Source organism: Hoplias malabaricus, chromosome 7, assembly GCF_029633855.1.
Source record: "Hoplias malabaricus isolate fHopMal1 chromosome 7, fHopMal1.hap1, whole genome shotgun sequence".
NCBI classification, from domain to species: Eukaryota; Metazoa; Chordata; class Actinopteri; order Characiformes; family Erythrinidae; genus Hoplias; species Hoplias malabaricus.
The window spans coordinates 40,722,754-40,794,842 of NC_089806.1; the positions used below are offsets into that span (position 1 = coordinate 40,722,754).

The following is a 72,089-nucleotide window of genomic DNA, read 5'->3' on the forward strand; positions in this document are numbered from 1 at the left end:
CAAGGAGGGCTGTGTCTAAATGGGTGCAATGCTGTCAATCAAGGCAGTATTCAGAGGGAAGGAGGAGCCGATTTGTAATGAAGGCTTAAACATGTTGCCTGCTTTCTTCTCTAACATCTCAAATAGGACCATCTTGGCAAGCAGTGTTGAACTAGTGAAATAGTGCCCTGGTGATGTGCATAAATATTGCAGATTCCAAGCCATTATCCAGTGCAGCTCAGGTAATTTTATTATTATCAAAACAGCCCTCTAAGCCCTCTAACCTGTAAGACAGCAAAGACTATAAGACTTTGAGGCTAATGTCTCCAACTTAGACACAACCAGGAAGGGTAACAGGAAGATGAAGAATGCTCCAGCAGGGGGCGTTGAGTCGGGGGAGAGAGGAGGTTGTGACATCTTCTCATTGCTACACAGGGGCTCCATACACCAGCAGACAGGTTTCTCTCTTTAGCTGAGTGAGCAAAGAGAATGCAATTGTTTCAGAGCTCGTAGCTATGGAGCAGCAGCCATTCTGACGGTAGATTCACATTCCCCAAACACGAGGCAGCGTAGCCGGAGATGAAGGTAAGGGGAGGCTCAAAGCTGTGCGTCAGTGTCTGAGGCAGATGTGGGGGGTCACTCAGGAGGCCGGTTGCAGTGGGGGGAGAAACAGGAGAGCAGAGCACCCATCCGGAGTCGAAGTGGTTGCAGGCGCGACAATGGTTGTACGTAACTTCAGATACTGGGCAGTCCCATAGCAAGTTTTAAAACAGGAAGCTCGTGGGTTTGATAATGGCCAAACATGGCTCCGAATATGGGGATCAGCAGAAATATAAATATATAAATATAATGACAGATATAAATCTGAGATATAAATGACAGCTACAGCTGATGTCATAATGGTCTTGAAGCTGATTGGCTGGCTCTGCTGCATCTTCACTTGCTTTTCAAGCATTTCATCTTCCACAATTTTCTTCTTTCCTTTTTTCCTTCTGCACCATTTATTTCTTGCTATCCTCTTATTTCTCCCTTCCTTCCATCATTCTATCCTTCCTTTCTCCCATCCATTTATCCCGTCTGCACTATATGTTCCCTTCTATTCTTTTCTTTTGCTTTCCTCTTTCTTCCTTCCTTCTTACCTTTCATTCCGTACTTGCTGCAGAGGTGTTTGGAGCTGAAACTCTTGCCATGTGCTGTGTTAACTTCAGGTGAATAGAATAGTTGATGATGTCATACTGATCCTGAAGCTGATTGGCTGTGCTGGTTTAAAGAGTTCCCAGATAGCAGAAACCTTTGGGCAAAATCAGTCTCAGTTTTGGCACTTATGGCTCAGATGTGGCAGCAGCAAGTGTTGTGTTGGCCACATGTTTGATTTGTTCCCCAACACACCTGATTTTTGGCACATCTAGCACAAGGTGAAGCTGTGGTTGAGTCATTTAAGGCCACATGTGGCCCATAAGACAACTTGGGTTATCTTTGGATCAAACATTCATTGCTATCTGGGTCATGTATCACAATCACCATTCTCCCTTTCAGTCATCACTCCTTTCACTTCACTATATACATTATATACCTGTGTATTTATTTATGGACTAAAGTTTTTGAGTGTGCATCTCTGAGTTTTAGCTTATTGTCCTGGTCAAACTGAATTAAACCCTCTTTGACTGTGTCCCAGTCTAAAACTGGCAGCGGATGATCAGGGGTTGGATGGTCATTCATGCAGTTATTAAACTAGTTTTGTATTTCTACAGTGTGCACTGTGGACAACAAAACAATAGATATAACAGCACACCCAGGAGAGTCAGTCCTGCTGCCCTGTTACTGCACTGACCACAAAGCACCAAAAAAGTTTACATGGACGAAATACTCTGTGAATGGAAACTCATGGAAGGTGGTGTCTAATGAGAGCGGTCTGTACAGAGGCAGAGTCCAGCTGTTTAACTCTCACTCTCCAGGAAATCTCTCTCTGCTCATATCACACCTGACTGAAGAGGATGGAGGAGACTACAGCTGTGATGTAGGAGAGAGTGGATACAGAGACATCAGAATCATAGTAAAAGGTAAAACCTGACTTTCTTTGTCAAATTTAAACACACTTAACTGGTTTATTTCAGCAGACACTATACTTGCTCTTTATGTTTCTCTGGTCACAGACTACTAAGTGTGACCTGTGTGTTAAATTGTCCAACTATTTTCCCTCATGGAAAGACGGCCCACTGAGCCACATCACAACACTTTTTTAATGTCTTAAACACATTTGACTGCTTTATTTAACAGATCGTAAAATTGCTTTGAAAGCTTCCTTTGGTCAGGGACCACTGAGTGACATGAGTCTGAATCTGTCCAAATAATTAAAACACTGTTTTTTTTTTCAATCCATCTTCACATTTCATCATTAAAATATAATCCTTAATTAAATAGAGCTTAAATAAATATTAATGCAGGAAATAATTTTATTTAAGTTTTAAATATGATCAGGCTATTGTTGAAGTTGAAGTTTTCGCAGATGTAGATGTTTTTGATAATGATGATGATAGCTTTCAATATCGTTGATGTTTTTGATGATTATGTTGATGTTGGTAAAGTTGTTAATAATGTAGTTGCTGTTGCGTTTGCTGTTGTTTTGTTAATGTCGCTGTAGGTGTTGATCATGTTACTGTTGTTGTTTTGCTGATATCAACATGTTTGTTGTTGTTGTAGACATTGTTTTTGTTGTAGATGTTTTTGTAAATGATGAAATTGTGTTTGATGGTTTTGTTGATATTGATGCTACTTTTTAAAGCAATAGTTTTAGAGTGTATAATTTATTCTTTTTGTTATAATAATATTGTTGTTGATGGTAAAGATAATGTTGATTTTTTATGTTTGATATTATTATGTTGATGCTGTTGTTTCTGATGATGACATGGTTGATGTCAAAATTGTTGCAGTTGTGGATGTTTTAAATGATGATGATGATGATTGCTGCAGCTGCTGATCTTTTGCCTCTGGATCTTTTGGAGGTTGTGGGTTCTAGTCCAGCTTCGGGTGACTGTCTGTGAGGAGTGTGGTGTGTTCTCCCTGTGTCTGTATGGGTTTCCTCTGGGTGACTGTCTGTGAGGAGTGTGGTGTGTTCTACTTGTGACCGCGTGGGTTTCCTCCCACGCTCCAAAAATACACGTTTGTAGGTGGATTGGTGACTCAAAAGTGTCCATAGGTGTGAGTGAATTTGTGTGTGTTGCCCTGTGAAGGACTGGTGCCCCCTCCAGGATGTATTCCTGCCATGCGCCCAGTGATTCTGGGTAGGCTCTGAACCCACCGTGACCCTGAACTGGATAAGGGTTGCAGATAATGAATGAATGAATGATGCTGATGATCGTGACATTGTTGTTGTGTTGTTTGCGGTTCTAGATTCTGCACAGTCTCTTCCCTTCCTGCCCATTGCCTTGGTGACTGTGATCTTTCTCCACATTGTTGTGGCTGTGGTTTTCTGCACCACGAGAAAGAAAGGTACACACAACAGAATCAATCTCTTATAATTTCAATCTTCTTCCTGTCGATCTGTATTTACCAGCAGCTTCAAAATCAGAGTCTGTGTGAGGTTTTCATGTTTATTTTCCTCACCACAGCTCCAGACACTGCCAAGGTCTTCTATACCAAGGTTGATGAAGAGGGAGTAGTGAGCCTACAGTAGAAGTAGAGGAACAATTGTGTTTGGAATTATTGAATATTTGGCAGAAGACATGTATCATACTGTGTATGATAGCTGGATATATATGTCTAAATAATGCAGAGTATTGGACTAAAACATACCATAAAAAATAAAAATTAAACATACCAAAACATACCATCATTCCTCCCCAGACAGGTCATACTATTGTATGATAGAATACTAGGCAGGTACCCTTAATAAGACACGTCCCAGCACGGACGGCTATAACAACTTTTAGAAATGTCGACTGTCCTTGGACAAACTGTCCTGGGTGACTTTAAGAGTCAGTCAACACTGGAGGCTGGCACAGCTTATATTCTTAGACCATGCTCATCAATCAAGCACAAACCCTCCTTTGGGTAATAGGTCCATAATGCTGAATCGTCAGGTCCTCCTTTCTCCCATTATATGGGCATTTCATGACTGCTCAGGCCTTATAGCCCTGTCTTCACACCCTTTAACAGTCTTTGGGGCTAATCAGCCAATAACCAATAGGCCAAATTACATCCTAATATTGACTACCTTACAATACAGAGTCTATCTGGGAGTAATGTATATGTTAATATTTAGCAAGCTTAACTATCCCTGTTCCTAATAAACAAGAATGGCATGTGCAACTGCATTTTCTCCTGAGTAAATACAAAAGAATATATGGATAATTGATTACAGCAAATAATATCAAAAAGAATAACATGAGTAAATACATGGATAACATGAAGCATGCAAAGAAGGTGTTTGCTCCTGAAGACGTTGTCTTCTACCTATTGTGATTTTACATCACGTGGAGAGGCACGTTGCTGACTATAGGGAGAGGTTGCTAGTACTTCACCTGAGTCAGATGACTTGACGATCCGAGTTGGTGTAAGGTCAGACGTGACATGTCACACGAATAGTTTGAGAAGATCCACTAGATTGTACAGGTTGAAGTACGGGATATTGTCCTGTGAGTCCAGACATGATCTTTCCCACCATACTGTGAATAAATGGCATAACACAACTCCCCAATATAAACAAAATAAAAAGAAACAACAGCAACAACATACCCATTCTAATCAACCCCACTTTCCATTGGCCTGAAAATAGCCAAGACAACCATCCCTCTCCAGGGACTCCTCCCTTTGTGTTGGCCACATGTTCATCTCTCAGTTCCCTTAATTGTGTCATAAATTTAGTGAAATTACCATCTTCAGCAGTGTTCATAAGAATATAAGTACAACAACAACAACAACAGAACACAAACACCATCATCTGGAGCTCTCATAGAATCAATAGCAAACCTATTTTGTATCACCATTTTAGAAGTTGCATCTATCTGCTGGCCCAAAGAAGCCAAAGCACCTATAGTGATATTCATAAACCTTTGCTGGTTGTACCAAATATAATTACTCCAATGGGCATTCTTATAATTCTGATGCCATGGAAAAAAGGCTACCCAACTGTCAATACCAGATTGAGACATTACCATGTGTTCAGCTGGTATGGTTTCGAAAATAGTGTCTTTACCTGCGAGCCAAGATGATACATCTCGCTTGTTCCGAGCTGTTGGTATGTGTACAGGTAATAGTGCAACCTGACCTGATAAAGTAACTGGAGCACAACATCCTTTCCAGGTAGGAGCTAAAGATTGAGCTATTTGTTTACCATCATCACAAACCCAAAATATATCAGCCACTGGTACTGTACCCTCATCCAAGTCTATGTTCAATAACTTTGTATTACTGTCCAGATCCCAACCTGTACTATTTAATTTTCTTCTGCATCTGTGAACTATTCCTCTCTCATTTGGGACAGAATATTGACAAAAACAATAGGGGTATGGCCATCCATGGTCTATACAATATTGAACAACTGTGAGCCCGTTCAGGATTGTAGTTAACATTCATGCTCCACAATAAGCAGATTAATGGGCATACTGTATACTTATTTACACATTCAGCTAAACCTCCCAATCGAACAATTGTTGGGACCCCTTTTTTAGAGTAACATGCTATGCAATCACTGTCAACATTAGTAACATTTTTAGTCTCTGAATCAATAGTTCCCATTAGTATGTACAATTCTAGGGCTTCTCATTTGTGCATGACTACTCTGTGTGAATAATTAAGGTGTATACTTTAATAGCACATCAGTGAGTCACAATGTGCACTAACAGTGAAAATCCCATGGCTTGAACATTGTGAATTTTTTTGAGTTCCAGTTGAGTGGAACTTACCCTTTATGTCTGTAATTATATCGTTAGCTCCTAAACTCTAATATTTCACAAAAATAATCTTGCTCTATCTTGGACTGATTTAGGTGATGTACCATTATCACTGCCAAGGCACAATGTATCTTATGAAATTGTTGTCTTGGTTTTGTTGAAGCTTGATTAACACAATTTGGAATTTGAGTACAATTAGATATACCTGGCTTATGTAAGCATGTCATTGACCTCGTGTACTTCCTATTTCTTCTCACCAATGTCCATTCATTAAGCACATTGTATTCTCCTGGTGAAAGACTTGATGTCCCCATGCATACCTGCTGACTATTTATTGGACAGTAGCGTTCACAAACTAAGCCTTCTGATGTGTTCCAAGTCTGCCGTACTGCAGAATTTTCTATAGATAAGGCTACTGCTCGCTTCTCACGTTTGAGTGAAATTAGAACTAGACCTGTGTCATTTATTCTGACCTGTGTGGATGTGTTTAGTGGTGTGAACACATGTGTATCATTCAAGTTACCTTGTGGGTCATTACCTGTGTAAGAAATACCTGCAGACAGAATGATTATCACAATGATACTGGACAACATAAACAATACACAAGTGGTTCCCTTCAGTCCACAAAGTCCAGGATGTCTAAATGGATGCCAACCAGGCATAATGTCAAATTATTCAATCAGAGTTAATTAGTTGTCCTGTTATTTTGTCTCTGCAGCAGAGGCGGCGCATGGCTCACTCCTCAAACTGAGCTAAAAAAATAAAAATGAAAATGAGTCTGGATGACTGTTTGCCAGCCGTTGCCTAGACTCAACATCAATCAGTCAGAGTCATCAGCTGATGGTGGTGTAGCTCTAGTAACGCTCCTAGTTACTGGTCTTTGTACTCCACTTGGACCTGGCTCGATGACGTCTGGTGCTGGCGTTGTCTGGTCCCTTGCTTCTAATCCTGTGTCTGTGCTTTGTTGTTGCTCAGTGGATGTAGCTGATGGGAGTGTTTTTTTGTTTTTGTTTTTTTTGTATTTTTTCCAGACATTTGACATACTCTTGTAGTTCTTTTTGCAAATGTTCAAGGTTGGGGCCACAGGTGGGTCCCTTCAAGTATGTTACTGGCATTGGTCGACCAGTTAACATTTCATGAGGCGTTAGGTGAGTGACTCTGTTGTCATCAGTGTCTAAAGTCGGGGCTCTTCTAATATTCTCAGACAGCTGGTTCCATTTAAAAGCAGCATAGTAGCTAAACGCTGCCTCTCCATGTTTAGTTTGGACCTGAGGCAGGACTAACTGACTAGTTCCTAAAGATCTGAGAGCTCTGCTCGGCTCAAATCTCTGTAGCAGATCTGATAAATACGCTGGTCCTACCCCATGTAGACATTTATAGACCAGTAATAACACCTTAAAGTCTATTCTGTAACAGACTGGTATCCAGTGTAAGGATTTGAGGATGGGGGTGATATGATCTCTTCTTTTGCTCCTAGTGAGAACTCTGGCAGCTGCATTTTGAATCAGCTGAAGCTTTTTAATGGTCTTTTTTGGAAGTCCAGCTAAGAGACCATTACAGTAATCAATCCTGCTAGAAATAAAGGCATGGATAAGTTTCTCCAGGTCTGGTTTAGTCAGAAAATATCTAATCTTACTGATGTTCTTAAGATGGTAAAATGCTGATCTAGTAACCGCTTTAGTATGACTACTAAAACTGAGATCTGAGTCCATTAATACACCAAGGTTGCGAGCCAGTTCTTTAGATTTGAGGGCCCTCGAGTCCAGATACGTAGCCAATCTTTGTCTCTCAGTGCCATACCCAAATAGTATAATCTCAGTTTTATCTTTATTCAGCTGCAGAAAATTGTGTCCCATCCATTTAGTGATGTGTTCAAGGCACTTGCTTAATGAGTCAACTGGGCCAGAGTCGTTTGGGGACAGGGCCATGTAAATCTGAGTATCATCTGCATAGCTGTGATAGGACAGCCCATAGTCCTGTAGAATCTGGCCAAGAGGAAGCATATATAAATTAAATAAAAGTGGACCAAGAATAGAGCCCTGGGGGACACCACAGGTTACTGGCATGTTCTCTGAAATATTATTTTCTATTTCTACAAAGTAGTTCCTTCCTTCCAGGTAAGAAATGAACCACTTCAGGACTGTTCCTGACAGTTCAACCCAGTTTGCGAGTCTATCTATAAGAATCTTATGGACAATTGTATCAAAGGCAGCACTAAGGTCAAGAAGTAATAGAAGGGATACCTTTCCAGCCTCTGTATTTAAGTGAATGTCATTAATGATCTTGATTAGAGCAGTCTCAGTGCTGTGATTAGACCGGAACCTGGACTGGATTTTGTCTAGGCTACTATTTATGGACAAAAAACTAGTGATTTGCCTAAAACTATTTTCTCAATGATTTTGCCAATGAACGGTAAATTAGAAATTGGTCTGTAGTTACATAGAGATGATTCTAAATTTTTCTTTTTTAGAAGAGGCTTTACAACTGCAGTTTTTAGTGAGCTCAGAAAGACCCCCGACATGAGTGAGGTGTTTACAATGTGGAGTATGTCTGGTGCTATAGTGTGAAACACACTCTTTAAAAAATTGGTGGGTAGTGTGTCAAGACTACAAGTGGATGATTTGAGATGATTAACTGTGTCGATTAAAATTTTATTATCAACAGTACTGAACTCTGACATTTTTTTTTTCTGACATTAAGGAGTTTTTATGAGGTGATGGAGAGGGTACAGACTCATTGTTGGATATAGATGTACTAATTGCTTGTCTGATATTCTGGATTTTAGTGTTAAAAAGAATGCAAACTCATTACATCTCTCAGTTGATACTAATTCAGGGGCCATTGGTGTGGGTGATTTAGTAAGTCTGTCGACCATGGCAAAGAGGATTTTGCTGTTGTTAGTGTTATTGTTGATGATGCTAGAGAAATAGGATTGTCGTGTTTTGCATAATGTCGCGTTGTATTGGCGTAGCCTATCTTTGTAGATTTCTTTGTGAATATGAAGACTTGTTTTACGCCATCTGCGTTCTGCCTTGCGACACTCCCTCTTTTGGATTTGAACAACAGAAGCATTTCTCCATGGTGCTTTCTGTTTGCAAGACAAAGCCTTCATTTTAACTGGCACAATCTCATCCATTACACTGACAATTTTTGTATTAAAACTATTCAGCAGGTCATCAACAGAGTTGGATCGTTCACATGGTGTAGTGCACATTTTACTCATGAAAAGTGTAGCTGTGCAGTCCTTTATAATCCTTTTCTTGACACAAACTCTTCTGTCTCAGATGACTGGTGAGGCCCACATATCAAAGAACACACAGTAGTGATCTGACAATGCAACGTCCTTCACAGTCACTGATATGTTGAGACTCTGAGATAATATCCAGTGTGTGACCATGACAATGTGTGCTCCCTGTAACATGCTGTGAAACGCCAAAGTCTGTAGAAATAAAAGACAGCATCTCTGTAAATTCATCAATAAAATTAGCACTGTACTTCAGAGGCCTGTAGACAGTTACTAGTAATATCTGTGGTGTCCCTTTCAGAACTACACAGAGATTCTCAAATGTTGTGAAGTCACCAAATGATAACTGCTTGCACTGAAAAGAACCATGGAACAGAGCAGCTAGACCTCCACCTTTTCTACTGGCACGAAATGCATTTAAAATATGAAAATCTGGAGGAGCCGACTCCAATAAAACAGTTGCAGCACTACATTCATTTAGCCAAGTCTCAGTTAAAAGTATAAAATCAAGCCCATGTGCTGTAATAAAATCATTAATTAAGTGTGATTTGTTTGTGAGAGATCTGATATTTAGAAGAGCTAACTTAGTAACTCGTGCACTTTGCCACAGAATCTGTCTCACATTTTATATACTGTAGATTGGCTACATTCACATAATCTGACTTGAACTCCCTGTTCCTTCTCTATCTGATAAGTACTGGAATGGGAGAGATTACAGGCACCAAAGGTCCAAGCTTGTTTTGAAAACATGCACCGTTGACATCACTGCAGCAGCCTGGAGCCGAAAAACATCACTTTTCCTCGCCCTTATCACCTGGCGAAGCTGAGTGGAGCTCCTGCTGGCGATGGGGCAGTGAGCGAAGCTGCCTTTCCGGGGGTTGAGGAGCTTGTCTCTTCCGTTGAGGTGCTCTAGGTTGTGATGGAGCATGATTTTTTTTAGGGGACAGTCTGGGGGACTGCAGTGGGGAAGTGGCAGTAGATGAAGGTGGAGTAGAAGCTGGGGTCGTTCTTCTTTGCACCCGAGGGCTGGCTGACAGGGAAAGTGACAGCCTTGTCCCAGCCGAAACCAGCTTCTCCATGGCTGCTGGGAGGTTCAGGTGGGGTGATGTGGGGGGGGGGTGTATAGAGTACATGGAGGATTCCTCTTGGAGTTTTGGTGTCTCTGGCAGCTGATAGCGTTGGTCATTGCCACTCATGTCCAGTGTCTGCTGCTCTCTCAGGTCGTCCTCAGTGGAGAGAGGATATTCTGGCTGTGACATGGTGCCATCAGCTTGTACAGGAGAGTTCCTGGATGTTGATGCTGATGCGCCACCACCAAGAGAAGTAGATAGATTACACACTGAGAAAATGAGATTGTCTGTCAGAAGTTTAACACCACTCTTGTTCGTGTGCAGTCCATCTCTCCTAAAAAGTTCTCTCTTCCCAAAAAACAAGTTAAAGTTGTCGATGAAGTTCAGTCCATTTGACCTGCAGCTGTTCTATAGCCAGGTGTTTAATCCCAGTAACCTTGAGAACATATTGGTGCCTCCTGCAGGTAGAGGTCCACTGATAAAAAATTGTATGTTGAACTTACTGAGTGTTTTACGGAGTTCATTAAAGTCTCTTTTTAAAACTTCAGACTACTGCTTGACAGTGTCATTCTTTCCAATGTGTACACTAATCCTCTTCATATTCGTGTACTCAGCCAGTACAGCTGGAAGCTTTGCAGTAAGTTCAGGGACTGTGATGTTTGGCTTGCATCTCACTATGAGTTTTGGGTTTGTTACCCCATTAACAGTGTCATCTCCAAAGATCAGGGTGTCTGCAGTAGGTTTGTTAGGGTTTTGTGACCGGCTGACATTTCTGGCACTTTGTGCTGTGTTCACTGTGTTTGTGATTCTCACGAAGGGCATGCAGTGGTTCAAATCTGTTTTTCAGCTGAAGTGAATAAGACCAATATTCTGGACTGGTTCTGTGCTGTGCTCTCTCAGCAGCAGTGTTGGGTTTAGCAGCTGAATTTCCTGGACCAGCTGTGGTACCAGGAGTAGAAGACAAGACTACAGAGCTATACAAAGCACGGCGCTTGGGTATACCTTCAATCTGCACCCATTGCCCGTCTCTAGCTGTACTCACGGCCGTGTTGCCATCCACTTGTTCCCCTGGTCTGGATCTGTGTCCCTCCACTGCCCGCTGTCTGCTGTCTGTACTCCCACTCACTGTTTCTCCTCGCACAGCTCCGAAATGCCAGTCCTTAAACTCTGATAGCAGGTTCCGAAAATCCCTTTCCAAAGCTGACATTCTCTGTAGAAGTCCGTAACAATTCTGACAGCACATTTGTTGAACAAAATGATGAGGCATTTTACAAGTTTCTTCTACTATAGCCTGATGAAAATGGCCTGGTTGTTGGAACAGTCCTGGTTCCCAGAGCAATCGCACTACTTTAAAAAGTATTAATGTAAATGGGACAGCTATCCGGATAAAGATAGCTATTGACTGATTGTGATAAACCCAAAAACAAATAGATAAAATAAAAGTATTGGGACTTAACCAGGTGATGTGGTGAGGTTCCCAGTCAACCAGGTATTGGACTCGACCTTGTACTCTGCGGGAGTCCAATATCCTGTTGACCGTATAGGCCAGGGAGCCATTCACCATGCGTGGAGGAGGTGGCACGGTACATGAAGGTCCCGTGGTGCAGAGATAGGGTTTCAAGTGGGAGACATGGAAGGTAGTGTTGATTCTAAGGGAAGACGGCAATTGCAACATATATGAGACCGGATTAATACGCCGAACCACTTTGAATGGTCTGATGTATCGAGGTGCCAGTTTCTTGTTAGGAACTCTGAGCGGTAAATCTTTGGTTGCCAACAGCACACGCTGACCCGGATGAAAGGAAGGTCACAGTCTCCATCTATGACCACCAGAATCATACGTACCCTACATTGCTTGAGCCAGGCTGTCTTGCAGCGATGTAACTGGGTGGCTGACAGGGCTGTGGTGTTGAGGACTTGATCGGGAAATAAGGGAGGTGGATAACCAAACTGGCACTCGAATGGGGACATACCCAGAGATGAGTGCCAGAGAATGTTGTGGGCATATTCTGCCCACAATAAGTGATCTGCCCAAGATGCAGGGTTAGTGGATGTTAAACACCGCAGGGTTCGTTCAAGGTGCTGGTTCACCCTTTCAGTTTGACCATTAGATTGAGGATGATACCCAGACGACAAGTTAACAGAAGCCCCCAGAGAAGAGCAGAAGGCTTTCCAGAACTGACAGGAAAATTGGGGATGCCTATCTGACACTAGGTCCTCAGGTACCCCATGGTAACATACCACATGTTTGAGGATCAGCTGGGCAGTTTCACAGGCTGAGGGGAGTGGAAAAATTGGGCCGCTTTGGAAAATCGATCCACAACAACTAGTATAATGGTGTACCCCCTAGAATTAGGTAGACCCGTTATGAAGTCCAGGGATAAGTGGGACCAGGGACGATATGGGATAGGAAGAGGATGGAGCAATCCTGATGGTTTGACCCTGGGTTCCTTATTGCGAGCACATGTGTCGCATTCTGCTACAAACTGCCGGACATCTCTTGCCATGCTGGGATACCAAAATCATCTTTGCAGGAATTCCAAGGTGCATGTGCTTCCTGGATGTCCTGAGACAGGGCTGGTATATCCCCAAAGCTGGTATGACCTCGGACTGCAGAGGGTACATATAGTTTGCTTGCAGGACCTCCACCCGCATCAGGTTCATTTTGTAGGGCAGTTTTCTACCACTCCTTCAATCTCCCAACATAGTGGTGCAATGATGCATTCAGGAGGGAGAATAGGAGTGTAAGGCAAAACAGAGGGTTCTTCCCACTGTCTTGAGAGGGCGTCTGGTTTGATGTTCTTAGAACCTGGACGGTAGGACAGGGTGAAGTCAAAATGATTGAAAAACAAGGCCCAACGAGCTTGCCTGGGATTCAGATGTTTGGCCCCCTGGAGATATGAAAGGTTTTTATGATCAGTCCAGACTAGAAACGGATGTTTGGCCCCCTCCAGCCAGTGTCTCCACTCTTCAAGTGCCATTTTGACGGCCAAAAGTTCTGTCTCTTACATCATAATTTTTTTCTGTGGGGCTTAGACGGTGAGAAAAGGTGGTGCAGGAGTGGAGTTTGTTGTTTGAACCCAAGCGTTGTGACAAGACAGCGCCCACACCTGTGTCAGAGGCATCGACTTCCACTACAAAGGGGAGGTTAGGATCCAGAAGACGCAAGACTGGGGCAGTTATTAGTCTGTGATTAATCTCCTCAAATGCTTTCTGGGCTTCATCAGTCCATCTAAAGGGACCTGTTCGCTTACGAGTCAAAGCCGTAAGAGCAGCAGCCACTGAACCAAAGTTTCTGATGAACCGGCGGTAGAAGTTAGTGAAGTCCAGAAAGTGTTGGCCCAAATGGAGAGTAGTAGGGCAAGGCCACTTAGCCACTGCTTTCAATTTGGCTGGATCCATAGCTAAACTACCCTGGGATACTACAAAACCCAAGAAGTGTACCACCGGTACATGAAATTCAGTCTTTTCAAGTTTTACAAAATTATGGTTCTCCAAGAGTAGTTGCAGAATGTGGCGGACATGAATAACATGCTCCTTCAAGGTCTTGCTGAAAATGAATATGTCATCCAGGTAAACAAAAGCATATAGGCCAATGGTCTGGTGCAGGACCTCATGAATGAGCCATTGGAAAACTGCGGGAGCATTCATCAAGCCAAATGGCATCACTAGATACTCATAGTGACCAGTAGGAGTGATGAAAACCGTCTTCCACTCATCTCCCTGCCGAATCCGCACTAAATTATAAGCGCTCCTGAGGTCCAATTTAGTGAACACTGCAGCCTGCTGTAGGGTTTCAAAGGCAGTGTTCATCAATGGCAATGGATAGTGGTCCTTGACAGTGATTTTATTGAATCCCCTATAGTCTATGCATGGGTGCAGGCTCCCATCCTTCTTCCCTATGAAAAAGAATCCTGAACCAGTGGGAGATGTGGAAGGACGGATGAAGCCTTGTGCCAGAGACTCCTGAATATATTTTTCCATAGCCTCTTTCTCTGGGCCAGACAAGGAAAAGAGACGTCCTCTTGGAGGGGTAGTACCAGATACTAATTCAATGGTGCAGTCGAAATTCCGATGAGGTGGTAAGACCTCAGTTTTTTGTTTACTGACAACCTCAGAGGTCATGATAGACAGTAGGCACCTTACTTAAGCCAATCGGAACATTTATGGAAGTACTCTGATTTTCTAGTGCACCTGGGCATAGACAGGATGACTGACAGTGGGGTCCCCAGTGTTGGATGGATTTGGGGAGCCAGTCAATTTGGGGATTGTGTCTCTGCAGCCAAGAGAACCCTAAAATGATGGGTAACTCAGGAGCTCATCAAGAAAAATGATATTCTCTGTGTGTTGGCCCACTTTGAGTACAACAGGTTTAGTTCGCTGGGTTACGGCTCCTGAGTGGAGAGGGAGGTTGTCTACGGCTGAGACTGGTAGAGGTGTTGTAAGAGACTCAATAGAGAGACCTAATTTTTGAGCCATAGTTGTGTCCATGAAGTTACTTGACACACCTGAGTCAACAAATGCTGTAACACGTTGTTCAGTGAAGGATTTTCCCCATAATATGGACACAAGAATTGAGCTTACCCTAGAGCCCCCTACCTGGGGTAGGTCTGATCTTTTTAACGGCCTGACAGGACACTTATTCAATTTATGGTCATCACCTCCACAGTACATACAAAGACCCAGACAACGTTGTGTCATGGATTCCTGGGGTGTAAGGTGGGTACGACCCAGTTGCATAGGTTCACTCTCCTCCAATCCGGGAGAGGATCTGGTACAAGATGGGTAGTCTGGAGGCACATGCTGACTCCTTTTACTTCCTCGACGACGATCCTGCAGGTGATTGTCAATCCTCAGAGCGAGTTCATAAAGTTCTTCCAATGAGGCAGGAGGTTCACGGACTGCCATAAGGTCCTTAAGCTCTTTATTGAGGCTTTGTTAGTATACTGCCATGAGAGCCTGTGAATCCCACCCACTCTCTGTGGCGAGAGTATGAAAGGTGATATTAAAATCTGCTATTGAACGGTTACCCTGACGTACACTAAGGAGAGCAGTGGCAGCCTAACTGGACCGTACAGGACTGTCAAAAGTACGTCTCATAGCTTTAGAAAATTCTGATGAGACAGTCGGGTGAATTAGCCTCCCAAAGAGCTGTAGCCCAGGATAACGCACGGTCAGAGAGCAGGCAGATCATGTAGGCCACCCTGGCAGCTTCTGACGGAAACTGGTTGGGAGCTTGCTGAAAGGCCAGAGAGTATTGGAACAAAAAACCCCGACATCCTCCCAGCTCACTGGCATATCTATTAGGGGCTGGGAGTGTAACCACAAAGGTGGAAGCAGGCAGAGGCTGCAATGGTGTAGCAGAAGATGCAGTATCAACCTGAGGTAGGGAAGTGAGTTGTTGCACTGCGACACTCAGTTCCTGCATGCATTTTTCCAGCTCCCCTAAAGCTTCTCCATGTTTGCCCAGGCATGCCCCTTGAGATAAAATAGCCTGCTGCATAGCAGCTCTATCTGCTGGGTTCACTTTTGGCAGAGTCTTGCTGTAATGGGACAGCTATCCGGATAAAGGTAGCTGTTGACTGACTGTGAAACCCAAAAACAAATAGATAAACTAAAATTAGTATTGGGGCTTAACCAGGTTTGATGTGGTGAAGGGTAATATTGTCACCAAGAGCTATCAGGAAGTGAAAGTGCTTGTGACTACCAGGGAACCAAATGAGAAGGGAAACAGATGAAAAGAAAATGAGAGAAGAGAGGATTTAAAGAGGAAAAGGGGGAACAGTTGGATATAGACTGCAACAGGGCAGTGTTCTCCAGACAACTGGAGAACAGAGAAAATATATATCATGGGAGATTAAACCCAACATTTAAATAGCGCAAAAGTAAGCAACCGCTTCTTTTGAAGAAAGAAATAACAATTACCAGCAAGGTCTGGCTTTTGCAAACTCTAGACTCTGCACTGAAGACACAAACTGAAGTCTTAATAAAGGGTAAGCCCCAGCTGTTGTCAATCGGGCTGATTAACACGGTTCCTGAGATGTGGTCGCCCCCTGTTGGTGGGAAGACCACGGCACGGGCGGCCCCTTACAATCAAAAGCAGAAAATATCCAGTTTTGGCTTCCTAGTGTTGCTGACTTGTGTATATTAAAAAGCTCAGATACTCTTATCACAGAAAAACAAGTAGGTTTAAAAAAAAAATAAAAGGAAAGAAATAGAAGATAGCAGAGCTAAGCAGCAAAGCGTCTGAATGGCAAGGAAGCAGGAAGTGCAGGTAGTAACTGACTACAAAATACAACCTTTTTATTATTAATATCTAGTTAACCACCGGTTTATTCCCCAAAAAGAAAAAAAAAAGTGTCTATAATGTCATTTTTCACTTTTACAATGTATTTTCTGATGTATGATGTATGTAATTAGTCTCATTATCACACAATCCCATTAGATTCAGAACGATGGGTAATGGATGTCTGTTAATCATTGGGGTATCAAGATTAAACCAGGATTCTGGTTAGGATAGAAAGGGTTAATATGGTCTTTCTTACACATGTACCTTCTTTACACTGGGGCTCAGTTAGGAAACTGTTCTCTGGATTCACGGCACTGGAATAAACAGTAGAAAATGTGTGTTATTGAATAGGAATATTTGTAAATTAAAAGCTAGTTCAGATGAAGAGCACTTCATCCTGGGGGTGAATAGAATAGAATGATGTTGTGACTGTCGTTAAAAGCCACAGTCCAGTGCTGCACTTGCACAACATTCTCCTTCCCCTTTCACCATTACATCTCACAGTTAGTGAACCACGTGATGGAGCGTCTCTCTTCCTGTGTAACGCAGGGGTGAGGTGCTGATACGAGAAATTCCTATTTCAGACGGCGTAGCGAGGTCTTTATCTCTGAACATGGTGTAAGACCCTCAGAAGTCCTCAGTAAGAATGCAGCTGCATGCTCTTCTTCTCTTTACAGTGCTTCACTTCACTGAAGGTGAGTCCTCTGTTTCTTCTCATCTTCCCTAGTGTCCAGTTGTTCATTACTTCTGGTGCATTCTGGGCTTCAGTTTATATATATATTATTATTTTGGTAACACTTCTATGAACCCTGTATGAAAAATGCATCATAAATATGTTTACAATATATGGAATCCATAATACTTTATAATGGCTGCTGTAAGCCCGTATCATTACTTGAATGAATACAGCTACATTCATTATATTTTATAAGGTATGAGTGGGTGACATTATATCAGCAGGTGTGTAATGCATTGTACATAATTTTACATAATTGTACATAATGAATCCCAATTCGGAGTTGTGGGTGGTGGTTGTACTTTTGTATGTGTGTGTTCAGGTGTGTTAGTGTGTGTGTGTTTGGGGTGTGACGATTTACGAGGAAGGAAAGAAATGACAAAACACAGGACATTACTGCACTGTACAGTGTGTGTGTGTGTGTGTGTGTGTGTGTGTGTGCATAATTATGGCTCTCAGTGTTTGGGATCTTAGCTTTTCTATCCACTTTATTTTTATATTTCATTACTTCCTTCCTTTCCTCTTACTTTCCACTCTTCTTCCTTTCCATTCTTTCATAATTTCTCCACCATTGTTACCTTTTCATCCTATTCTTACTTTATTTTTCTCTATTTCCAGTCCTTGTCTCTGTTTCTTCATTCCTTCCCTCTCCTTTTCCTTTCCTTCTTCCTTAATTAATCCATTCGTTTGTTCCTTCCTTCATTCTTCTTTTCTTTCTTTCCTTCTGTTTGGAGCCGAGTCTCTTGCTGCGTCCTGTGTTTACTCTAGGAGGGATAGCTCAGTTGATGATGTAATACTGATCTTGAAGCTGATTGGCTGTGCTGCCCTTATTTTCACCATTTTACTTCACTAAAGGCTTTATTTATTTCCTTGTTTGTGGACTCCTGACTTCATTGGTCTCTGTGAGTGTGTCTCATTGCCTTGGTCAAGTAGAATTAACCCCTTTATGGCAGTGTCCCACCTAAACACAGTTCCATGTAACAGCTGATAGCTGATGATCTGTGGGTTGGAAGGCAGATTGAAGATTGAGGTACTACTGAACTATTTCTGTATTTCTGTAGGCTGCAGACTAAACATTGTGGAAAAAACACCACTAGAAATGACAGCACGTTCAGGAGAGTCAGTCCTGCTGCCCTGTTACTGCACTGACCACAAAGCACCTAAAAGTTTCATGTGGAAGAAAGATTATGTGCATGGACAAGTATGGGGTGATGTGTCTAATGAGAGGGGTCAGTACAGAGACAGACTCCAGCTGTTTAACTCTCACTCTCCAGGAAATCTCTCTCTGCTCATATCACACCTGACTGAAGAGGATGGAGGAATGTACATCTGTGATGTAGAAGGGAGTGGATTCAGAGACATTGGACTAATGGTTAAAGGTAAACCCTGACTTCTTTGTCAAATGTAAACACACTTAACTGGTTTATTTCAGCAGACACTATACTTGCTCTATATGTTTCTCTGGTCAGAGACTGAGTGTGACCCGAGTGTTAAACTGTCCAAATATTTTCACTCATGGCAAAGACGGCCCACTGAGTCCCACTGAGAGAGAGAGAGAGAGAGAGAGAGAGTTCAATGGCAGTTCAATTGTGAAATATAGGACACAACATTAAAGCACCAGAGTGAAGAAATCTGAAGCTGAGTGTGACACACTCTAACCCTAACCTTAGTATCAATGTCAAAACAAACAAATCCTACACTTACCCTTAAACCAACACTTACCCTTAAACCAACCTCAAATATTGAGAATGATCCATGAAGAGTCACACAAACTGTGTTATTACAGTATCCAGAAATAAGCTATTATCTAAAAAGTGCTAACAGTTTTTATATGTATATGTTATAAAATAGATACACAATGCATTGTTCATTCATTCATTCATTCATTCATTCATTCATTATCTGTAACCCTTATCCAGTTCAGGGTTACGGTGGATCTGGAGCCTACCCTGAATCACTGGGCGCAAGACGGGAACACACCCTGTAGGGGGTGCCAGTCCTTCACAGGGCGACACACACTCACACATTCACTCACACACTCACACCTACGGACACAATGCACCGTCTGTGCCCCATAATACCTTTCCCCTAATAAACCTAAACCCATAATCTTTTGTTATGTGCCTTTGACCTTATGGAACAATATTAAAATGAGTCTCTTATTGATGTGTGGTTCTGCAGGGTGCCGCCTGGACACAGGACTAGTTCAAATCACAGCACAGTCAGGAGGGTCAGTGCTGCTACCCTGTTACTGCACTGACCTCCTCACCAAACCTGACACATTAAAATGGCAGAAATTAGACACATGGGAAGAGGTCTCCAGTGAGAGAGATCAGTACAGAAACAGAGTTCAGCTGGGTGACGGTCAACATCCAGGAAATCTCTCTCTACTCATAACACACCTGACTGAAAATGATTCAGGAGTTTACAAATGTGAGCTCACAGGAAAAGACTACAGAGACCTCACACTCACTGTCGAAGGTAAGTGACAGTGAGGCTCTCATCACAGCATTTACTACGAGGTAGATCCATCTCTACACGTAAACAATTACTAATTACAGACACTTTGTAGAAAGGTTTAAGGACCTTAAGGTACCAGATGCCAAATGTCAGCTAGAGGGGTGTAACACCTGCACAAACCAAGCTGTGGAGGAGTAGGACTTCATTTGAATTGAGCAGTGGAGATTTATCCCATAATTTAACATTAGCAGTGTACTTCAGTTACTCTTGGACAAACCCCTTCAAGAGAACCTCTTCTGAATGGTTATTTCCATTTATTCAGTCATTCATTCATTGTCTGTAACCCTTATCCAGTACAGGGTCACGGTGGGTCCGGAGCCTACCCAGAGTCACTGGGCGCAAGGCAGGAACACGCCCTGGAGGGGGAGCCACACACACACACACACACACACACACACACACACACATTCACTCACACCTACGGACACAATGCATTGTTGGTGCCCCATAATGCCTTTCCCCTGATGAACCTACACTCAACGCCATTTTCTCTTTTATTATGTGCCTTTGACCTTATGGAAAAACATTGAACAACAGGAAATAGATGTGTTTGAGATTGATCCGGATACAGTGTTGATATTGTTGCTGTTGTGTTTGTGGTTCTAGATCCTCCACCGTCTCTTCCCTTCGTCCCCTTTGCCTTGGTGACTGTGATCTTTCTCCACATTGTTGTGGCTGTGGTTTACTGCACCACGAGAAAGAAAGGTACAGACAGAATCAACAGAATCAAGATCTTATAATAACACTCTTCTTCCTGTCGATCTGTCTTTACCCTCAGCTTCAAAATCAGAGTCTGTGTAAGATTTTCATGTTTATTTTCCTCACCACAGCTCCAGACACTGCCACGGCCATCTACAGCAACGTTGGTGAAGATGGAGCAGTGAGGCTACAGTAGAAGAAGGAACAGTTGTGTTTGGGATTGTGTTTGAATATTTGGCAGAAGACATGTAACTTGTATATGAGGGTTCGATTCCTGCTCCGGGTGACTGTGAGGAGTTGGTGTGTTCTCCATGTCATGGTCTACACATTTAAGTTTTATGTGAAATATTTTCTAATAAAATGTACCTCAGTACTTTGTAACATGCACAATTTGATTTAGCCATTGTTTTATATTTGTATACATTGTTTTATATATACTTTTTCTTATTATATATTTATAAACTTAACTTCTGCTCTTTCATATTTCGGCGTGGTCTCTTTTTGTGGTGTGTGTGGTGTGAATGTGGAAAAACTGACATTGAAGAGCCTTAGTTAAGATTCTAGTGTGATTACTAAGATATTTAAGGTGGTTGCATAAGTGTGTAAGTGATAGGTTTCTTGGTTGCTATGGTATTTCAGGTGGCTGATTAGCCAAGTGTTTCTAATAAAGTGGCTGTAGCTTGTGTGTGAATAGAGAATGACCTGCTCTGATTGATTGGATCATGTGATGAAGGAGAGGAAAGTGGAAGGAAGAAATGACAACACAGAGGACATTACTGCATTACTGTGTGTGTGTGTGTGTGTGTGTGTGTGTGTGTGTGCATTTTACAAATAAACCTCAGAAGAAAAGAAGAAGAAAAATCACTTTTATTGATCCCCATAGAAATATGTTTCTTTACATTTAACCCGTCTGTATTAGTGAACACACAAACACACACTAGTAAACAATTCTTCACATAGAAGGGGAGTGACCACACACACACACACACACACACAACTGGAACAGGGGCCTGCCAATCAGTTTGGGGGTTAGGTGCTTTGCTCAAGGGCACTTCATTCTGGGGGTGAATAGAACTAATGTTGTAACTGTCATTAAAGGCCACAGTCCAGTGCTGCACTTGCACAACATTCCCCTTCCCCTTTTACTATGACATTTCACAGTTAGTGAACCACGTGATGGAGCGTCTCTCTTCCTGTGTAACGCAGGGGTGAGGTGTTGATGTGAGAAGTTCCTACTTGAGACGGCGTAGCGAGGTCTTTAGCTCTGAACATGGTGTAAGACCCTCAGAAGTCCTCAGTAAGAATGCAGCTGCATACTTTTTTTCTCTTTACAGTGCTTCACTTCACTGAAGGTGAGTCCTCTGTGTTTTCTCATCTTCCCTAGTGTCCAGTTGTTCATCACTTCCTGTGTATTCTGGGCTTCAGTTGTTTTTTTAATTATAATTTGTATATTTTTATTCAATTAAATTACTTTGGTAACACTTCCTATGACTCCTGTATGTGTAACACAATGTAAATATGCTTATGGTATGATATATGGCAAACATAATACTTTAAAATGACTGTCATAAGCCTGTTTAACTATTTTAATGAATAGATACTGCTATATTCATAACATTTTATAAGGTATGAGTGTTTGACATTATATTGACAGGCATTATAATGCACTATAATATTCATTCATAAGAACATTGTACATAAAGTAGCAGCACAGTCTCCCACACTCGTAGATGTAGGTGTTGTTTTGGAGGCTTGTGTCACTGTTGTGCGTAATATTGGTGGGGGTTATTGTTTTGTATGTGTGTTCAAGTATGTTAATGTGTGTGTGTGTGTGTGTGTGTGTGTGCGTGTGCATGGGGACATGAGCATAGTAGTATCCATCGTCTGGGAGACTTGTGTATTGGTGGATAAGGCTCATCATGCTTAAGAGATGGGCACTGGAACAAGGGCATTCTGCCTGTATTTGCCCTAATAAAAGAATATAGAAGAAGGGAACAAGGCAGTACTTGGGCTTGGTGAGAATGACGATGAGTGGCAGAGCCTCATCCACTGACATACGGTGGATACTTCTCTGCCCCTGTCAATCTTCACACACCAGGCACACTAAACAACATCCCTCACCCACATAAAACACACCAAAGATACGAAACCCCCAAAATTCATGCCGAGAGCGCCCCTATGAGACCCCAGCCCTGCCCAGATTCAAGCACTGCTATGGTATGTACAGTGTGCTTATCAGTGGATGTTATATTGTATTATAACACCTGACTTTATGAAGTCACAGACTTATACATTATAAAATGTATAAGTGTTATTGTATGTAACTATATCTATATTTATGAGTAATTACACACTCCTATTGCAGTTATTTAAGATATTATGTATTCCATATTATGAATTATAAATGTGTTTATAATTTATTATTAATACAGGATTCATAGGAAGTGTTACTTTTTAAAATCGTTGAGCCCTGGCCTAGACATTGGCTTATAAACATAGAGATCATGCCATAAATAAAAAATATAGAGGTTGCTATAGAATTTCAGGTGCTTGCTAAGGTACTGGCTAAGTTTCTGCTATGGTAATTGTAAGGTGGCTATTGTATCCCAGTGGTTGCTAGAGAAAGGTTTTGGTTGGTTGATGAGGTGTACAAATTGGTGACTATGGCAGTTGCTATGTTGCTCAGATGGTTGCTAAGGTGTCCTATGCGGTTGCTATGGAATTTCAGCTGCTTGCTAAGACACTTGCTAAATTTCTGCTATGTTAATTGTAAGATGGCTATTGTATCCCAGTGATTGCTAGAGAAAGGTTTTGGTTGGTTGATGAGGTGTACAAATTGGTGAATATGCCAGTTGCTATGTTGTTTCAGATGGTTGCTAATGTGTCCTATGTGGTTGCTATGGAATTTAAGGTGCCAAGGTGTACAACTTGATTATTCTTGTGGTGGCAGTGATGTTCCTAAGTTGTATACTGGTGACTTGTCAGGTCTAGTGTGATTACTAAGATATTTTAGGTGGTTGCAAAAGTGTGTAAGTGATATGTTTCATGGTTGCTATGGTATTTCAGGTGGCTGACTAGCCAAGTTTTTCTAATAAAGTGGCTCTAGCTTGTGTGTGAATAGAGAATAACCTGCTCTGATTGATTGGATCATGTGATGAAATATACTGGATTCCAAAAAAAGTTGGGACATTAAACAAATTGTGAATAAAAACTGAATGCAATGATGTGGAGATGGCAAATGTCAATATTTTATTCGTAATAGAACATAGATGACAGATCAAAAGTTTAATCTGAGTAAATGTAACATTTTAAAGGAAAAATATTTTGATTCAAAATTTCACAGTGTCAACAAATCCCAAAAACGTTGGGACAAGTAGCAATAAGTGGCTGGAAAAAGGAAATTGAGCATATAATGAACAGCTGGAAGACCAATTAACACTAATTAGGTCAATTGACAACATGATTGGGTATAAAAAGAGCTTCTCAGAGTGTCAGTGTCTCTCTGAAGCCAAGATGGTAAGAGGATCACCAATTCCACCATTGTTGCGCAGAAAGATAGTGCAGCAATACCAGAATGGTGTTACCCAGCGTAAAATAGCAAAGACTTTTAAGTTATCATCATCAACCGTGCATAACATCATCAAAAGATTCAGAGAATCTGGAACAATTGCCAGGACAAGGCCGTAAAACTCTACTGGATGCTCGTGATCTCCAGGACTTAAACGTCACTGCACCTCAAACAGGAATGCCACTGTTAAGTAAATAACAGAATGGGCTCAGGAATACTTCCAGAAAGCATTGTCAGTGAACACAATCCACCGTGCCATCCGCCGTTGCCAGCTGAAACTCTACAGTGCAAAGAGGAAGCCATTTCAAAGCAAACTCCACAAGCTCAGATGTTTGCACTGAGCCAGGGGTCTTTTAAAATGGAGTGTGGCAAAATGGAAGACTGTTCTGTGGTCAGATGAGTCACGATTTGAAGTTCTTTATGGAACACTGGGACGCCATGTCATCTGGACCAGAGAGGACAAGGATAACCCAAGTTGTTATCAACGCTCCGTTCAGAAGCCTGCATCACTGATGGTATGAGGTTGCATGAGTGCTTGTGGCATGGGCAGCTTGCATGTCTGGAAAGGCACCATTAACGCAGAGAACTATGTTCAGGTTCTAGAACAACATATGCTCCAATCTAGACGTCATCTCTTTCAGGGAAGACCCTGCGCTTTTCAACAAGATAATGCCAGACCACATTCTGCAGCAATCACAACATCATGGCTACGTAGGAGAAGGATCCGGGGACTGAAATGGCAGCCTGCAGTCCAGATCTTTCACCTATAGAGAACATTTGGCGCATTATAAAGAAGAAGGTGCGACAAAGAAGGCCCAAGACGATTGAACAGTTAGAGGCCTGTATTAGACATGAATGGGAGAGCATTCCTTTTTCTAAACTTGAGAAACTGGTCTCTTTTGTCCCCAGACTTCTGTTGAGTGTTGTAAGAAGAAGGGCGGATGCCACACAGTGGTAAAAAATGGCCTTGTCCCAACTTTTTTTGGGATTTGTTGATGCCATGAAATTTTGAAACAACATATTTTTCCCTTAAAATGATACATTCTCTCAGTTTAAACTTTTGATCTGTGATTTGTGTTCTATTCTGAATAAAATATTAGATGTTGGCACCTCCACATCATTGCATTCAGTTTTTATTCACAATTTGTTTAGTGTCCCAACTTTTTTGGAATCCGGTTTGTAGAAGAAAGTGGAAGGAAGAAATGACAACACAGGGCATTACTGCACTGTATAGTGTGTGTGTGTGTGTGTGTGTGTGTGTCAATGAGAGTGTTAGAGTTGTGTAATTTTGAAGGGCGTGCTGGGATTGGATATGCAGGGTTTGAGTGTGTGTCATCAGGGTGTTCGGTAAACTGTAGAGTACAGGTGTATGGTGTAGTTCTGTGTAACAGCTGGTAGCTGATGACTTGTGGGTTGGAAGATCATTGAGAATTTACTGAACTATTTCTGTATTTCTGCAGGCTGCACTCTGGATAAAACAACACTAGAAATGACAGCACGTTCAGGAGAGTCAGTCCTGCTGCCCTGTTACTGCACTGACCACAAAGCACCTAAAAAGTTCATGTGGAAAAAAGATTATGTTGATGCTCAAGCATGGGGTAAGGTGTCTAATGAGAGCGGTCAGTACAGAGACAGACTCCAGCTGTTTAACTCTCACTCTCCAGGAAATCTCTCTCTGCTCATATCACACCTGACTGAAAAGGATAGAGAAGTGTACATGTGTGATGTAGGAGACAGTGAATACAGATACATCAGAGTCGCTGTTAAAGGTAAACCATGACTTTCTTTGTCAAATGTAAACACACTTAACTGGTTTATTTCAGCAGACACTATACTTGCTCTATATGTTTCTCTGGTCAGAGACTGAGACTGAGCACCAGAGTGAAGAAATCTGAAGCTGAGTGTGACACACTCTAACCCTAACCTTAGTATCAATGTCAAAACAAACAAATCCTACACTTACCCTTAAACCAACCCCAAATATCGATAATTATTAATGAAGAGTCAAACAAACTGTGTTATTACAGCCTCCAGATATAACCTATTATCTAAAAATCTTAGGGCTAACAGTTTGTATTTGTGTATGTTCTAAAATAGATACACAATGCATTGTTCATTCATTCATTCATTCATTCATTCATTCATTATCTGTAACCCTTATCCAGTGCAGGGTTACGGTGGGTCCGGAGCCTACCCTGAATCACTGGGCGCAAGACGGGAGCACACCCTGGAGGAGGTTCCAGTCCTTCACAGGGCGACACACACTCACACATTCACTCACACACTCATAACTACGGTCACAATGCATTGTCGGTGCCCCATAATACCTTTCCCCTAATAAACCTAAACCCAACGCCAACATTTTCTCTTTTATTATGTGCCTTTGACCTTATGGAACAATATTAAAATGAGTCTCTTATTGATGTGTGATTCTGCAGGGTGCCGCTTTGACACAGGACCAACTGAAATCACAGCACAGTCAGGAGGGTCAGTGCTGCTGCCCTGTTACTGCACTGACCTCCTCACCAAACCTGACACATTAAAATGGCAGAAATTAGAAAACACATGGGAAGAGGTCTCTAATGAGAGAGATCAGTACAGAAACAGAGTTCAGCTGGGTGACGGTCAACATCCAGGAAACCTCTCGCTACTCATAACACACCTGACTGAAAATGATACAGGACTTTACAGATGTGAGCTCACAGGAAAAGACCACAGAGACATCAGACTCACAGTCAAAGGTAAGTGACAGTGAGTCTCTCATAACAGCATTTACTACGAGGTATATGTAGATACATGTACACAAATATTAATAGCAGACATATTATTTTTAGAAAAGTTTACAGAAGAGCGTAAGGTTGTGTGTGAATAGAGAATGACCTGCTCTGATTGATTGGATCATGTGACGGAGGAGAAGAAAGTGGAAGGAAGAAATGACAACACAGAGGACATTACTGCACTGTAAAGTGTGTGTGTGTGTGTCAGTGAGAGAGTTAGAGTTGTGTAATTTTGAAGGGCGTGCTGGGATTGGATATGCAGGGTTTGAGTGTGTGTCGTCAGGGTGTTCGGTAAACTGTAGAGTACAGGTGTTTGGAGTGGTTCTGTGTAACAGCTGGTAGCTGATGATCTGAGGGTTGGAAGATCATTGAGGTTTTACTGAACTATTTCTGTATTTCTGCAGGCTGCACTCTGGATGAATCATCACTAAAAATGACAGCACGTTCAGGAGAGTCAGTCCTGCTGCCCTGTTACTGCACTGACCACAAAGCACCTAAAAGTTTCACGTGGAAGAAAGGTTATGTGGATGGACTCACATGGGGTAAGATGACTAATGACAGCGGTTCTTACAGAGGCAGACTCCAGCTGTTTAACTCTCACTCTCCAGGAAATCTCTCTCTGCTCATATCACACCTGACTGAAGAGGATGGAGGAATGTACATGTGTGAAGTAGAAGGGAGTGGATTCAGAGACATCAGTCTCACTGTTAAAGGTAAACCCTGACTTTCTTTGTCAAATGTAAACACACTTAACTGGTTTATTTCAGCAGACACTATACTTGCTCTATATGTTCTGGTCAGAGACTGAGTGTGACCTGAGTGTTAAACTCTCCAAATATTTTCACTCATGGCAAAGATGGCCCTCTGAGTCCCACTGAGAGAGAGAGAGAGAGAGAGAGAGAGAGAGAGAGAGAGAGAGAGAGAGAGTTCAGTGGCAGTTCGATTGTGAAATATAGGACACAACATTAAAGCACCAGAGTGAAGAAATCTGATGCTGAGTGTGACACACTCTAACCCTGACCTTAGTATCAATGTCAAAACAAACAAATCCTACACTTACCCTTAAACAAACCCAAATATTGAGAATAATCCATGAAGAGTCACACAAACTGTGTTATTACAGTATCCAGAAATAAGCATTGTTCATTCATTCATTATCTGTAACCCTTATCCAGTGCAGGGTTACGGTGGGTCTGGAGCCTACCCTGAATTACTGGGCGCAAGACAGGAACACACCCTGGAGGGGGCGCCAGTCCTTCACATTGCGACACACAATCACACATTCACTCACACACTCACACCTACGGACACAATGCATTGTCAGTGCCTCATAATGCCTTTCGCCATAATAAACCTAAACTCAACGCCAACATTTTCTCTTTTATTATGTGCCTTTGACCTTAGGGAACAATATTTAAATGAGTCTCTTACTGATGTGTGATTCTGCAGGGTGCCGCCTGGACACAGGACCAGTTCAAATCACAGCACAGTCAGGAGGGTCAGTGCTGCTGCCCTGTTACTGCACTGACCTCCTCACCAAACCTGACACATTAAAATGGCAGAAATTAGACACATGGGAAGAGGTCTCCAGTGACAGAGATCAGTACAGAAACAGAGTTCAGCTGGGTGATGGTCAACATCCAGGAAATCTCTCTCTACTCATAACACACCTGACTAAAAATGATTCAGGAGTTTACAAATGTGAGCTCACAGGAAAAGACCACAGAGAAGTCACACTCACTGTCGAAGGTAAGTGACAGTGAGGCTCTCATCACAGCATTTACTACGAGGTAGATGCATCTCTACACGTAAACAATTACTAATTACAGACACTTTGTAGAAAGGTTTACGTAAGAGCTTAAGGTGCCAGATGTCAAATTTCAGCTAGAGGGGTGTAATACCTGATTTTTATCCTGTAATTTAACATTAGCAGTGTACTTCAGTTACTCTTGGGCACACTTCTGGACCTTCAGCACATACGTAATTAGCTCTAGTTTCACAGTAGTGACAAAAATCACATGAAGACAAAGTCCATCTGAGAAGACAGAGCATAGTAAGCCACGAAGGACAAGATGTAGTGTGAATATTGCTGCTCTAAACCCATTCATAGCAGCAATCTGCTAATAATATGCAGCTTACTAAACATGTATAAGTGTCTTTAGTGCACTGTAACTAATCAGACCTTCCTCTACTTACAGGGACCTCAGTTACTCCGTCCACTCCAGCGGTCAGTGGAAGAACCAGTCAAACCCCTTCAAGCGAACCTCTTCAGAATGGTTATTTCCATCTCAATAAAAATAATAAAAAATAATGAAATCAATAAACACCACTCAACTCATTTAAATTCATATGAGCATTTGACCCTAGCCCAACAAAGGACACATTTATAAACACCACATTTTTGTCTTTTATTTACAGGACCACTCATCCCTGTCATCTGTGCTGCTGTAGGAGGTTTACTTGTGCTTTTGCTACTTGGACTGGTCGTCTACTGGAGATGTAGAGGTGTGTACAAATACACACACACACACACAAACTCAGCCACAAAATGTGCCTGGATTTATTCATTCATTGTTTTCATCAAGTTCAGGGTTTTGTTGTGTCCAGAGACTACCTGGTATCACTTGGGCATAAGGCAGGAACACACCTTGGAGGGGGCGCCAGTCCTTCACAGGGTGACACGCACTCACACATTCACTCGCACACTCACAGGATTAGAGTTTTTGAAGCAGTTTCAAGCAACAAAATCAACAAATAATATGTACAATTATAATGAAAAGTGCACATATTCTGAAAAGGTCTGTGGCTCTATTCTGCAGCTCAGAGACGAGGAGGGAAGGAGGGATGTGAGAGGCACAATGAAAGTGGGAGAGATCAGCAGTTACAGGTAAGATCAGATCTGACCGCTCTTTCAGCTCTGGGAGATTATCTTCAGTTACAAAGCCTTGATCTGGTCATCTGTGTTTATTCAGGATTGTGTTGATGGTGTCTACTGCACCATACCATCAGAGCCCACTGATGAACCAGCACAAGAACAAGTGAGTGGTCTTATATGTGTCTGGACACTAAATGTGAGACCCTTCATTGTTGTTGTCTATCTGCATGTCTTTGTTTAGCTGCCTATACGTGTGTTTGATTGTGCTCATACATTGTCTTATGTTGTGTTCCTGCAGACTACTTCAGAGGCGTTGTATGCATCTGTGAATAATCAAAGCAAGCGGAAAAAAACAGAAGAAAAGGTGAGATTTATCTCCTGCATTTTGGTTATTTTATTTCTGATTTTTAAATTTCAGCATAAAAATATAGTAATTAAGTAATGGGTTAAACATGGATTAGAGCGGTATATGGCATCTGGGAGGAGTTGGTGGGAGGAGTACAGTCCTTAGCTAATTGACCAGCATCAGTACCTTCACATTCTCACAAAAATGTTGCTATGTCACCTAAGAACGTCATTCTGATTGTGCTAGAGGTACATTGTTGTTTGTTAATGTTTCTGAATGTGTTGTTGCTGCAGGATGATGTGACATACTCCACTGTGGTCCACAACAAAACATCAACATCAGCACACACACTGCTGGACACTGGAGATACTACAGAATACGCCTGTATCAAACGCAGTTAACACACACTCACACACTGCTGGACACTGGAGATACTACAGAATACGCCTGTATCAAACGCAGTTAACACACACACACACACACACAGTTACTGTGAGCTGGGCGGACTGACAGAGGCGGACGCACACGCTAATAACCCAGACTTTATTTTACACGAAATATACAAAACAAACACAAATGAACTCGAGGGCAAACAGGAATTGAAGAAAGAACAAGACTAGGAATGAGAACCAGAAACAACATAACTAGCGATTCTAACAAACCGAGCAACTGGAAACAAACACGCGAACCACATGGATAGAAACCGTACAACTTGAACATAGCAAACAATACAAAGAACAAATGAACGGCAACAGGAAGTGAGGGAAGGGGACTTAAATACAAAACACAGACGAGACGCACCTGAGACAAATAACGAGGGTGACAAACAAGGAGGCGGAACAAAGGCGGGACTAAAACAACAACAAAACAAAGCCATGTGCTAAGAAAACAGACCAGACGGGACGAGGGCATGACAGATGCCCCCTCCTGGACGCTCAACTCCCGGGGCTAGACCTAGACCCCCCAGAAGCTGGCGCAGGAGGGAGCAAGGAAAACAAGGCAGTAACAGACACAGGAAATGGGGCTGGAGACAAGAGACTAGACTCTGGACAGAACAGGAGACTGACAAACGGGAGAAACCGGTGAAGAATCTAGAAACGGAGACACGAAAGAACTATAGATGGGTGGCAAAGCACTGAAACGAAGAGAATGGACTGGAGACAGAACCTGAGCGAGGACAGAAGACTGAACTAACAGGGGACGGGATCTGGGACTGGAAAGGACTAGACTGAACGGGAGTGGTTACATGAGACTGGACGGGAGTGGACAAATGAGACTGGACGGGGTGCTTAACATTGGACAAGGCACTGGAAGGGAACAAGGACTGGACGTGAGACAGGACAGACGACGGGACTGAGGCCGGGTACTGGGACTGAGCTAGAGGCAGGACAGAGGGTTGAAATGGGGACTGATGCAGCACAGGAGCAGAGACATGAGACTGGACAGGAGATGGGACTTGAGACAAGACAGGTAACTGGACTGGGGCTGGGTGCTGGGACCGGACAGGAGCAAAGACTGGTGACGAAACAGGGGACATAACTGGGGACAGGACAGAACCAGAGACAGAAGATTGGACAGGGGTATGTGACTGGACAGAGGCTGGGTGCTGGGACTGGACAGAAGACAGGACTGGGTAATGGGACTGGACAGGAGACCGGACAGAGGGTTGCAAAGGGGACTGGACAGGACTTGGCAAGGGAACAGGGACCAGAACGTTTACGGGGACAGAAATGAACACAGTGACAGGGACTGGGACAGAGACAAATGCAGACATGGGTACAGGGACAAAGGAGAGAGACAGGAACTAGGACAGGGACAGACAGGGGAACCAAAATAACATGGGGGTGCCCAGGACTGGCAAATGTCTGAGGGGAAGTCTGAGGGACCAGCCTGGGCACAGTTCTGGGGATCGGCCCCGAAGTCCTTGGGGCCTTCCCATGGACACATCCAAGAGCGGCCGGGGCCACAGTCACGGGTGCCGAAACGGCCAAAACCACAGTCACGGGAGCAGAAACGGCCGTAGCCACAATCACAGGGGCAGAAACGGCCGTAGCCACAGTCACAGAGGCAGAAACGGCCGTAGCCACAGTCACAGAGGCAGAAACGGCCGTAGCCACAGTCACAGAGGCAGAAACGGCCGTAGTCACAGTCACAGGGGCAGATGCGGCGGGCGCCGCGTTCACGGAGACAGGAGCGGCGGGCGCCGCGTTCACAGTGCCAGGAGCGGCGGGCGCCGCCTTCACAGAGACAGGAGCGGCGGGCGCCGCCTTCACAGAGACAGGAGCGGCGGGCGCCGCCTTCACAGAGACAGGAGCGGTGGGCGCCGCCTTCACAGAGACAGGAGCGGCGTGCGCTGCCTTCACAGAGACTGGAGCGGCGGGTGCCGCGTTCATGGGGACAGGAGAGGCGGGTGCCGCGTTCACGGAGATAGGAGCGGCTGAGAGGTCCTTGGGAGCTGGGAGCCCATTGGCGACGTCCACGGAGGCAGGGGGCCCTGCGGCGACGTCCACGGAGGCAGGGGGCCCTGCGGCGATGTCCACGGAGGCAGGGGATTGTGTTGCTCGCAGGGCATGTGCTGGAGCTCAAGAGGGTTTAGGGGGCTTGACGGGTGCACTCATGAGATCCCCGAAAGGTGCACCCCTGTTAGCCTCACCTCCGTTGTCCTGAGGTTGGAGGCTAACAGCCCCTACCCTTAACCCCCCAAAAAATTTTACCGGACCTGAGGGGGTAGTCCTCGGGAGTAGAGGGTCCTGCGGAGTTGTCCTCGGGAGTCGATCGGGAGAATCTGGCTCTCAATAGTTCGCTAAAAGTCTCCACCGTAATATGCAGGGCTCTCTCTCCCAGCACTTGATCCGCCCACTCCAATGCTCTCTCTTTGAGAAGTGATCTCATAAACATTACTTTGATAAATTCATGTGGCGCAGGAACAGTCAGGTAGTCAAAGTACAAGCGGCATTGGAGCAGAAAACCCTCAACCTTTGAAGTCCCCTCATACTCGGGGGGAACTCCCATATAGGACTGCAGGGTAGCAGGTTGATCTCCCACCTTTACCACTAAAGACTCCTGTGCCTTCATGATCGTCTCTTTGAAAAAATAGTCAGTGCTAGCTGCGTCCTTTGTTGGGTCGTTCATTCTGTTATTGTGAGCTGGGCGGACTGACAGAGGCAGACGCACATGCTAATAACACAGACTTTATTTTACACGAAATATACAAAACAAACACAAACGAACTCGAGGGCAAACAGGAATCGAAGAAAGAACAAGACTAGGAACAAGAACCAGAAACAAAATACCTAGGGATTCTAACAAACCGAGCAACTGGAAACAAACACGAGAACCACATGGATAGAAACCGTACAACTTGAACATAGCAAACAATACAAAGAACAAATGAACGACAACAGGAAGTGAGGGAAGGGGACTTAAATACAAAACACAGACCAGACACACCTGAGAAAAATAATGAGGGTGACGAACAAGGAGGCAGAACAAAGGCGGGACTAAAACAACAACAAAACAAAGCCATGTGCTAAGAAAACAGACCAGACAGGACGAGGGCGTGACACACACACACACACACTGCTGGACACTGGGGATACTTTAGAATACGCCTGAATCAAACGCAGTTAACACACACACAGCTAGACACTGGAGATACTTTAGAATACGCCTGTATCAAATGCAGTTAACACACACACACACAAACACACACTGCTGGACACTGGAGATACTACAGAATACGCCTGTATCAAATGCAGTTCACACACACACACACACACACACACACTGGAGATACTACAGAATACGCCTGTATCAAACACAGTTAACACACACACGCGCGCACACACACACACACACACACACACACACACACACACACACACACACACTGCTGAACACTGGAGATACTACAGAAAACGCCTGTATCAAACACCATTAAAACACACACACACACACACACACACACACACAGACACACAGACACAGACACATTCTTACAAAATACAATTTATTCATTCATGTTTTTGTTTTGTAATTTAGATGTGTTAAATGGATGTTTTTTTTGTATAGGGTTTTCTATGGGACATCAAATAGTCTGTAATATATTTGCACTGTGAGGTACCTAAATACACAACCTTGATGAGACAAACATGAACTGAATTTGCTGTAAATCCTGAACTGATGATCTACCCACTGAGCAAAATCCCACCCCAGGCGTGATGATGGTTGTCTCTCGAGTTTGTGCATTTAGTTTACACAGTGTAAGAGGCATTCCCTCTTTACACAAGCGTCCTCTAACCACAGAGTTCAGGATTCAAGCAGAGACTATGTTTTAGAAAATGTAACCAATTACATGCTAATAAATAAATCTGTGTGGAATCCATATTTGCATACTGAGTCTTTTATGATAGTTGTTATTGTATTTGTTATGTACATGAACTTGTTTAAAATACTTTTAGGTGCATCTACAGCAGTGTTAAATTTTGGCAGCTGATTTTGATTTAGATTTAGTCCTAGATTTTTTAATAAAACGTGTATTAATTTTAGTCTCAGTTTAGTCTTGTTTTAGTCAATGAAAAATAACAACAATTCGTTTTAGTCCATTAAAGATCTTGTCATATATTCCTATACATATAAATTATTTACTTTGTTTAGAGGTATTATTTATTACTATATTTCATAAACAATAGCTTAAATATGTTACATTTTATGTTATAAAATGTTATATATGTTACATTTAGAGACATGTTATCATCCAAAATTATTGAAGGAATATGGGAACAATTTTCTTCAAATACATTTTGCGCTAATTTAAAATGAACATTTTCAGTTCTAAGTGTGCTGCAGATGGTGTTTAAAAATGGAGAGAAAAGGATTTTATTAGAAGAAAAACAGAGTTGACTCATGCCATTTTAGATCAAAATCTCCTCACACTCCTGCAGTAAAATCATCTTTCTTCACATAATCATGTCACATAGTGGCAGATACTGTGGTGTGTCGTCTGAGTAGCTGTGAACAGAGACAGAGATGCAGGAAATGGGAAACTTGAACATGTGCCTAATTATCCTGGTGACAGCAAACAGATGGAGCCTTTTCCTATTTATTTCCTTGTTTTCAAATCAGATTTAACAGGTTATTTATCAGTCTTTCACATAATCGTGTAACTTTTCATTCATTTTAATTTTATTTAAATTTACACCAAATGCGCACAGAGTACTCTCACCCAGGAATGATCATCCACCTGGAGGACTAGGGGCACAAGGGGTTTCACCCAGCCAATCCATACCTGTGCATAGACACAGACATTCATTCACGTACACACTACACACTCATTCAGTCACACCAGGGCAGTTTTTTTGGAGTATCCAATTTGCCTAAACTCTTAGGAGTGTGGGAGGAAACTGGAGAAACATGGAGGAAACCCATGCAGTCAGAGGGAAACTCAACCAACATGGGACTTAAACATAAGATCCCAGCACTGACAGGCAAACATGCTAAGCACCTAGCCACAATACTGCTCATAGCTTCTAATGCTGGGAGATAAGTTGGATGATGCTTCAGCACTCCAGCAAACACAGATGGACTATGTAGCGGAGGAACTGTATTCACTGGAGTGCTGGAGCACAATCCAATGCCTTTGAGTTGAGCTGGGGTGGTGTTTGCCATCCAGAACTTCCAAAAGGTTAGAGAAGTGGGCTTGGGACTGAAACATTACTGGTTTGATCCCTGGACAGGAAAAAGAATGGGGTTAGGGAGTGAAAAGGAACAGTGCTTTCTCCCTCCCTCAACATCCATGGCTGGATTTCCCCTGTGGAATGCACCTAATCTGTTATGATAACTGTTGTTGTAACTGTTGTTAAAGGCTTCTTGTGCAATGTTCTTTTTCTTCTTCTCCTTATGACATTTTTATTGAAACATGTGACGGGATGTTTCCTCTTTCTGTAAACTGCAGTAGTGGGATGCGTCAGTGGTCAGTTATACACTGTCTTTAAAGTGAGGATCTCCTGTTCAGACTAAGACTGTAGTGAAGTGGTGTATTTAATTCCACAGTGAGGATGATAGAAATACAGCTGTGTGCCCTTCTTCTCTTTACAATCCTTCACTTTACTGAAGGTGAGTTCACTGCTTCTTCTCTTACTCTCTCTGTAAAGTCCAGTTTGTCATCGTTTCCTGTGTGTCCTGGGTCTCAGTTCTGAAGTGTAAATATATAAGCTAATGAACAGTTGAACAGAGACTGTAGATTGTGTTTTGATTGGACGTTACTGCAGCACTGTGCACTCCCTGTTGTGGATGAACAACAGGGAAGAGATATGTTTGATCTGGATCCTTCCATACTGTTTGTGTGTGTGTGTGTGTGTGTGTGTGTGTGTGTGTGTGTGTGTGTGTGTGTGAACATGGGTCTTACTGTTAGACATCTTTATAAAAAAATATTGGAGATTGAATTTGTTTATTTTTACCTAGTTGTATGTGACAGCTACAGCTGATGATGTCATAATGGTCTTGAAGCTGATTGGCTTCTTTTCAAGGATTTTATCTTCTACAGTTTTGTTTTCTCTTAGTCTTCTTTTATTTTTTCCTTCTCCGCCATTTATTTCTTGCTAACCTCTGTTTTCCTTCACTTTTCCCATCTTCCTTCCTTCCTTCCATTTATTCTATCTGCCCACAAATTCTCTTCTATTCTCTTTGTTTTCTTTTTACCTTCTTCATTTGTTTTCCCTTTTCTTCCTTCCTTCTAAACGTTCATTGTCTTCCTGCTGCAGATGTGTTTGAAGCTGTGGCTGAGCCAGGCTCATTTAAAGCCAAATGGTGTGCCACATTTGGGTCAAATATTCTTTGCTGGGTCATGTACCACACTCACTGCTCTCAGTTTCAGTCATCACTGTTTTTACTTCACTAGAGATTGTTTTATCACTGGTCTCTGAGTGTGTGTCTCAGAATTTTGACTCATTGTCCTGGTTAAGCTGAGTTAACCCGTCTTTGGATGTGTCCCAGTGTAAATCCAGCCCATTGTTAAAGGTAGTACCTGATGATCAGGGGGTTGGATGATCACTCATGCATTAATGAACTAGTTCTGTATTTCTACAGGGTGCACTCTGGACAAAAAAACACTGTATATGACAGCAAACCCAGGAGAGTCAGTCCTGCTGCCCTGTTACTGCACTGACCGCAAAGCACCTAAAACAATTACCTGGAAGAAATACTATATGAATGGAATATTATTGGAGGTGTCTAATGAGAGCAGTCAGTACAGAGGCAGACTCCAGCTGTTTAAATCTCACTCTCCAGGAAATCTCTCTCTGCTCATATCACACCTGACTGAAGAGGATGGAGGAGAGTACATGTGTAACATAGAAGGGAGTGGACACAGATACATCAGACTCACTGTTAAAGGTAAAACATGACTAAATCAAACCCCACCGTAACATTGTGTTTAATCCAAGTGTCAGTTAATGTTAGCAATATTAGCATCTGCAAATCATTAAATATCCACCAATCTTATGGCTAAACATATGGGTTTAAAATGCAGTGGCATGAGTTGGAGACATTCTTGATGGTAATTTAATGTTAAAATATAGAACACAAGAATAAAACACCAAAGTGAAGAAATCAGATGCTGAGAGTGACAGATTCGATTTTTGATTGACCCTAAGGGTGTTTAATAAATGATCAGCAATTTTTGAATGTGTGTTGTTACTGAGGTGGTCAGTAAGCTGTAGTGTTCGCCCACAAGTTGATGGAGAGTTTGATCATTTCAGTGCATTTAGTTGGCCTCACTGTCAGGATTCTGTCAGCTGTATTCTGATTGGCTCTTTGCCTCCTCCTACACATCTTCCAAAATAACAGACTTGTGATTGGTCCTACTGGGTTTCAATCAAATTTCTTTTCCTGCAGTAATAGGTGGTTCTTGGACATGTTACGTGGTGAAAGGCTGTACTGGTTTAAAGCGATGTGTACTGAACTGAATATCAATCATCACTGCCTTCACTTCACTATAGGTTTTATTTACCTGTTTAATTATTTATTTACCTGTGTATTTATTTATGGACTAAAATTTCTGAGTGTGTGTCTCTGAGTTTTAGCTCATTGTCCTAGTCAGGCTGAAATAATCCTCTTTGACTGTGTCCCAGTCTAAAGCTGGCAGCTGATTATAAGGGGATTGGATGGTCATTCATGCAGTTATTAAACTAGTTTGTATTTCTACAGTGTGCATTCTGGACAACAAAACATTAGATATAAGAGCACACCCAGGAGAGTCAGTCCTGCTGCCCTGTTACTGCACTGACCACAAAGCACCAAAAACTTTTACCTGGAAAAACTACAATGTGAATGGAAACTCATGGGAGGAGGTGTCTGATGAGAGCAGTCAGTACAAAGACAGAGTCCAGCTGTTTAACTCTCACTCTCCAGGAAATCTCTCTCTGCTCATATCACACCTGACTGAAGAGGATGGAGGACTGTACTGGTGTAACGTAGAAGGGAGTGGATACCGATACATCAGACTCACTGTTGAAGGTAAAACATGGCTTGTTTTACCATGTCCACTGACTCCTAAACCAGACCCCACTACAACATTGTGTTTAATCCATTAAATGTCAATTAAAGATGTGCTAGCAATACTAGCATCTGTAAATAATTGAAAACCTATTGATCTTATAATGAAACATTTATACTGTCATGGCCGAAAGTATTGGCACCCCTGAATTTTTTTCAGAACATGAAGTATATCTCCCAGATAATTATTGCAATTACACATGTTTTTAATACAAGTTTATTTCCTTTGCGTGTAATGGAACAACACAAAAAATAGAGAAAAAATGCCAAAATTAATATAATTGTACACAAACTTTAGCTTGCTTCAGAGACACACTAAGCAAAATTGGAATTTGAAGATAAGCTATTCAGAAAGAACTGGCCCCAAACTGGTGCCTGGCTGTTTGTGTCAGAGAGTCATAAAACTGACACTATAGGTCATTTCAAGTTAAGTTTACGACCGGGTCTTGGGGGATCATGGAACTCTTCTCAAAAGCAGGATGCAGAGAGACACTCCTGAGGATCAGTTTAACCTTAATTAAACCATAATTCCCATTGGTTTAAAACAATTTGAAGTTACATATGTGCACAACTGTTTGAAATTAGTTCCATTTGGACAATCAAAATGTGTGGGATTAATTTACATGTGTTTAAAGTCATTTTGGTTTATATGAATTTATGTAGAACCAAGGTGTCACGCCCTCGTCCCATCTGGTCTATTTTCTCAGCACATGGCTTTGTTTTGTTGTTGTTTTAGTCCCGCCTTTGTTCCGCCTCCTTGTTCGTCACCCTCGTTATTTGTCTCAGGTGCGTCACGTCTGTGTTTTGTATTCAAGTCCCCTTCCCTCACTTCCTGTGGTCGTTCATTTGTTCTTTGTATTTGTTTGCTATGTTCAAGTTGTTCTTGGTAATGTTTCGGCCCATGTTGTTCTCGTGTTTGATTCCAGTTGCTCGGTTTGTTAGAATCGCTAGTTATGTTCTTTCTGGTTCTCGTTCTTAGTCTTATTCTTTCTTCAATTCCTGTTTGCCCTCGAGTTCGTTTGTGTTTGTTTTGTATATTTCGTGTAAAATAAAGTCTGTGTTATTAGCGTGTGCATCCACCTCTGTCAGTCCGCCCAGCTCACCGTAACACAAGGTAGACACATACTATGTGTGTAGTTGGTTAATAATTAAGTAGAACATGGTTGTCTTACAGATATTACTTTGTGTTAGCATCTAATCTTTTATATTGCAAAAGCATGACTCAGAATTCTGGGATAGTCAGGAATTGTCTTCAAGTTTTTGTCTTGTCAAGGGTCATAAATTCTATGTGATGCCACTACCAAGGTACAGGAAAAAGCTAATAATGAGCAAGAAATGCTCCAATTCTCCCTCATTGAGGACACATCAGGTTTCCGGGGCGGGTTTTATAAACTCTGGTTAAAAACCTGTGGCGCCAAAAGACACAGGCTTCTTCCTCTTTATCTCCGCTGTTCGACTCTTCACTTTAAGGCTCCAGATACTTGGGGCGTTTCCTCGTTTAGTCTTTTTCAAGGCTAAAGTGTAAAAAGACCCGGGGTTTTTGAAATGACTCTGCAGGTGTCAAACTCATGGCTTTCTTAAACAGTCTTGGGCCTTTAAAGCATGGTCCAGATAGAAACTACAGATTAAGAAAAGCTATAGATTAACCCTAGCAAAATTTCAACACCACACCCAGAGCCTGAAAGAAACCTTAGACCTCTGACCCTCAAAAGGATGACAGCGCCTCCAGACCGAAGAAGACAACGACGAAGAAGACAGCCACAAGCACCCTCAGAATGACCTTCTGAGATAAGGCCCCAAGAGAGACCTGCTTGGACTGTCTCTCACAAGGCGGCAGATCAGCGACGGCGAAGATTCCCCACAAAGACCTTCAGAACGCCACCAGCCCGCGGTTGCAACCTACAAGGCCCGCGTCTGCAATTCTCCAGAAAGTCGTACCGGAAGGCACTGTCAGCGACATGATCCCTGTCCATCTCCGGATGCCAAAGGTCACATGGTCTCATGTCTCTCATGGCTCATGCGTTGGTACTGAAAGTTTGCTGGGATAAACAATAGCCTTTCTAGAATTTAGGGTAATAATTATCATAGAGAAATTCCCTCATATATTAATCTCCCTGTTCCCTCATGTATCGTGTAATCCATTTCATTATATGAATGTCTAATTAATATTCATTATTTGATATTACAATTAATAAACCAGTTGTGTGATAAAACCAATCCTTGGTTATTTGTTTGTGTTAGCACCTTTCTTGTACGGAATTATAACTTCTAGTTCAGATTCCATTTCAGAGTCAAGAACCCATGGCTGGTCAATGAGCATAATTCATTAATAATAACTAATTCTAGCTAATTCTGCTGTATAATATGTGAAGATGACCTACATGTCTAAGCTAAAATTAAAACACTAGGACACTAAGGACACTACATATTATGTAATGGCTCCCAAACATGGAGCTTAGCAAAATGATTTAAATAATTAAGTATTAATAAAATAATAATTAATTATCATTGACTCCGCTATGTAGTGCTTATGCCACCGCAATTACTATTTCCACTACATATATTATTTAATTTTGGCGCCCAACGTGGGGCATAATTATTTCATATATTATTTAATTTTAGCGCCCAACAGTAAGGTTAATAATCGTGATCAGAAGTTATGATTCCTGTACAAGAAAATCGCACACCAAATTAAGCGCAGCCTTGTGCTCAAGCGATAAGAGACACAGGCCTCACAACTGGTTCCTCCCACCTTAATCCCCTCTAATTCATAACTAGGACCTGTTCCTAAGTTAAGCCTCGAATGTGAGAGATGATTGTCATTTCACTGTTGTTTTGATTTAATGATTATTGTGAACACGCTTTTCATTCGTGAAATTATTAGGCTGCCGCTGTGCGCCTAATTGTGAAGTAATACTGTGGGTTTATCAGCTGTGCTGCGTCGCCCGCATGAAAAGCTTATGACACACCCGTGAGAGTATGTGTACGTTTTGAATTGCCAAAAATCTGAGAATTTCCGCATTTGATCTGCAAATGTTCTACCTCTGATATACGGCGTGTTAAAATACATTCATAAATGCAGGAATTGATTGTGAGAAGTGTTGATTCAACCCATAAGTAGTGAGACCACAGATCCCGCGCTCATAATTGCATGCAGAATCTCGTGCCTTGAATTTGTAATACAACGTGAATAGTGAACTTGCTCTAAAGTGGCCCAAACAAACTGGCAATGGTATGTTTTCCCTTCAGTGTACAAAACTAGAATGGTTTAAATCACGCCAAACCAGTGAACCTACCCCAGGGGGAGGAGTTATGTAAATAAGGTGTCGCCACTGACCCAGCCCTGGAAACACCAGGAGCCCTGTGGCTGACTTGTGCTATTGCAACTGAAGTCAATTTATAGTGCCCCCTTTTCTATGACTTGCGCTACTGCATGTAAAATTTCTCAGGTGCACCCTTGTGTATGACTTGTGCTATTGCAACTGAAGCCTGATCATTTAATGGCACTGCATGCAAAAACAACAGCAGAACTTGCTGCAGTCAAAGATGAACTCCAATTGTCTCAGCTCCTGCAGTCAGAGACAGAAAGCAAGCTAAACATTGCTAAAGCAGAGCTAGAGAAGCTACACTCACAGCTATTTAGCAACCAACAGAGAACCAGTCACATTCATAGGGAGCTGCAGAATCCAAAGTCCAAAAGTATCCCTGAGCCACTTTTCACAGCACCAACAGCCCCTACACCAGCTCCAACACTGGAGGTTAACAGAGTCCTCCCAAACACAGCCAAACATAGGTTCTCTCAGTTTAGCTATGTGCCTTCAACACAGTACCAGACTCCCTCCTACAGGGACCTGGACAGAATTGTGCACCACATAACGTGATTCGAGCCAAAGCCGGATGACTCAAATGAAATCTATTTGTACCTAAAAGATATAGATTTCTTTTTGCAAAGGTTCCCCGGAGCCACAGTAGATGACAGAATCTACCTGATCAGAATTTCATCCAGCAGGGAATTCAGCAGTTTCATTGAACGACAAACTAACTATGTCAGGAGACAATATGATGTGCTCTGTGATGTCACAGGCAGGACTGATGACAGCACTGCAAGTTAAACAACAAAGGCAGGAGTCACCCCATCAGTACTATCACCTCCTTAGACAAGCTTATTTCAGGCCCCAAAATGAACCGGGAATGGAAGAAGAGTTGAATTTCAAAACACTGTTTGTCCTAAATCTCCATCCCAACACTAGTTATTATCTAGGGGTTGCAGCATGTCCATGCACCCTGTCTAGCAAACAGCTGCATGACTTAGCACTCAAAGGCTTTTTAAAAGACCAACCAACTTTAAATCAACAGCCAGAAATGCCACAACATTTTAATTGTTACATTCAGCCTTCCCCCATGGCTGAATCATGGTATCCAAAACCCGCTCCATCTCACAGGCTTACAGAAAATCAGGGGAATTATAAACCTTTACAATCTAATAGGAGTTCTCCTCAGTCCAGTCCTCACTGGTCAGGTGAAACTCAACATCACTCAAACCCCTGTGTTAATCAATTAATGTCAGGGCACCCTCAGAATAAATTCCCCACCAGTAGGCATGAGAATCCAGCACCCAATGAAAACATTTTGGACCACGGATGGCCCCAAAACTCTCACACAGGCGACAAAACCCTAAACAAAAGCCCCTGTCCTAACTCAACTAACGAGAACAGGGATGATAACTGGAACCAGTGTGAAAGCTCAAATGATGGGAATGAGTCTGAAGTATCTGGAATTAGCACAGAAATTCAAGTAACCACTGAACAGGTGTTTTCGCACCTGTGTAAAGAGGAGCGTCAGACAGCTGACCTCTTCTCAGACACCTCAGGTGAAACTAAGCATGTCCTAAGGACCCCTGCAATTCAGACTTGCACGTCTGACCAATTTATTAAGGGGGGTGAAAATCAGACTCCTCTTAATTTCACGATTGTTCAAAGTGATCCACCTGCACCACAGTTCCTGGGCCATTTAACAGAAAAGGGGGGTGCTCGTAGATTAAACCTGACCACAGTCCTGGAAAAGAAGCTTGTACAAGAAGCTCTTTTGGACACTGCATCAGACATCACTCTGATGTCATCCACACTCTTTGATGAAGTGTGGGCTGCAGCAAACCACGCCCCATGGAGATTACAGTTACAAAACTGTTCCCTCCAAATTGTGCCTTATTTATACACTGGTATCAAAATAAGGTCTGTGGCAAGAGTGCTCATAACAATAGGACCCATAAGTTTGGTTCACCCTGTATATGTGTCTCCTATTGAAAAAGGACCTGCTCAACAGGCTTGAGCCACTGATAGACTTAAAGTGTTTGAAAATCTGGGCCCAGGTTCACAAACCCCTGCCCATCTCACACTCACATCACCTTGAAGCTCAGTCCTGCCACCTAAACACCAGGTCCACAGAGACTACTAACACCTTTCACACTCCAACAATGACAAAGCCAGATAAAGCCAGATAATCTCAGATAAAGCCAGATAATCTCAGATAAAGCCAGATAATCTCAGCTCATGATGAACAAATGACTGTCCACACAATAACAGTCCCTTTTGCTAACACCCATTTGGATCCCAAATGGCTTCCAGAAAGAGATAAATTAAAAGACCTGACAAACCAGGGTAACCACAAAAACCTCCCATGTGATTTTGATTACATTCAATTCCCAAGTGCAGGACAAAAAGGCAATTAAAGTGAAACATCACATAGTCCAGCAAAATACAAACAACACACAACAAGATAAGGGCAGCTTGCAAAACTCATCAGAGCTTATAATAATTATTATTATTATTACTGACTTAAATGACAAAAATATTAACAATTAATTAGAGAGGGAATACTGTCACAGCTACGTGAGTTCTTCAGGATTTTCAGACTCTTAATGAACAAACTCCACACACTATATTACTTCAAATAATGGAAACACTTTATTAAAGGAAAGATAATAGGTTGATAAACATAGCACAATCATCAAAATCTCACAGAATCAACACAGGTGAAACCAGTTCGACTTTAGTAAATGGGCTAGGCTATATGGCTTGTAAATGAGGTGTATGATTTAATATGATTTAATGATATGATTTAATTAGGGTATCATTTTACCAAGAGATTTAATTCATTCTCAGCTCTGGAAATGTGGAATTTAGCTTACTTTTCTATGATTCAACCACTCGATGGGTACAGCGGCGGTTTTGAGGTGATTGGAGAGAGGTCCAGCTTGGTTACCGTGGTTCTTTCATGGGAGCGTTGATGCTGGGTCAGCGTAGGCTTTGTCACTTGCGAGGCAGGCCGCTTCGGGCGCACTCAGAGCGTGGTGACGGATTTCCTCTGGCTCACTGTCCTGAGTGGAATGTTCCCTCCATAAGGGGGCACCGGAATAAAAGTTTGCTGTTTCCTCCGATCTTCAGAACTAATTTGAATTAATTAGCTTATACTTATTTTACAATTTTCCTCTGTCCCAGCGGTGTTTTTCTTATTCTGGCCACAAATAAGTTTCACCTGCTTTGATCAGTCAAATTTTCCTCAGGAATTTTCCTTATGATTGAAACAGTAATACACATCACTTTGTTAGTGAGTAGACATTCACCTGAGAATAACAGAGGGTAACATTAATACACATGGCATAAAACATGTTTATAAACAGTGGCCCCGATGCGTCTGTTATGTATTTGGAGGGAGATAGGGCGAAATGTGATTTCGCAAATGTCCACTTGGGGGCACTGTTGGTCCATGCTGTTTGTCTGGTTTGAACTAGGGTTGCGAGAGGTCACCACAAAGTCAGTTCTGGGGCCATCTGTTGATTTTGTAGAAGATAATCAGCCGCCATTTCTGTGCTGTTGGCAATAAAACTGGGGTTCTTTAATCCTGGTCTCCAAGACTCTGATTGATCTCCTAGGCTCAAATAAAAGTCATAAACTTGGGTTCCTACTTTTACTGTCCAGAAGAAGAAGGAGGAGTAGTCATCTGGCATCCTGGGGTCACTGAAGTGTGTTCTGCTTAGTCTTTCTTGTAGACATAAGTGTGTGCGTGAGTTTGTGTGTTTGTGTGTGTGTGTGTGTGTGTGTGTGGGGGGGGGGGGTGTGCAGAGTCTTTCAAAACACACACATTCTGTGGAATGTAGGTTATGTCCCAAAACATATCATCAGAGTGGAGAGTGGAGAATTTTTCATTTCTTGATCTGGTCCATACTCCACTACATAGATATCAGCAAAGCGCTGACTTCAAATGGGTTCCTCACAACCAGATGGAACCTCACCAAATCACCATGAGACTTGTAGGAAACAACACCCTTGTTGAGTCATAAAAGAGCAGCAGACACCCAGAAAACATTTAATGGTATTAATCATTAGCTTCCACAACCGAATATATACAGAAAAAAAAACAAAAAAAAACTTTCATCTGTACTTACGTCTGCCTGAAAAAGTAATCTGTGGTATATCAATCTAGAAGTAAAAATTCTAATTTCTACTTCAAGCATTGTATCCCATTCTAACTTGTGTATCGCTGTCCGTCGCTATGCACAGCTAATTCATAAAGCCACAACAAACGATTCAACAAACAGGGCTGCCGCAGTTTTCCTCTTGAAAACTTATTTTTCTTTGTTTCTTCAGCAATCTAAGGTGATAATGCTCACATTCAATGCCTAACAGGCCTATACCCACTAGTCATGTTAAATCAGAGTTCTTAGTAGTTAGCTTAACTATAGAGGAACACTCTGCTTATCAAGTAATTATCACTAAGGCAAAGATTTGTTTTTAAGTATTTGCATGAATAACTACCCTTGAAAATTTCATTTGATAACAATATTTCCTAATTAACATACACTTTTAACGTAAGGGGAACACTCATACCAGCATATTGGATCAAGTCCAATAATGTTTATTCCCATATTAAATGATCCCAGAAAGGTATCAACCCTGAGTGTATGAATGAATGATTCCACTGACCTTGCTGTCCACATTCATCTCTGCATTATCAGCTCAATGCTTCTAGAAAGAAAGCATGATCTGAAAGGGGGGGGGGGGGGATTTGTAGTGTGATATGATGAATGGGTATTAATTTCTAATAAGAAATTGTGACTTTGCGAGAGTATTTGATATACCCAAACCTTAGCTTGCTTCAGAGACACACTAAGCAAGATTGGAATTTGAAGATAAGCTTTTCAGAAAGAACTGGCCCCAAACTGGTGCCTGGCTGGTGCCATAAAACTGACACTATTGGTCATTTCAAGGAAAGTTTACGACCGGGTCTTGGGGGATCATGGAACTCTTCTCAAAAGCAGGATGCAGAGTTACACTCCTGAGGATCAGTTTAACCTTAATTAAACCATAATTCCCATTGGTTTAAAACAATTTGAAGTTACATATGTGCACAACTGTTTGAAATTAATTCCATTTGGACAATCAAAATGGGTGGGATTAATTTACATGTGTTTAAAGTCATTTTGGTTTATATGAAGAACCAAGGTAGCCACATACTATGTGTGTAGTTGGTTAATAATTATGTAGAACATGGTTGTCTTACAGATATTACTTTGTGTTAGCATCTAATCTTTTATATTGCAAAAGCATGACTCAGAATTCTGGGATGGTCAGGAATTGTCTTCAAGTCTTTGTCTTGTCAAGGGTCATAAATTCTATGTGATGCCACTACCAAGGTACAGGAAAAAGCTAATAATGAGCAAGAAATGCTCCAATTCTCCCTCATTGAGGACACATCAGGTTTCCGGGGCGGGTTTTATAAACTCTGGTTAAAAACCTGTGGCGCCAAAAGACACAGGCTTCTTCCTCTTTTTCTCCGCTGTTCGACTCTTCACTTTAAGGCTCCAGATACTTGGGGCGTTTCCTCGTTTAGTCTTTTTCAAGGCCACTACCAAGGTACAGGAAACAGCTAATTATGAGCAAGAAATGCTCCAATTCTCCCTCATTGAGGACGAATCAGGTATTCGGGGCGGGTTTTCTAAACTCTGGTTAAAAACCTGTGGCGCCAAACAACACAGGCTTCTTCCTCTTTTTCTCCGCTGTTTGACTCTTCACTTCAAGGCTCCAGACACTTGGGTTGTTTCCTCTTTTAGCCTTTTTCAAGGCTAAAGAGTAAAAAGACCCAGGGTTTTTGAAATGACTCTGCAGGTGTCAAACTCATGGCTTTCTTAAACTCATGGCTTTCTTAAACTCATGGCTTTCTTGTCTTGGGCCTTTAAAGTGTGGTCCACATAGAAACTACAGATTAAGAAAAGCTATAGTTTAACCCTAGCAAAATTTAAACGGCACACCCAAAACCTGAAGGAAACCTTAGACCTCTGACCCTCAAAAGGACGACAATGCCTCCGGACCGAAGAACACAACGACAAAGAAGACGGCCGCAAGCACCCTCAGAATGACCTTCTGAGATGAGGCCCCAGGAGAGACCTGCTTGGATGGTCTCTCACAAGGTGGCAGGTCAGCGACAACGAAGAATCCCCACAAAGACCTTCAGAACGCCACCAGCTTGGACGGCTGCGTCTGAAAGCCTCGGGAGAAAAGGAACGCCCGCGGTTGCAACCTACAAGGCCCGCGTCTGCAATACTCCAGGAAGTCATACCGGAAGGCACCGTCAGAGACATGCTCACTGTCCATCTCCGGATACCTAAGGTCACATGGTCTCATGTCTCTCATGGCTCATGGGTTGGTACTGAAAGTTTGCTGGGATTAACAATAGCCTTTCTTAGAACTTAGGGTAATAATTATCATAGAGACGTTCCCTCATATATTAATCTCCCTGTTCTCTCTCATGTATCATGTAATCCCATTTCATTATTTGAATGTCTAATTAATATTCATTATTTGATATTACAATTAATAAACCAGTTGTGTGATAAAACCAATCATTGGTTATTTGTTTGTATGTGCACCTTTCTTGTATGGAATTATAACTTCTAGTTCAGATTCCATTTCAGAGTCAAAAACCCCCGGTGGGTCAATGAGCATAATTCATTAATAATAACTAATTCTAGCTAATTCTGCTGTATAATATGTGAAGATGACCTAATTGTCTAAGCTAAAATTAAGACGGTAAGGACACTACATATTATGTAATGGCTCCCAAACATGGAGCTTAGCCAAATGAGTTTAATAATTAATTATTAATAAAATAATAATTATTTATCATTGACTCCGCTATGTAGTGCTAATGCCACCACAACGTGTGCATTACTATTTCTACTACAAATGGGCCTGACAAAATTTTAGGCTCCCTCCACTTAATATATGGTTGCGCGCCCTTTGGAAAAAAAATAACTGAAATCAATTGCTTCCTATAACCATCAACAAGCTTCTTACGCCTCTCAACTGGAATGTTGGACCACTCTTCTTTTGTAAACTGCTCCAGGTCCCTCATATTTGAAGGGTGCCTTGTCCCAACGGCAATTTTTAAGATCTTTCAACAGGTGATCAATGGGATTTAGATCCAGACTCATTGACGGCAACTTTAGAACTCTCCAGTGCTTTGTCTCCCTCCATTCCTGGGTGTTGAAGTATGCTTTGGGTCATTGTCCTGCTGGAAGACCCATGACCTAGGACAAAAACACAGCTTTCTGACACTGAGGCCTACACTGCGACCCAAAATCCTTTGGTAATCTTCAGATTCCATGATGCCTTGCACAGTCAAGGCTCCTGGTGCTAGAGGCAGCAAAACAACCCCCAAATATCTTTGAACCTCCACCATATTTGACTGTAGGTACTGTGTATTTTTCTTTGTAGGCCTCATTCCATTTTCAGTAAACAGTAGAATGATGTGCTTTACCAAAAGGTCTCTGTACAAATCTGTCCACAAGATGTGTTCCCAGAAGGATTTTGGCTTACTCTTTGAGTCTTTGAGTTTTGGCTCGTTGTTGTGGTCAAGTTAGGTCCCCTCTTTGACTGTGTTCTAGTTTAAATATAGCTCAAATGCTGCTAGCTGATTATCCATGGACTGGTTTGTCCTTTAAATATTACTGAAGTATTTCTGCATTTCTGCAGGCTGCATTCAGAATGAAGTCACACTGAATATCTCAGCACACCCAGGAGGGTCAGTTCTGCTGCCCTGTTCCTGCACTGACCACAACACACCTAAAACATTCACCTGGAAGAGATACCGTGTGTATGGAAATTCATGGGATGAGGTGTCTATTGAGAGTGGGCAGTACAGAGACAGAGTCCAGCTGTTTAACTCTCACTCTCCAGGAAATCTCTCTCTGCTCATATCACACCTGACTGAAGAGGATGGAGGATGGTACAGTTGCGATGTAGGAGAGAGTGGATACCGAGACATCATACTCACTATTAAAGGTAAAATATGATTTTACTTAGATAAAAAATTGCTCTGGAAGTTTCCTTTGGTCAGGGATCGCTGAGTGACTTCAGTGTGAATATGTCCAAAAATTTTTACTCAAGCAAGAGACATTTGGGTTGAAGAATTAGTCAACATTCATTCATTCATTGTTTGTAATCTTTGTCCAGTTCAGGGTCACGGTGAGTCAGGAGCCTACCCGGAATCATAGAGTGCAAGGCAGGAACACACTCTGGAGGGGGCGCCAGTCCTTCACAGGGCGACACATTCACTCACACACCTACGGACACTTTTGAGTCGCTAATCCACCTACCAAACACTCTCTCTCACACCAAACTCCTCACAGACAGTCACCCAGGACTCTGGAGCTGTGTGACTGTGGCATGACCTGCTGCGCCACCGTGCCGCCTTATTAGTCAACAACTGTTCTTTTTAAATGCTTTGTTGAGTCTGTTGCTGTTGGTAAATATTTTAATAACGTAGTTGCTGTTGTTTTGTTGATGTTGCTGTAGGTGTTGATCATTTTGCTGTTGCTTTGCTGATATCAATGTTTTTGTTGTTGTAGACATTGTTTTTGTAAATGATGAAATTGTGTTTGATGGTTTTGTTGATGTTGATGCTCCTATGTTTAAACAATAGTGTTTGTTTCAATTTTAATTCTTTTGATATTGTTATTGTTGGTAAAGATTATGTTGATTTTTGACGTGTTTGATAGTATTATGTTGATGCTGTTGTTTCTGATGGTGACTTGGTTGACGATAAAATTGTTGCAGTTGCTGATGTTGTAAATGATGAATGTGTTGATGGTTGTTTGCTGCTCCTGTTGTGGCTGTTCAGGATGTTACTATTGCTGATCTGGATGTTGTTGATGATGTTGTTCTTGTTGTTGCTTCAGATTCTCCACAGTCTCTTCCCTTTGTCCCCTTTGCCTTGGCGACTGTGATCTTGCTCCACGTTGTTGTGGCTGTGGTTTACTGCACCATGAGAGAGAAAGGTACAAAAAACAGCATCATGCTCTTATAATCCCACTCATCTTCCTCTATATCACTGTAGATCTACCCTCAGCTTTCTCAAGTCTGAGTCTGTGTGAGATTTTCATGTTTATTTTCCTCCAGTTCCAGACTCTGCCACAGCCATCTATAGCAACGTTGGTGAAGATGGAGCAGTGAGGCTTCAGTAGAAGAAGGAAGAAATGTGTTTGGGATCATGGGCCTGATTTGAATATTTTGCAGAACAAGCGGTTACAGATAATGAATGAATGAATGAATGAATATGTCACTTTATTTTTTATGTGTATTTTAAAAATAAATCTCATGCTCAAGGTTTAATTATAATTGAAATTCTTTCCAATAAAATGTACCTCTATATTTTGCAACATGTAACATTTGATTTAGTCATTGTGATACTTTATTTTAGTAAATTAAAATATTTTTAAACTTTAATTTCTGCTCCTGCATATTTATACTTTTTATAATTGCGTGCACGGTGGGAACACACCCTGGAGGAGGAACCAGTCCTTCACAGGGCAACACACAATCTCACACCTATGGACACTTTTTTGAGTCACCAATCCACCTACCAATGTGTGATTTTGGAGCGTGGGAGGAAACCAGAGCACCTAGAGGAAACCCATGCGGACACAGGGAGAACACACCACACTCCTTACAAACAGTCACCTGGAGGAAACCCATGCAGACACGGGGAGAACACACCACACTCCTCACAGACAGTCACACGGAGGAAACCCACGCAGACACAGGGAGAACACACCACACTCCTCACAGACAGACACCTGGAGAAAACCCACGCAGACACGGGGAGAACACACCACACTCACAGACAGTCACCCAGAGGAAACCCACGCAGACACAGGGAGAACACACCACACTCCTCATAGACAGTCACCCGGAGGAAACCCATGCAGACACAGGAAGAACACACTACACTCCTCACAGACAGTCACCCGGAGGAAACCCACGCAAACACATGGAGAACACACCACACTCCTCACAGACAGTCACCCGGAGGAAACCCACGCAAACACATGGAGAACACACCACACTCCTCACAGACAGTCACCCGGAGGAAACCCATGCAGACACAGGGAGAACACACCACACTCCTCACCGACAGTCACTCGGAGGAAACCCACGCAGACACAGGGAGAACACACCACACTCCTCACAGACAGTCACCCGGAGGAAACCCACGGAGAACACACCACACTCCTCACAGACAGTCACCCGGAGGAAACCCACGCAGACACAGGGAGAACACACCACACTCCACACTCCTCACAGACAGTCACCTGGAGGAAACCCACGCAGACACAGGGAGAACACACCACACTCCTCACAGACAGTCACCCGGAGTGGGACTCGAACCCACAACCTCCAGGTCCCTGAAGCTGTGTGAGTGTGACACCTACCTGCTGTGCCACCATGCCATGCTGTTCCCCATTTGAAACTTTAATTTAGTTATAAATGTAGTAACAAGTCAGTGATCAGCACTGCTTCTAGCCCTGAACATATGGTCCAGCTCAGTCCTCTTGGTATCACAACATTGACATATAGTGCAGACCTCTTTGCAGTGGGAGAGAATGGACTACATGAATGACCAACAACAATGAGAATGGGGACCAGGTTTATAAACCTTCACAAAAAAAAAAAAAAAAAAAAACACCTGTGTGAGTCACATGAGTGTGTTGCTGTGGCTAAGACTGGAACCACAGAGTCAGTGACATGTGAAGGGCACAGAGCATGAAAAAAAGGCTGGAAAATAACACAGAGAGGGTGGGTCTTTCACTGACTACATTGCATTATATGACATCATACTGCTAAAGAGAACAGAGGAAATGAGAAGTGTCAACTGCATCGCTATTTTGGTCAGTAGGCCTGTGAATCATAGTGAGCGGAGAGAGAGAGAGAGAGAGAGAGAGAGAGAGAGAGAGAGAGAGAGAGAGAGAGAGAGAGATGAGAGTGTCCAGTGCAGTCTTGCTCAGGGCAGTGCTGTGTTCCTGGTAGACAGTTGTGCTAGAGCATTAACATCGTCTGCTATATATTATATACTATAGTACTGCAGTGTGTGTGTGTGTGTGTTTGTGTGTATGTGTGTGTGTGTGTGTCTGTCATTTGGTGTTGTGAGCCTGTGAGGTATCTACAGTGTTGTGTAGAGGTAGATGTGGCTGTAGCTGCTGTAGTGTTGTTGTGGCTGTGTGTAGTGTGTTCTGGATCTCAGTAAGAATGCAGTTGTGTGTTTATCTGCTGTTGGTGCTCCATGTGGCTGAAGGTAAGTGCGTTCTCTCTTCTACTTTATCTGTTCCAACATACAATGTACACCAGTGAGCCAAAACATTATGGCCACTTACAGATGAAGTGAATGTTGTTGATTAATTCATATCTGAGAGACTCAGGATCTGGGTTAGACTCAACATTAAGTAAACAGTAGGTTTTTGTAGCTGACAAGTTATTAGAAGAAGCTGAGAGGTCTAGGGAGGCACGCTGGTGTAGCAGGTAGTGTCACTGTCACAGCTCCACGGTCCTGGAGGTTGTGGGTTCAAGTCCCTCTCCAAGTGACTGTCTGTGAGGAGTGTGGTGTGTTCTCCCTGTGTCTGTGTGGGTTTCCTCCAGGTGCTCCGGTTTCCTCCCATGCACCTACATGTTGGTAGGTGGATTGGTGACTCAAAAAGTGAGGCTTGGTGTAGCATTAGACACCAGGGAGGCCAGTGTGGATCTACATATTAGAGCATGACTGGACTGTAAAGCTAGCATTGATTGGATTGAGGCTGGGGTGCCAGACCTCGTTATTAAGCCTTCCAGAGAAACCCTGACAAGTGTTCTTTATGACCATTATGATGCACTAGTAGTATTTTAATGAGTATCCTTGGTTGTTAAGAGTAGCTGGTTGCCAATCAGATTATACCAAACAGCTGGTATGCCTAACAGACACAGACACTTTAGTGGTTAGGTGTAGGATACTATTTCAGTAAATGTTCAATGATAGATGATAACAGGAATATTGTGGTTAATGGTAGGAATCTCTAATGGATTGGCATAGTGTATTTACATCTTATCCTGTGCATAATTTACAATTATGGGATGAACCATGGTGGCTAGCTCCCAAATACAGGGCTTTAAGGGGCTACTGCACACATTCCGAGCTCTTGTAGAGTCCCGTGCTATAACATCCATGTGCTTAACTGGTACTTTTCAAAATGGAGATGGAGGAGTAGTGCTTCTAAAATGCTATAAACATTACCAGTGAAAAACATTTTCTCAGGTCGGTTCTGCAGGTTGCACACTGGTAAACCAAGGTCAGATGCAAGAAATCACTGCTTACCCTGGAGGGTCAGTACTGCTGCCCTGCTCCTGCACTGACCCAAATCTCACACCTGACAGAATCACCTGGAAAAAAATAGGAGAGATGGAAAGACATGGGAAAAGATCTCTAATGTTTGGGGTCAGTACAGAGACAGAGTCCAGCTGTTTAACTCTCACTCTCCAGGAAATCTCTCTCTGCTCATATCACACCTGACTGAAGAGGATGCTGGGGGTTATATGTGTGATGCTCAGGGTAGTGGATACACAGACATTGAGCTTGTTGTTGAAGGTAATAAGGTGAACAGGAACAGGTTCAGTGGAGGTGGAGGTGGCTCATCTACTGAAGGGACCCCTACATCCACAGATTTTTCCCAAAAAGGTAAAAAATTGTGATCATTTAATGTTGATCTTTTCTAATGTATCTCACACAATAAACCTGTAAAAATTATTATTGACTTTGACTCCCTTTGCTTTGTCATTTTTAATATTCTTAACTGATTCATGGCTAATAGATGAATGTCTTTGTCCACTGTGGAGCCTCCTTAGAGCCACTGAATGCTGAAATTATAAAAAGAGTATCCAAACATGTCCACAGCAGTTGAGTATTTTAGTACTTGTTAGTCCTTTGTTCTATCAACACTGTGTCTGGGATCTCATATGATGCCACACAAGAACATCATTTGAGTCACTTCAGAGGTTGCATCCTCTCTGCAGTGTGATAAAATTTGGAGAAGGTTACCTCTGCAGGCCGCTACACTAAACCTATCCTTAACCATAACCTCAAGCTTCCTGGTAGACGCCTACGTACTGTGTATTGCTGGTCTCTGGCCTACAGATATATTTACTGCGGCTGCCCATTTCAGCACCAAGGTCAGGGGCAAATAGACGCATAGAGGAAGAAGGTGGTGCCCTATGATGAGATGAGCCATAAGCCTCATAATAATGTGCAGTTATTTGTAATTGTACAACGTGCAATGAAATGTGTCTTCCGCATTTAACCCATCTGTGGAAGTGAACACACACACACACTAGTGCACTAGGGGCTGTGAACACACACCCAGAGCAGCAGGCAGTCATGCCCAGCGCCTGGGGAGCATTTAGGGGTTCAGTGCCTTGCTCAAAGGCACTTCAGCCATGGCAACCTTCTGGTAGCAAGCCTGGTCCTCTAACCATTAGGCCAAGGCTGCCCTTCTCTCTCAGGCCTTAAGCTGAATGCTCCCTACCCTTTATTTAAACACTGCTGGCCACAGCAGGAGTAAAGCTTGACTTTGGCTTAAAGAAATACCTCAATACATGTCTGCTTTTCTGTGTAGGGCACCATGACTGTGTTGCTCTACTGCTACTTTCACTGCAGTCATTGTTTTACCCAGTAACACTGTTTATATTCTAGTGTGGGCTAAAATCACTCTCCCACCTCCTGCATGTGTGACATAGAGGAGGATGTGAAAGAGTTTGTAGCAAGTGTTTGCATGCGAGAAGAAACCCCCTCACTATTTTTGGTTTGAATGTGTGACAGAGCACAAGAAAGAGAAGGATGAGCTCATACCACAGTTCCTGTTTGCTGTGCTTTCATTAAAAAACAGTGAAAAAGTCTGGTGAATTCCTACTGCATCAGTCAGTGTTCCAGTATCTAGTTTAGTTTAGTTTAGCTTATATTGGATTAGGGGGATTGTAGATTTGAGGTGAGATCTGCACAAGTACAATAGTAGAGCACTATCACAGTTTAGATATGGCAGTGACTATTATTGAAACATGCATAATTTTATCCATGCAGTATTAGCCTTTTGTGTTCTTAGTGATAATGGAGGAGAAATTGCATAATTGGTTTATATTATTATTTAAATGTTTCCAGAAAAAGTGAATCATAATAGACTTGAGTGATACAACATGTATGTGCTTATTGTGTAATGACTCCCTGTGATTGGCTCATTTTAACAGCCCTCACTCTCAGACAATGTCAGTTTGACGGACACATCAACTGGCCAATCACAAACCTGCTATTTTGGCACACTATGTCACTGGTTCAAAAATATCTTTAAGTGCGTATACACAGAACTGCAGCTGGCCAGTCAGAATGCCACTAGAGGGACCCTGACAGGAGTGGTATATATAGATATAGTATATAGAGTGGAATATAGATATCAGACTCTCCATCAATGTGTGGCCTGACCTATCACTAATTCTGTGAACATTGGGTGTCCAGAATGGGGGCAACACAATGATCTGACTCACGGAAAGTTTCCATTTTAATAGTAGTCCATTATTTCTGTGAGGTGCTGATATTTAAGTGGTTTATTTGTAATTTTATATTTACTGTAATCATTATATTATCAATAAACACAGTGCTTTAAATCCAGGATGGACATAGGCCGCTCTGACACCTTCTGTGCGTGTGATGTAATGGAGGATGTGATGAAAAAGAAGAGGATGTAGCAAAGTTTTGCCTATGAAACCACATCACTATATTTAGTCTGAGATTAAAAGAGAAAGATTAGTTCATCGGAAAAGGTTTCCTGTTTGCTGTGTTCATTAGAGGGTGGTGAAGAGTCCAGTGAAGTTCAGCCGATAGCGTTACAGAGCTCCAGGGCTTAGTTCAGTGTAGTTTACTGTAGTGTAGTGTAGTGTAGTTTACTGTAGTGTAGTGTAGTCTAGTGTAGCATAGTGTAGTATAGGTTAGTGTAGTTTAGTGTAGTGTAGTGTAGTATAGGTTAGTGTAGTTTAGTGTAGTGTAGTGTAGTGTAGTGTAGTGTAGTGTAGTGTAGACTTGAGGACAGAGCTGCACAGCTACAGTAGTAGAGTAGTATTAGGGTGGAGTTGTGGCTGTAACTGCTGTAGTGTTGTTGTGGCTGTGTGTAGTGAGTGTGTTCTGGATCTCAGTAAGAATGCAGGTGTGTGTTTATCTGCTGTTGGTGCTCCATGTGGCTGAAGGTAAGTTCATTCTCTCTCCTACTGTAGATCCTCCAACACACAACACCACCATTTAAAGTTCACTTCAGAATTATGTTGCAGTCTCACTGTAGATTTGGGAGTTTAAGGGTTAAAACCGAACACACTCACTTGATGTAAATGACTGCTTTCCTATAAACCTACTTAGATTCTGAGTATTGTTTCTGCAGGGTGTTCCTTTAGGCACTGAGCTGAGCATTTAGTGTCTGGTCAAGCCTATAACAAGCCTGCAATGAATAACAATTATTTTTTTTTATTTATGTGTTGCTAATTTTGAATTACAAGAGATACAACAAATCTGACTGAGTCAATTGATTTCTGAGACAAATCTCGTCTTTCTTGATATGCTACATAGCAACCTTCCCCCAGAAGAATATTTTATTGTGAATGTTTGCTTATGTATAAATACGTCTATTAATTGAAAAATTGTGTATTTTATTCAATCTTATGTTAATCGCTGTTGGCTGTTTTTTAAAAGCAATAAGTCACTCAAGTGACTCCTCTTTGCGATGTGCCAAAACCAACCTTATTCATCATGAATTCTCAGTAAAGGACAGCCTATCGTGGCTTTAATATACAGCACCACCATTTTAGGCTTAGTTCTGAAATATGTTGCAAGCATGATTTTTATAAGAGTCTCTGTAAAAAAAGTTCTATTTGTGATTACGTGAGTGTTGTCCTGGTGATGGCACATTGTCCTAAGAAGTCACATGTTCAGTGGTGTTTAAAGCTGAAGAACATTCACTGCTGTTTTTCTGCAGGCTGTAAAGTGGGTAAATATAGGCTGAAATAAGAGATCACTGCGTACACTAGAGGAACTGAGGAGAGTGCTGCTCAGTCTAATAATGTAGTGTATGTGCAGTTGACTGTAGGAGTGTAGAATATGTGCAGTTGAGTATAATATTATAGAGTGCATTTGACTGTAGTAATGTAGCATATTTGGGATTGACTGCGGTGGTGTAATATACCATCGCTGTCCAATTAAAAACATCTATCTTAAATACAGTAACGTTATAGAAGGAAAATCCTTCTGAACTCTTAATGGAGGTCAATTTAAAAAGATTTTATTAATTTTCGAGCATTTATATCGATCCATTCATTATGAAATTTATATACAGTGTGAACAGTGGCGATTACTCTAAGACTGCAAGGGGAGCTCAGCTTCCCCTAAAATGTAAAAAAAAATAAGTGATCAAATATATACTGTTGTGTGTACATGTCCTTGAATAAATATGCACTACAACGCGCTCAACTTCAGTGTCTCAACTTCAGAATCAGCTTCTTATCACTGGTAACGACGCGGCTTTCCTCTCAATCATTCCCGCAGTTTCACAGAGCTTTAAACGTTGTGGACACAGAGTTCAATTGGGTAGCAGCGAAGTGCAGCGAAACGAGATGAGTCATTGGATAAATGCTGGGCTTTGTCCCGCCCATCGGACGTTCAGCGTCTCTGGGGTCTATGGGGCAGTGGGCTGGCCTCGGCCGGCCCGGACGCTCAGCTTCTGCATGATGATTGGATGATCTGTCTGAGGCTGAATCCTTTTTTGATTGACAGCGAAATGAGCAGCTATCCTTCGGTGTAAAGGTCCGTGGGAGCACAGGCGGACACACTTCACCTGGGCCAAGGCCGTTTAAGCAGCCTAGCTCTGCTGGCCATTGAGAGGACACCAGTCAAGTCCCTGGAAAAGACGCCTTGTTGGTACCACAGGGTCACAGATAATTTTCTTAAAAAGGAACGGAGGGTAGAATTTACGTATAAATAAACCAACACATTTTATGATGAAGGCCGAAATTGAGCTTCCCCTCCTTGAAAGACCAGCATCCGCCACTGAGTGTGAAGGATAGCTGCGCAAATGATGTTGTAATGTTTTTCATTGGATAGCAGTGTTGTATATGTGCAGTAGTTATTGCATAGTGGTGAATATAGAAGAATATGGAATATACAGGATGTTCCAAAAGTAAGAAGACAGAAAAGAAAGGAAACACCTAAATAAAACTTTGTGATTCAATTTTAGAAGGAAACAGCATTGATGCATGTGAAGCTCCATTAGCAGCAGAATCAGCCTGGACCAAGAATATTCAGACCACACTAGATATACAAGTGAAAAGAATGCATTGTATGTAAATGAGGTTTTGGAGTCTAAACAAAGCTTTAGACAAATCTGTAATCTGTTGTTTTAGCAGAGATTAGCACACCATTACGCATTGGCATTGTCAGACTGTTTTTGATGTGTCCATCTCCTCGTTAAGAATAAAGTGATTAGAGACACATTGTAAACAGGCCAAACTTAATTTTAGAAGCATGTCTACATTTTCAAAGATGTTAAAAAATGATGAACATTCACTGCTGTGTTTCTGCAGGATGCACACTGGAAAACCACATGGAGACAAAAGAGATTACTGCATACACTGGAGAGTCAGTACTGCTGCCCTGTTACTGCACTGACACCAGCTCTAAACCTGAGACATTCACCTGGAAGAAAGATTACATTAATGGAAACATATGGGGCGTGGTGTCTAATGAGAGCGGTCCGTACAGAGACAGACTCCAGCTGTTTAACTCTCACTCTCCAGGAAATCTCTCTCTGCTCATATCACACCTGACTGAAGAGGATGGAGGAGTGTACAGATGTGAAGCTGGAAGAAGTGAATTCACAGACATCAGACTCACTATTAAAGGTAACCCTCTCTGATCAATATCCATAATGTAATGATGATGTCAGAACTACATTTATCTTCACTGGTGTCTACAGTTGTGTTGGGGACACTCTACACACACCTTTGGTCTTTGTCTGTGCTGCTTCAGAAATGAAGTCTTTGTGAAGTGTATAAAGTGTGTGAAGTCATTGTGTGAAGCTGCTGATTGTTGTAGCAGTAGAACAACATCAGTGCAATGAAAGTGTTGTGAAATGCTTCTGTTTGCAGTGGTCAGGTGTGTGGTCAGTCTTCTTTATCATTAAGCTGCTGTAGGAAAAATGGGACGTCTCTCAAAATTGATGAAAAATGGAAAACCTTTATTACAGCAAACAGTTGCAAGGTACAATGATGTACCATGGATTCAGCGGAGCTGGACTGAACATTGAGTAGTAGAAAAACACAGCATATATAGATTGACAATACCGCCTTCCCCTAAGCTCCTCCTGAAGGATGTCATGTCAGTTGTGTCTGAATACAGTCTATTTGCAAATACCACTCAAGTTCTAACTCAGTGGAAATTGAGTTCTGTCATTTTAATGTTTAGATTAGTTCCCTTTGTCTGTGATGGTTGTTGATTACTCAGTAATAAACTTCCTTTGTTATTGATAAGGTATTCTGGTCCCACAGTGAGAGCTGTTGTGGCCCTTCCTGCTTTGCCTGTTCATATGCTAAATAAGTCAAATGGTCACCCTATCTCTAGGAAGACACACTGGTTTGGAACATTTATTGTGATATTAATATTGTTGATTGCAGCAAGGTAAGCCAGTCACATTTTAGGTCCATGCTGTAATTTCTTACACTGCTCATTGGTCAGGAAATGCAGCAAATCTACAGCCTCCACTGTAACACACAGTTCATCAGCTCACCCTCCAAACACTTCATGTGGGAACAAGAAGATTGCATAATTTAGAAGATTTGATGAGAGAGTAAAGAAATCTACAAAGCTCTGTTTGTGATGACACATTGTAAGCAGGTCAAACTTAATTTTAGAAGCATTTCCACTTGTTCAGAGTTGTTTAAAGATAAACAACATTCCCTGCTGTGTTTCTGCAGATTGCACACTGGAAAACAACAGGCAGACAAAAGACATTATGGCATACACTGGAGAGTCAGTACTGCTGCCCTGTTACTGCACTGGTCCAAATACTAAACCCGAGACATTTACCTGGAAAAATAGGAAAATACATGAAGATGTCTGGAAAGAGTTATCTAACAAGAGCAGTCAGTACAGAGTCCAGCTGTTTAACTCTCACTCTCTAAGAAATCTCTCTCTGCTCATATCACACCTGACTGACGCAGATGACGGAGAGTACACGTGTGATGCAGGAAAGACTGGATACACATACATAAGACTCATTGTTAAAGGTAAATGATCACACACTGATTAGTATGTAATCATATATCCATAATCCATAATATAATGATAGTGTCTCCAATACTCCACTATACAGACCTACAATTTTATGCTTAGGTTAAAAATTCATAAACATACTTGTACACTCCTCTTAGTTTGATTAAATTAAGTTGGTTTGTTTCTCCAGGATGCAGACTGAGAAACTCTGGGACGACTGTAGGGATCACTGCATACACTGGAGAGTCAGTTTTGCTGCCCTGTTACTGCACTGATGACAACAAACCTGAGAAATTTATCTGGACTAAACAGGACACATCCCTGAATGAATGGCGTGAGGTGTCTAATGACAGAGTTGAGTACAGAGACAGAGTCCAGCTGTTTAACTCTCACTCTCCAGGAAATCTCTCTCTACTCATGACAAACCTGACTGAGGAGGATGGAGGAGTGTATCAGTGTGATGTTAAAGGGAATGAACACACATTCATCAGACTCACTGTTAAAGGTAACCCCTCTCTGATCAATATCCATAATGTAATGATGATGTCAGAACTACATTTATCTTCACTGGTGTCTACAGTTGTGTTGGGGACACTCTACACACACCTTTGGTCTTTGTCTGCGCTGCTTCAGAAATAAAGTCTTTGTGAAGTGTGTAAAGTGTGTGAAGTCATTGTGTGAAGTTGCTGATTGTTGTAGCAGTAGAACAACATCAGTGCAATGAAAGTGTTGTGAAATGCTTCTGTTTGCAGTGGTCAGGTGTGTGGTCAGTCTTCTTTATCATTAAGCTGCTGTAGGAAAAATGGGACTCTCAAAATTCGCTAAGTTTTACTTTGCCCCTGCAGGCTGTATTCTGGTAAATAGTGGAACACCCATCACAGCACGTCTAGGAGGGTCAGTCCTGCTGCCCTGTTACTGCACTGAACTACGCGCCAAACCTCTGATATTCACCTGGAAGAAGCACTATCCAAAGAAAAATACATGGGTGGAGATAAGCATTGAAAGTGATTTGTACAGAGACAGAGTCCAGCTGTTTAACTCTCACTCTCCAGGAAATCTCTCTCTGCTCATATCACACCTGACTGAAGAGGATGGAGGAGTGTACAGATGTAATGCTGAAAGAAGTGGATACAGAGACATCCAGCTCAGTATTGATGGTAAAACACAATTAGCATTTTTTCTTTTTTGGCAATTCAATTAGAGAATAAGTAAATACAGGAGTTTAACTTCAAAAGTCATTGTCACAAAGTGGCATTCTGGAAGCTTCCAGTGTTGTTCCAGCACAGTGCTCATCTCTACAACATTCATCATGGACTCTTCTCTCCTCGCAGAGATCCCACCTCCAACACAGAGTTCAACACTTCATAAAAAACTTCATTTGAACATTGCTACAATTGTTACATTTTACATGTTTCAGATGAAACTTTGTGCTTTAACATTGTGAAATGTAACAAAGATGTTTGATGTTGTTTCAGTCTCTACACAACCTCTGCCCTTCGTCCCCTTTGCCCTGGTCACGGTGGTCTTTCTCCACATTGTTGTAGCGGTGGTCTACTGCAGCAAGAGAAGCAAAGGTACGTCCTACTCATTAAACCACCACCATCCTGTTTATGTTTCTGTGTGTGTGTGTGTTTGTGTATTTACCTTTTGCTTTTGTTCATCTCCACCAACTAAGCCCCAAATACATCCACCATTTACTACGATGCTGTTTATGAGGAAGTAACAGCAGGTCGGCAGGAGAGAAGGACCACAGACCTTCACTGAGCTACTACTGATCAACAGACCTCCTTATGATCCACTGCTCAGATCAACAGATCACATTCTTACAGATCTGACAAAAAAAAAAAAAAAAGCAGACCATGTTCTCATCTACAAACTCCATCAACAGACCATCTTCTGAACTCATCACATAAACAGTGTTAAAGATAATAGCCTACACACTTGGTGAATGGTGCACCTTTTGAAACCTGATTCATAAAAAATGTCTAACCTATGCACTGCTGAACAGACTGGCTACTTACGTACAACCTGATTAACAACCCGATTTCTGACCTCATCACCTGATCAACTAATCACCTACTGACCTCAGTAGACCACCTTCTGACCTACCCCTTGCTCAGCGGACATTCGGAAGCTTTAGAGTCCAATATTTTATTTTTATATGTAAACCTGCAACTAAATCAGCGAGGATTTACCCCTACTGTATGAGCCTTGAGTGTGTTTAGTGGGAAAAGAGGGAAAAGTTGCATTTTCACTTTGTATTTTTTTTAAATATTGTCAAAAATAGCCTCATCTTTTTTTTTAAATGGGCCCCCACAATAAAACATTTACTTTTAAAGACTCCCTGTGATTTTACATTTTTCTTCACTCACTACCCTCAACTCTAACCTAATATTGCAAATAAAATGTCAATTGATTATTTAAATACCCATTATTTTGGTGCATTGTGTTGAAGGAGACTATCTTGAGTCACTGGTTTAAAATGACATAATATATAACAAATCCAGACGAAATAGCAGGATACTGTCAGAGAGGCCAAGTTTTTCAAACATAGATATCACACTCTCTGTCTACGTGGGGCTAAGCGTCTATGGCAGTGAGTAACTCACCTATGGCAAATGCTATGAATGTGTGTCCACTGTGGGGTCACTTTAAAGCAGCTCACTGTTCTGAAATTAAGGATTGTCTACACACATTTCCACAGTAGTTCATCACTGCAGTCCTACTCTGAGCTGGTTTACTCCAGGATGGGCTTAGACCACTCTTCTGAATGTGTGACATAGTTAAAATGTAATGGAAACTAAGAAAGAGGATGTAGCAAGTGTTCACAGGAAAGACACAGACACGTCACTTTAAATGGTGTGTGGAAATTACAGAGAAAGTGTTTCTGAGAGAGAGAGAGAGAGAGAGAGAGAGAGACAGAGAGAGAGAGGGGTGGGCTCTTCTGAACAGGTTTCCTGTTTGCTGTGTTCTCATTAGTGAGCAGTGAAGCAGTGATGTTCAGTGAAGCGGTGATGTTGATTTTTTTTAGTTTAGAGTGAATTTAGACTGAAGCAGAAACCTGTAGGAATTCAGCACAGTATATATGTATTTTTAATTATAGAACTGTATGTGTGCTATGTATACACACACTTGCATTAGTTAAGAGTTCATCCAGGGAGGAGTTGTGGCTGTAGTCAGTGTGTTCTGGAGCTCAGGATGCAGTAACAGTGTCGTCTTTCTCCACATTGTTGTAGCTGTGGTCTACAGCACCAAGAGAACAAAGGTATGTCCGACATCATTAAACCACCACTATCATGTTTGTGTGTGTGTGTGAGTTTAGCTTTTTATCCAACACCACATTGTGCTCTGGGTCAGTTAAAAGGACTTTTAATTAAGGATTAATTTATGTTACTGTTAGTTGCTGATATTATTTAAATGTGACGATCAGATCAAATAGACAAAAATCAACCACACACTCATCACAGCCCCCCAGTCCACTTCCTGACAGAGCCCCCAGGCTAAAGGATTAGCATTAGCATTGCTAACGGTGCTGCAGAGTGGAGGTGTGTGTACAGAGGGGTGATGAGGTGATAACTCAGTGCTCTGTGGTGTGTTGTGGTCAGTTTGCTGATGGTCAGAGAGAGCACTGTCTTGGGCCTCTGCTTCCTCTCTGTTGTCACGGTGATGAGGCACAGTTGTGGTTAAGAGAGATGGGGTCTGTTTCTGTCAATTGAGTCTCAAGTGAGGGCAGACACATTTAAACATAGTGTTAGCTTACAATGCTGACATTAGGGACATGTGTGCAACTTTTTCTGAAATATTCTGACCCATGGCTAATCCTGTGAATATCTGTGTCCACTATGGGGTAACCTTTAAGCAGCTAAATGCTGTAGTTATAACTAAATATGTGACACTGTGGAGGATGTGACGAAAGAGAAGAAAGACAATGCAGCAAGTGTTTGCATGCAATCCAACCCCAACACTATATTTGGTATGTGAAAGTGACGGAGAGACGGAGGGATGAGCTAATCAGAACTCTCTCAGTTCCTCTTTACTGTGCTCTCATTGGGGAACAGTGAACAGACCAGTGTACTTCTGTCGAGAGTTACAGAGCTCCAGGCTTGAGTCTAATTTAGTTTATTTTAGTTTGGTGTAGTTTAGTTTAGTTTAGTGTAGTGTAGTGTAGTGTAGTGTACTGTAGTTTAGTTTAGTTTAGCTTAGTTTAGTTTAGTTTAGTGTAGTGTAGTGTAGTGTAGTGTAGACTGGGTGAGGTCGAGTGTACACTTGAGGACAGAGCTGCACAGCTACAGTAGTAGAGTAGTATCAGGGTGGAGTTGTGGCTGTAACTGCTGTAGTGTTGTTGTGGCTGTGTGTAGTGAGTGTGTTCTGGATCTCAGTAAGAATGCAGGTGTGTGTTTATCTGCTGTTGGTGCTCCATGTGGCTGAAGGTAAGTTCATTCTCTCTCCTACTGTAGATCCTCCAACACACAACACCACCATTTAAAGCTCACTTCAGAATTATGTTGCAGTCTCACTGTAGATTTGAGAGTTTAAGGGTTGAAACTGAACAGTGCGAATTGCTGCTTTCAAACATTTTTCAAGAGGAAATAGTATGCAACACCACCTTGTGTGTGCAATACCAGAACTGTGCTGTGTGTTTGTGTGTGTGTGTGTCTGGGTGTGTGTGTGTGTGTGTGTGTGTGTGTGTGTGTGTGTGTGTGAAAGAGAGAGAGAGAGAGAGAGAGAGAGAGAGAGAGAGAGAGAGAGAGAGAGAGAGAGAGAGAGAGAGAGAGAGGGAGAGAGAGAACACAGTTCCTCTCTGACGTTGTGGAAGAGTCCAGTAAAGTGCTCAGGCTTTAGTTTAGTGCTGATATTGTGGGGAATGTTGTGGAGTTGAGGACACTGGTGTGTGTTGGTGTTCAGTTGTGTAGTTTGTGAGGAGGTGGATCTTCAGGAGTGTTGTTGTTGCTGTGTGTAGTGACGGTGTTGTAGATCTCAGACACAATGCAGCTGTGTTTTTATCTTCTGCTTGTCCTCCATGTGGCTGAAGGTAAGTTCATCTCTTCTCCTACTGTCCACTGTCCACCACAGTCCAGTTAGAGCTTCAGATTCTGCTGAAGAGACGCTAGAATGGAACTGAAATGGGCTCCTTAACTTGTAGCAGTGGTGGGAGGCTTATTTGGTGAAGCATGTGACCAGGACATGAATTATTAGTAACTGAAGAGCTTCCTGGAGTCTTCGTGGTTCTGTATGGAACCTCCACTCAAGCTGAGGTGATTTTCTCCCATTATTGTGATAGAGTCAGAACAGCGTTCTCTCCAGAACACTCTCAGTAACAGATACCACACTGTAACTGGGGTGATCCCCCTCACATCACTGGGGTTGTCCCCTTAAGCACAGGTCTTCAGTAACTTCAGTTAGAAACATGAGAGTAGGATATTCCAGTAGACCAAGACCACTGTTGTTCCTTTGATGGTACATTTCCATTGTTTTTACTTGTTGAACAGAAATGTACCTGTACAATCCTCTCTGTTCCTGACTGTGGTTAAAGTGAGGAACAGTAGATTGGAGTCTGGACTGGTCAGTGATCTCTTTTTATTAAGACGTCTTTAAAGTAACGCTCTGTTTGTGATGAAGCGAGTGTTGTGCAGGTGATGACACATTGTTGTGAGAACGTCAAGCTTCATTTTGAAGAACTTCCACATGTTCAGAGGTGTTTAAAGATGAAGAACATTCACTGCTGTGTTTCTGCAGGATGCACACTGGAAAACCAAGAGAAGATAAAATACATTACTGCATACACTGGAGAGTCAGTACTGCTGCCCTGTTACTGCACTGACACCAGCTCTACACCTGAGACATTCACCTGGAAGACACTCAATACTTGGGAAGTGATATCTAATGAGAGCGGTCAGTACAGAGACAGAGTCCAGCTGTTTAACTCTCACTCTCCAGGAAATTTCTCTCTGCTCATATCACACCTGACTGAAGAGGATGGAGGATGGTACAGATGTAACGTTGTAGGAAGTGGATTCACAGACATCAGTCTCACTGTTAAAGGTAAACCCTCTCTGATCAATATCCATAATGTAATGATGATGTCAGAACTACATTTATCTTCACTGGTGTCTACAGTTGTGTTGGGGACACTCTACACACACCTTTGGTCTTTGTCTGCGCTGCTTCAGAAATGAAGTCTTTGTGAAGTGTGTAAAGTGTGTGAAGTCATTGTGTGAAGTTGCTGATTGTTGTAGCAGTAGAACAACATCAGTGCAATGAAAGTGTTGTGAAATGCTTCTGTTTGCAGTGGTCAGGTGTGTGGTCAGTCTTCTTTATCATTAAGCTGCTCATTGGTCAGGAAATGCAGCAAATCTACAGCCTCCACTGTAACACACAGTTCATCAGCTCACCCTCCAAACACTTCATGTGGGAACAACAGTCTGTTCCTTAGTTTTTCAGGGTGTTCCCTGAGAGTCATCTGAGACCTATAGAGGGGGTTCTACTGGGTCCACATCTCCCAACCCATCACCTGCCGAACCCAGGGTCACCCCTCTGACCAACAGAGGAACATAAAGACTCTCCATGAGCCCCAGGGCACAGTTGTGAGAACAAGCAGATTGTGATGGAGGTGCAGTCTTTTGTCGGTCCATGATCAGAGTGACCTCTGCTGTCTCAGTGGCATCCACCGTAACCCGTGCCTTTTCTGTGGCTTTGAAACTGACCACCAGTGATCCATCGGGAGAGTGTGGAGACACTGATTCATGGCAAAACTCTCGACCCTTTGCTCCATGGAGCACTGTTCCAGAGCCCTCTATGTTCAGGAAGCTGAGAGCTGTGGTTTGTCCCTTAGTGGTATTCACTGGTGACAGCAGCTGAAGAGAGACCGACACAAGCCAGGATTTCTTTCTTCAGCACGCTGTAGTCTTTTCCACTCACTGGGGCCCAGAGAGAAATAAACCAGGTGGGTATCACCTATCAGAAAAGGGGCCAGAGTTCAGCTGCACAGCTCTTTATCCCACACCTCACTCTCTGTAATATCCTCCAAGTCTGGAGGTGCACTTGGATGTCATCATCCACCGTGAGCTTGGTGAAGAGGGACTGAGCTGTGGGTGTCAGGGTGGCGCTGGACAGGAGTTTGATTCCTGAGTGCTATCAGATCCTCCCACATGGCTATGAGTGAATGAGGCAGGTCCTGTGTTACATGTTGATTCTGCAGGAAGCTTTGTAGAAGGGGCTCTATACTGGAGAGAGAGAGAGAGAGAGAGAGAGAGAGAGAGAGAGAGAGAGAGAGAGAGAGAGAGAGAGAGAGAGAGAGAGACTGGTACTGAGTACTGCCTGGTGTTCTGGGTTTTGTATCAGTGTCTTTCCTGCATTCTTCACTCTTCACCACTGTAGCGTGGGTCCAACAATTAAAGTAACACTCTGTTTCACTCTGTTTGTGATGAAGTGAGTGTTGTGCAGGTGATGACACATTGTTGTGAGAACGTCAAGCTTCATTTTGAAGAACTTCCACATGTTCAGAGGTGTTTAAAGATGGAGAACATTCACTGCTGTGTTTCTGCAGGATGCACACTGGAAAAATACGGGAAGACAACAGAGATCACTGCATACACTGGAGAGTCAGTACTGCTGTCCTGTTACTGCACTGACACCAGCTCTAAACCTGTGATATCCACCTGGAAGGAAGATGACAAAAATGGAAAATGGGAAGTGGTGTCCAATGAGAGAGATCAGTACAAAAGTAAAGTTACAATAACTCACTCTCCAGGACGTGTCACTGTAAACCTGACAAACTGGAATAAAGAAGATGGAGGAGTGTTCAGATGTAAAGCTGAAGGACATGGATTCGTAGAGATCAGACTCAATGTTGAAGGTAACCCCTCTCTGATCAATATCCATAATGTAATGATGATGTCAGAACTACATTTATCTTCACTGGTGTCTACAGTTGTGTTGGGGACACTCTACACACACCTTTGGTCTTTATCCCAATTCCATTTACATTTTTACACCTACCCATTTATCAGTGTTATTTTACCTCTTGCAAATCAGTTAAAGGGTGTAGTGCTTAAGGTTGTCCCCTATTAAATGAAATAACCCCATTCCCAGGCGATTAGTTGTGCTCTGTAGCAGCTCTGTCAGTGTGCAGTGATATCAGAGGAGCTGCTGGAGTGTAGCAACATTTAGAGAATTTAGAGTGTAGCCTTCAGAGAAGTTCACAATCAAACAGTATATTACCACCCACTCCTCATCTGTGAAGCTGAATTCAGCTGTTAATTTAGAAACTATGGGTTCGAAACTTCCAGATCCACTTTAAATTGCTGTTGCCTCAGGTGTTAGTTTTCAATTGTTGACCATTTAAGGTGGACCTGGAGAGTTATAGCTAACTACGAAAATATCAATAAACTGCTAGTTATATGTTATGCTTTTTATGAAGTGCCTTAATACATTAAATCTTCATTGAATGAAGCTTTGGTCAAAGAGCAGCTGTCTTTCCAGAGATTCACAAGGCACCTATAACACTCTGGAGTGTCTCTATGAAAAACCTCTGTTTCAAGGCCCATGTTGCCGTAACACTTCACTCTACCCTCCTTCTTTATCATTAAGCTGCTCATTGGTCAGGAAATGCAGCAAATCTACAGCCTCCACTGTAACACACAGTTCATCAGCTCACCCTCCAAACACTTCATGTGGGAACAAGAAAAGTTGAAAAAAAAAATGAAACGTGAACACAAATGAGCAGCTGTGACACAAATTTGGGAGTGAAATCTCTTCTTAACTTTGAGTCTAGTGATGTATACCACTGGCGTATACATTTTTATTTTACTACTTTACAGTGTCTGAAAATGTCATGAGTAATGAACCAAAATAAATTCTCTTTAATTTCATTTATATTGACTTCTCTTGAAAGCTAAGAAGATATTTTTCATTCCGCTGTATAAAGGTGCTAGGAGATACGTTTTTTTTTGGAGAGTGAACACATCCTTCACACACACTTCTCTCTGTTCTTACTGATACAGGTCCATCAAACAGTATCATCATCTGCGCTGCTGTGGGGGCTTCATTGCTGTTGATGATGCTCGGAGGAGTCGTCTACTGGAGATACAGAGGTACACACACACACACACACACACACACACACACACACACACACACACACACACACACACACACACACACAAACACACACACACACACACAGTGTTGGGAGCTCAGTCCAGTTGCTGTGTGTGAGTCTCTGCTTTAATTCTACAGCTCAGAGACGAGGATGGACGGAGAGTCAGACAGGAAGTAGAGGAGGTCAGGAGACTCAGGTAAGACCTGCACTACGCCACTGCAGCACAGAGACTGACCTCACTGTTTTTTCCAAACTCCTGAATCCGGGAGCATTCCCTGTGTTTTCCTTTAGTTTTCCACCTCCGCTGTTTCTCTCTCGGCAGTTCTCAGGCTTTTGTTGAGACTCTGTGGTTTCCATCCAGGGTTTAAAGCTGCTTTTCAGATGTGGAGGGAAAAGCTCCATGTGAAGGTTTTATTGTGTTCAGAAAGCGTGTGATTGGCTGAATTTGTGTTTCAACAGGATGATGCTCTCGCGCTGTATGAGACTGTGAAAGATCAGGACACACACCAGAAGAAAAAGAAACAGGTGAGTGTTTCTATAGGAGTGTGTTTACTCCAATTTAACACACACACATGTAATAACATCATAAAAGACTTATTCACCATTGTTCAGTAGTGTGTCAGGGTCTTGTTTGTGTGTCACTACAGCGTGTGATTGGCTCAATTTGTGTTTGAACAGGATGATGCTCCCGCAGTGTACGAGGTGGTAAACAAACCGGACAAACACCATGAGGAAAAGGGACAGGTGAGTGTTTACATTACATTATTTTACACTTACATTAAAGGGACATTGTGAAATGCACACAGCAGTGTGACCCTGATCTTAATGGAACCCCACAGTTAAATTAAACCCTAACTCTAGCTTTAACATCAGGTATCACTCTAAACCTAAACTTCACTGAGAGTCTAAACTTAACCCAGATCTTAACCTTAACCCTGACCCAGCCCCACATCACACAGGTTGGGTTAATAGCAGCGTGTGATTGTCACACTTTAGTGGTAAACACATGTGACACTGACCTGTGGCTGTAGGTTGGTAAACGTGTGTATCACACTCTTTATTCCTCACAGCAGGCTGCTTTTACACAGCTCAGTGTGTGAGTCTCCACTTATGGTTTATAATGTGTCTCTGTTTACATTACTGTATCTTCAGAAGAATAATGACTGCTGTAAAATACACCAATAAATAGAATCAGGACAAAGGCTAATTACACTGCTAATTAATGTCTATTAATATAGTAACGTTAATATTTAATAACATCACAGAGGCGTAACGTAGTGTTTCTGAATGTGTTGTTGCTGCAGGACGATGTGACGTACTCCACTGTGGTCCACAACACACCATCAACATCAGCACACACACTGCTGGACACTGGAGATACTACAGAATACGCCTGTATCAAACGCAGTTAACACACACACACACACAGACACACACACACACACACACACACACACACACACACACACACACACACACTGCTGGACACTGGAGATACTACAGAATATGCCTGTATCAAACACAGTTAACACACACACACACAGACACACACACACACACACAGACACACACACACACAATTATTTGATATTTTTATTGATTATGAAGTATTAATATTGTCTACAGTTTGCGTTGTGTTCATTCTACAGTAAATTTGAAGTTTCCTCTCGACTCTCTGCTGCATTTACTTTATTATTTGTTTAAATTTCCTGTTGATCTTTTCCATTTGAACTTTTCTATAATATAATATATCTTTCTGATTCTGACGGACAGTGATTCAGTGTGTTAT

The 72,089-nt window shown here is 42.3% G+C and overlaps 2 protein-coding genes across 2 annotated transcripts; both read left to right on the forward strand.

Moving 5' to 3' along the window:
* Positions 1 to 17,070: 17,070 nt before the first annotated feature.
* LOC136701524 (V-set and immunoglobulin domain-containing protein 1-like) lies at positions 17,071 to 20,817 on the forward strand. Its single transcript, XM_066676092.1, has 5 exons — positions 17,071 to 17,168; positions 18,484 to 18,588; positions 19,391 to 19,690; positions 20,336 to 20,434; positions 20,560 to 20,817. Exons 1-5 carry the CDS (start codon positions 17,120 to 17,122, stop codon positions 20,622 to 20,624), a joined length of 618 nt encoding a protein of 205 aa, XP_066532189.1. The 5' UTR covers positions 17,071 to 17,119; the 3' UTR covers positions 20,625 to 20,817.
* A 17,339-nt stretch (positions 20,818 to 38,156) lies between these two features.
* On the forward strand, positions 38,157 to 51,067 carry LOC136702748 (polymeric immunoglobulin receptor-like). Its single transcript, XM_066677888.1, has 4 exons — positions 38,157 to 38,508; positions 49,578 to 49,886; positions 50,783 to 50,881; positions 51,003 to 51,067. Exons 1-4 carry the CDS (start codon positions 38,157 to 38,159, stop codon positions 51,065 to 51,067), a joined length of 825 nt encoding a protein of 274 aa, XP_066533985.1.
* The last annotated feature ends 21,022 nt before the right edge of the window (positions 51,068 to 72,089 follow it).

Excerpts from the sequence above, each read along its gene's own strand:
- LOC136701524 (XM_066676092.1), top strand. The coding sequence starts at position 17,120 with ATGCAGCTGCATGCTCTTCTTCTCTTTACAGTGCTTCACTTCACTGAA. Across the intron at positions 17,169-18,483 it reads AGTGCTTCACTTCACTGAAG|GAAATCTCTCTCTGCTCATA; the intron begins GTGAGTCCTCTG and ends CTCACTCTCCAG. Across the intron at positions 18,589-19,390 it reads CATTGGACTAATGGTTAAAG|GGTGCCGCCTGGACACAGGA; the intron begins GTAAACCCTGAC and ends GTGGTTCTGCAG.
- LOC136702748 (XM_066677888.1), top strand. The coding sequence starts at position 38,157 with ATGGTCATTCATGCAGTTATTAAACTAGTTTGTATTTCTACAGTGTGC. Across the intron at positions 49,887-50,782 it reads CATCATACTCACTATTAAAG|ATTCTCCACAGTCTCTTCCC; the intron begins GTAAAATATGAT and ends TTGTTGCTTCAG. Across the intron at positions 50,882-51,002 it reads CTGCACCATGAGAGAGAAAG|TTCCAGACTCTGCCACAGCC; the intron begins GTACAAAAAACA and ends ATTTTCCTCCAG.